This window comes from Harpia harpyja, chromosome 4 (assembly GCF_026419915.1).
Source record: "Harpia harpyja isolate bHarHar1 chromosome 4, bHarHar1 primary haplotype, whole genome shotgun sequence".
NCBI classification, from domain to species: Eukaryota; Metazoa; Chordata; class Aves; order Accipitriformes; family Accipitridae; genus Harpia; species Harpia harpyja.
The window spans coordinates 63,982,826-64,034,080 of NC_068943.1; the positions used below are offsets into that span (position 1 = coordinate 63,982,826).

Consider the following 51,255-nt stretch of genomic DNA (forward strand, 5'->3'; position numbering starts at 1 on the left):
TTTCTGTATCAGAAAACGTGTTCTCTGGAGCTCATCGGACACCCACCGCCTCTCCCGCCGCGGCGGCGGCGGCGGCCGGCACCATCCACCGCCTGGCAGCAGCAAGGGGAACTATAGCAAAAATCCCCCGCGGCGCGGCAACCGCAGTCAGGCACTGGGCAGCTCCCGGCCCCGGCCCCCCCAGAGTCCCGCCGGAGTCCCCTTCACTTTATATTTCCGGGGGGGGGGTTGGTTGCTAGCCCCCCGAGGGCTGCTGCCGCTGCAGCCCGCACGCCACCCGGGCAGCGGAGCAGGTGCACCCGCGAAGGGCCACCCCCCCCCCCCCGCCGTCGGCGGGAGGCACCTACGTGGCCCGGCGGCCGTCGCCGAGACCCCCCCGGGGGTGGCCGCGCCGCCCCAGGGCAGGACTCCCCTTCCCCACCCGCCGTGCACGGTGGAGGGGGGGGTAGCCCTCCCCGCTCCGACGGCTTCATCCGTGAGCGCCTCACGCCGCGGGAGTGGGGGGGCTGCGGCCGCGCCGTCGAGGGGCCGCGGCGCGGGGGTGGCGGCGCTGGCGCGGGGCGGGGGGCGGGGGGTGTCCCGCCGGGGCGGGGCGGGGCGGGGCGGGAGGGCCCCGTCGGGCGCGCGGGCCCCGGTCCGCCCGCCCCGCGCCCCGCCGCCGCGGCACGGGCCCGCCGCGCGGCGCCAGGCGCCTGCGCACTGCAGGGGCGCCAGATTTGGCGGGAGGGGGAGTGTCCAAGGGCCCTTTGTTTGATGGCATCTCTGTTTACAGAGTTTACTCTTTAATCTCAACCTGTTTCCTCCTCCTCCTCCCGCGGCTCCTCGGCACTCCCGTGCGCGGCGGCGGAGCGCCTGGGCGCAGCCCGGCAGCAGGGCGCGGCGGCGGGCGCGGGCTCCCCCGTCCTCCCCCAGCGGCCGGTGCGAGGATGGCCCGGAGACCCCGGCACAGGTAACCCGCTGTCTGCGGGCGGGGGGCGGCCGGCCCCGCTCCGCCCCGCTCCGCTCCGCTCCGCGCCGCGCCTGTCAGACGGGGCGCGGGGCGGGGGAGAGGGAAGGCAGCGGCGGGAGAAGGGCTTGCTCGGCGGAGGGGGCGGCGGGCGGGCGACCCCCCCCGCCGTCCTCCGCGCACCTGGGCTACTCCGCCCCTGGCCCCGGAGCGAAGCGTCCCCCTCCTCCGGAGGCGCCGGGGGAGCGGCAGCCGAGCGGGACGCACCGCAGAGCCGCCGCTGACGGGGCGCCCGGGCCCCGCGCCGCAAGCCTGCCGGACGCCGCGGCGGGGCCGGGGGGGGGACGGACACGGACCGGGGCTCGCTGCCCGCAGGGGCCAGCGCGGAGCCCGGCGGGGGCTGCGCGCCCCGCAGCTGCACGGCAGGACGATGCCGGGCTGGCTCGGCGGCGGCAGGTAGCGTGTCCCGTCTCATTCATTCATTCATTCCCGGCGGGGTGGGACGGCAGGTGGGCGGCGGGCGCGGGGGCTGGCCTCGCTCCCTCGTCTTTTTTTTTTTTTCTTTTTCTTTTTTTTTTTTTTTAATTTATTCCTGCAGCAGCGGCCCCTTTCCCCTCGGGAGCGCGGCTCTCCCCGGCGGGGGGGAGTTCCGCCCTGCGGGGCTTGGCTTTTTCCCGCACACGCCGCTCGGCACATGCCGGAGCGCGGCAGCGCGGGCGGGGGGCTGCGGGGGGGCTGCGGGTCCGACGGGGCGTTCGGCCGGAGCTGTCACCCGTGCCCGCCCGCCCGCGCGCCGCGCTCCCGGGAGAGGGCGATCCCCGCCGTGCCGCGGCCGGGACCGGCGGCGCCCGGGGGACGGCGGGCTGGACGGGACGGGACGGGACGGGACGGGGCGGCAGCGCCGCGTGGCCGCGTCCGTGCCGCCGCTGCCGGGTGGGCGCGCAGAGCGGGGTTGTTGTCTAATTAGCCGGGGACGGCGAGTCGGACACGTGGAGGCTTTTTTCTCTTTCTCTTTTTAGCCCGGCATCCTCCCCTCTTCCCCTCCCCTTTCGCTGGGCTGTGACAGAGGAGAAAGTCGCAGCCCTGCCTTTCCCTGGCCCGGCTGCCGGCCGCGTCCCGCGGGACTGGGGACCTGGGGGCGGAGGGGGTAGGCGGGGGGGCTCTTTTTAAGGAAGAGCGGCTTGCGGTGCGGGAGGCTGCGGCGGGGCCGCTGGGCGAGCGCCGGGCTGTACTTGCAGTGTCAGAGCGGGGCTGTCGCTGGGGCTGGCGGTGAATCACCCGGCCCGTCTCTCCGAAAGAGAGGGGACAGCCGCCGCCTGCCTCGCGGGCGCCTCCCGCAGGGACGCGGCGCTCCACCGCCCCGGGCTCGGCCGGCGGCCCCGCCACGGCGGCGCGGGCTGCGGGGGCGGCGCGGCGGGAGCGGGCGCGGGCGCGGGCTCTGCCGCGGGAGCGGGCTCTGCCCCGCGGGGCTGGTGCCCGAATTCCTTCAATCACGGTAGCAGCAGCGAGTCATTTCCTCTCCACCCCCTCTTCTTTCTTTTTATTTTTTTCTCTCTGTCGCTCCTTTTTTTTTTTTTTTTTTTTTTCCCCTCCCTTTCCCCGTGTATCGTTGCACAAGCCGGTTGCCCGGGCGAAACGCGGCGCGCTGCTGCCGGGGGAGCGCTGAAGCGGGGGCGGGCGCGGGGCTCCAACCCCCTGCCCCGGCCGGGCGGAGCGCCGTGCCGTGCCGTGCCGTGCCGTGCCGCTCCGGGGGAGGCTTCGGGGCTGCGGCCGGAGGTGCAAAATAATAAAAAGTTTTAGAGCAGCGCTGAGGGCCTGGCTGGCTAAAGCAGCTGCCGAACGTCCCGAAATCCCGGGGGCCCTTTTCTCCTGCTGGAGAGCCCAGGTAATACAGCGGGTTTGCTCAGTTCTGCGGTGCCAGCAAGGCCCCGGTTATTTAAATAAACCGGTTACATTACTGGCACCGCACTGAAATCATTTTAACCTGTTCGCCGCTGCTGTTCTGCTGCCGTTGCGGAGGAGCAGCGTTTCTCTGCTGTGCCTGAAACGTGTCGCCGCGCAGGAAGCGTCGCTGATGGATGCATACCTGGTGCTTTTACTCTCTGCGAAACTCATTTTCAAAATGATACTTGGAAATTGAGCCACAAAACTTCCTTTGGCATACAAGCAGTCGCACAGCTGTCTGCGTGTCACTTAGAAAAGTGAATCTACTCTGTGAGCGGCGGCAGGGGAAGGAGCCAGCTGCTGCTGGAGCGTGCGAGCTTTGCTCAGGCGGGCTGCCCCGCTGAAGCCCGGGAGGCTCCGGTTGTGCGCTCGCCTTGGCGTGCAAGAGCGGGAGCTTCAGTCAGTGCTGACCCTGGACCAGGGAGTGAGCCGTGGGGCCAGGCGGGCTGTAGGACTGTGGCACCGTGGGGACGAGTGGAGGGTGGCAGTGATGGACTGGGTGGGCGCGTCAGGGGCCACCCGGCAGAGGCTCAGGGAAGGCCACACGCATCACAGCAAGCAGGCTCTGGGAAACTTCTTACAGGTAGCATCGTTTTCATGGCACATGCCACGGGCCAGAAAACAGGGTTGGAGATGTATGGTGTGATTAGCCCAGCGTACTTTAAAAGAATATATGTTTAACAGCTTGCATTTTGGAGACGTTTGTGTCTTGACTAACGGTCTTTGCGCTTCACTGGAGCTTCGTTTAAGAAGTGGTGTCCTGAAAACAGGCTAACGGGATAAACAATGCCTGATAATCTTATTACAAAGTAACTTTATTTTAATGTCTTAGTCATACCTTAGCCTACCATAGCATACCATACTATCAGATCTATCATAGTTTTTAGTCTCGGAGCATGACATTGTCTCCTTTCTAGCACTTGTGGTTATCATCTCTGAGCTGAAGTGTCAGAACTGCTGCTCCTATCTTAAAAGCTGGAAATAAAATACTGCCCACCAGAAAGACAGCTCTTGTTACAAAGCACTCTCTTTTAGTTTTAGTTAACTGGGTAGAGCAAGTGCTGTTTGTGAAGAGAGTAATAGAGACCTTTTTACCCATAGATAGCCTCTGGGGAAATCCCTTAGTCATGAATTAGGTGAGAAGCAGAGGATTTCAAAAACAGTATGAGGTATTTAGAAATGGAATAGAGGTAATCAAGTCATAAGTTAGAGAAATGGAGAATATAAAAGGGTCCAATCATTCCTTTGCTAGTTGCAGGATATTAAATATACTTGTCCTCAGCCATTGTCTGTCCAGACCCATACATGGCAGGCACATTTTATATTAGAGCTTATTGCATGTTAACGTTACCACTTTACTGGCTTTACTTAATTAGAGAAACTTTTGCCTTCACACATAAGGTCCATAACCATATTCTCAAACAAGGTTATTATTGGTTAACTTTTTATATTTATACACAGTCTGTTTTATTTGGGAACGATATAACTATCTGGTCTATTAAACATACAAAACCACTAATATTTTTCAGACTGTACGGCACGAGTTAAAGATTTTGAACATGCACTTGTGTAATGGACACAGCCTCTAGTTCTCTTTATTGTCCCAAACATTGTATTTTAATTTGAAGCCTTCATTGGTTGAAAGTTTGCCAAATGTGTAATTCACCACTGATCTAACATTAAGAGCAGGTCTAAACATGCACAGTAATACGAAGGTTGCCAGCCCTTTGCTTGTATCTGTGGATACCAAAAACAGCAGAACCAGTTCAGAATACTAGAACAACATAATGCAGAACAAAATCTTGTTGTGCAAGTTTTAAAACTTTTATCTGTGTAACCTTTGTAAGGATTGTAGTGGGGTTTTTGTGCTTTGTAATTAAGTAGCTCAAGTCCTCATGTTCCACTCTGTGTCTCGCTGTGTTTCCTTCTGCAGTATATATAGTAGTGATGATGATGATGAAGATGTTGAGATGTATGATCATGATTATGATGGTCTGCTTCCTAAGACTGGAAAACGTCACTTAGGAAAAACCAGGTGGACCCGTGAAGAGGTAAATCCGAGTTCATTCATCTGCTGCATGTAAAAAGACAGAGAGAGCATGGATCACATTATTCTCAGAGTTTCTTGTCTGCAAACTAACTTCAGTGACAGTCCCATGTATATGAATGAGGACAATGTTTTCAACCCATTGGCTATATTCAGTGTTTTATTTAACTTTGAGGGTAATTCTTATCTTTTAAATAAAATGTATAAACACCATTTTTTTATGTCCACCAAGGTCTACATTACAGGTACGTGAGTCTCGGTGTAATCCCTGTTGGAGAAACAGATTCAGAGTCACCTGCAGCAATGCTTGATTGTTACTGCTGCCTCTTTTTGTTTGAGAACGGTTGCTATGCGAGAACTAACGTGTGTTCAGTGTCCCACAGCAGCAAACAACTGTGGCAGAAACTGCTGCAGTCCTTTTGTGCCATTTGAAATTTGCACCTTAATTGCAGTGTTATGATTCTGAGTGGAAATAAATTAAAAGCTGGAAGAAAGAAATCCAGCAGTACCAAAATTGAGCATTCAAGATGTATTTTGCTTTTGAAGGTCAGAATGTGTTTTAGTCACGATCCCCTTGTGCTGACTTTCCGGGTAAATTGTGGTATCAAACTCCTTTGCCAGGTGGATATCCTGTGGCCATTTAACTGGTTTGAGTTTATTGTGAAATACATTAATACAGTTCTTAAGTGATGTTTTGACTTTCTCCTCTCTAACAATGTATATTGATATATAAACAGTGGCAGGTCACCTCCTGCAAGCTTTTTTTTTTTTTTTAAATTGTAGTCTGCTTTTACAGAGGTGGACGTGGTTGTGATGTGGCCTGGGGGGAAGGGATGGCTGTGGAGCCCAATGGCCACTTTCCTGTCACATGAACTGGGAGTGTACTGGGAGGCTCTAACCAGGGAAGGGGAGGGTTGCTCCCATCCTCTTATCTCTTGGGGCAGTTCTCGCTTGTTTTACACTATCAAGATCTTTCCCAGTACATGAGATTGGGTTTTTTTGTCTTTAGGGTCTCTGTTTCTGGCCTTATCATTAAAAATACTGGGCCAAATTTCTTGCTATTGCAAGTATGCAAAACTCCCTCACAGTGATCAGGAGCAAAAAGGAGCCATTAGTTTTATTGTGCTTTCATTGTACACGGATAGGCAATGAGCAAATTACTGGAACTCCCATTACTTTCAAGACATATAAAGCTTAAGGCTGTGATTTCCAGAGGTCCCCAGACAGCTGGGTGCCTGAGTGTTACTGAATTTCATGGTTATTCTGATGCCTGGCATCTAAACGTCCATGCCCTCCTGTAAATTCAGTACAAGAATAACAGTTACATTGCTTTGAGCAGTAAAATGGGAATGTATAATTCGAGTCAAAGAACAGCACAGAAAAAGTCAGTTTTTCTCCTGCAGCACAGTAAAGAACCTACCAAAATCCACAGGAGTAGAAAAATGTCCTGATTTAGGCAATTAAAAGTATGAGAAGACTACAGACCACCTCCCCTTGCACTCAGGAAGCAGAAATAGATGCATAAAAAGCTTAGAAAGACACAATCTTTTTAAAATGTATTTCATTTGTATTATAAGAGATTGTGATATTAATTATGTCTGGTTTTTTTAATGATTCAGGATGAGAAACTGAAGAAGCTTGTGGAGCAGAATGGCACAGAAGACTGGAAAGTCATTGCCAATTTCCTTCCTGTAGGTGGATATTGGTTTCTGTTTCCACTTCTAGTGACAACCCTTTATCAGAGGTTTCCAAGTAAGGGAGAGGGGAGTGGTTGCTTTATAGTTAGGTTTTTGCAGGAGATATAAAACCTCCACAGATGGAGACCTCAGAAATTTAGTTAGAATATTGTGGAAACCCTTACCTTTAATTTTCCTTTCACTTCTCAGAAAAGGTTGGAAAAAATCAAACAAGCAAAAATGGGGGGTGGCGGCGTGTTGCACAGTAGATGGTCAATGTGACACTGAAACAAAATGCCTCAGCACAGAGAAAAAATAGCTTTGATGAATTTTAAGTATGGTTTAGAAGATAATTGCTTTGTGAACACTTTGGCTGTTGTAGAAATAATGCCTGTGAAAACATGACAGCTATTGCGTAGATGGTGAAGATTCAGTTTGTGTAGTTTTGGTGATACAGTCCTCACTGCAGAAATGATGGAAAACTTATCTAGTTCAGTGAGCAAACTGATAGCTGAGCACTTCTTCTCAGACCTACTGTATCACTCCATGTTGCTTAGTAGTTGTAGCTGGCAGTGAAATATGTTGGGAACAAGTGTACCTAGGTAAGAGCATAATCACTCTACGTTCATCTTCTCTAAAGAATGATCTACTTTGCATGTTTTACTTTTCACTAGAATCGGACAGATGTTCAGTGCCAGCACCGATGGCAGAAGGTACTAAACCCAGAACTTATTAAAGGTCCATGGACTAAAGAGGAGGATCAAAGGGTAATCAGTTTTCCTTTCTGTCTGATTAATGCCTTACTAGTGGATTTCATGAGTTGGGGCAAAACTCCTAGAGACTTTGGTGGTCTCAACACTAATATGGCGAAAGGCAGACTGATCCTATCAGTATCAATGCCTAGTATTTGTGTAGTGTTTTCTAAGTTTTCTACTCAAATTAATTAATGTTGCTTTACAACACTGTAAAGCAGAATTGCATTCTAGAAATGCCTTAACTATTAGCAGATTTTTCCTTTTGGGTAAAAGTATAAATGGGAAGTGGGGAACCTAAATTGTGTGTTAGTTTTACCATGGCAGTTTTGAGAAACATTGTTGAAAATATTGCTCCACCACAGAAAAATTTCATTGATTCATTATGCATCGTTAAATACAGGCAGTTTTTATGTCCTTCTTTGAAGGTAATAGAACTCGTGCAGAAATACGGTCCAAAGCGCTGGTCTGTCATTGCTAAGCATTTGAAGGGAAGGATTGGAAAACAGTGCAGGGAGAGGTGGCACAACCATTTGAATCCAGAAGTGAAGAAAACCTCCTGGACAGAAGAGGAAGATAGAATTATTTACCAGGCACACAAGAGGCTGGGAAACAGATGGGCAGAAATTGCAAAGTTGCTGCCTGGACGGTAATGACATGTACCTTTAGCTCTTAAGTAGGAAAAAAGGAAAAAGCTGCAGTTCTGAGCAGTCCATTTCAGTTGCCTCAGGCTGCACTTTATAAATCAAAAAATTTTGGAATCAAAACCTGGAAAGCCAGTGACATCGATGTGTGTTTTTCTCAGTGGGGAACTGTGCTGTTTGGTCAGTACATGGAACAGTATGCTATTTTTACATGCTTTTAATGCTTGCCGAAGGTAAAAAAACCCAGTAACTAGAGCAAGACCATAACAGTTTCCTAAATGTCTGTGCAGTCTTATTTGTGCTTGCAATAATTGTCAAAATTTAAATTGATTTAACAGGGAAGATTCAGGCTCTGCAAGTGGAACATAATTTACATTCAGCTAAGGGTATACCTTCAACATGAAATCCAGTCTGTTTATTCAAAAGGATTTAAGAGAAGGCTGCTTCAACATTTGTAATTGTTCCTGAATCGTCCAGATGATTTTGACCTGTTAAAAATCCGTGTATAAAACAGAAAAAACTGACTTCCTCAAACTCTGGTCCTGGAAATACTTGTCTCCTTGAAAGCTTATGCACAGCTTGCATATAATTTCAGAGATTCAGTGTCTTACTCGCTCGGTAGTAAAAGTGACTGAAGATAAAGTGTAGTCAAGCAAATAATGTGAGCAAGGGAGAGGTTTCCCTTCCCATTTTTATTGCTGCTATTTGGTGAAACATCTTCAAGATCTAAATACAATGCCTAAGATCATGATAGCCCTTTAAGCAGGCATTCCCTAGGTTGCTTTCACCTTCTGGAAGAAAACAAGAAAGGAATTACCCCTTGGAAAGTTTTTGTAGCTTCCACACATCCGTGATACTGTGTGGTGGTGATGTTTTTCAAATAGAGGAGCTGTTCCTAAGCACACTTTTAAAGTCTCCCAGACTTGATAAGTTTGCTTTTTTCTGACTCATGTATGTGAGAATTTGAATCTCAGTTTTTCTGCAGCTAAGAAAAATCCCAACAGCTTTGTTTACTGAATTTGTGGGTATAGCGTGATGTTGTCATTGTCTAGATGGCCAGTTGGAAAGTTGCTTGGAAGTTACTCTTTTCACAGCTATTCTCCACAGTCTTTCTTTCCAGCAATGAGATACAATAAAACTCCACTGTAATATTAAGACTTAGGAAGATGATGTTGGCAGTCCTTCAGGGTAGCCTCAAAGGGTTGTTAGCCTTTGCTGTCACCTCACTTCATGGGAATGAGGTGAAGCTGAAGTTACTAATTTCTTACAGTTTGAGGACCTAAGACTTAGAGATTTCTTTAAAAAGTACATAAACAACCACAGCCCATTTGTCTTTTCCCTTACCTTTTATACTGAGCATCTTTCCTGAGAAGTTGAGATTTGTAAAGATGGGGGCAGGAGAAAGGTCAGAGGACAGCTCAAGCTTTAAACAGAAATGCCAACAGCAGTTTCCTGCCTATTAATCTGCCTGAATTGGAAATGCTCATTTTTAAAACTCCTCAAACGTATGTATTTCTGTTGCAGAACTGATAATGCTATCAAGAACCACTGGAATTCCACCATGCGCCGAAAGGTTGAGCAGGAGGGCTACCTGCAGGAGTCCTCCAAAGCCTGTCACTCCTCAGCAGCTGCTGGCTTTCAGAAGAGCAACCACTTGATGGCCTTTGCTCACAACCCACCTTCTGCACAGCTGCCAGTAGCCGGCCAGCCCCCGCTGAGCAGTGACTACCCCTACTACCACATCTCTGAGCCACAAAACGTAAGTGCCTGAAAATGTGGTTTGTTTTTTGTTGTTGTTTTGCTTTGTTGAATAGGTGGGTGCAATTTAGCCATACCTGATTTCAGGAAGCACGAAGGGTTTTCTCCCAGTCTTGGTGGACTGGTGTGTGTTTGATGTCAGGTGAGGACTTCCTTGACTTTGACTTCATTCAGTGATGAGAATATTTACATTTCAAACTGATTGCCGGCATTCAGGTGGTGGAATTGGGTTCAGCATTTTTAATGTCTTGTGAGCAGTGAACATGTTTCCAGTACTGTTTCTTACAGTGGTGAATATTATGTTTCTCGAAAATCAGTTGAATCTGGTTAATTCTGTGTTCTATGTCAAAATCTCCCACGTTCCCTTCAGTAATATTCTGTTTGTGGGTTGCCTGTCGGAACCAAGTAAACAAGTATTGTTTTTAATCTGATTCCTTTTCTATTAATGATTAATAATGAAACAGGCTGCTGCTTCAGAGAGTTACACTGTCGAGTTTTAGACAACAAGAAATTGCATCTTTTGCATTTTCACTTCAATTTAGAAAAGTCTTACAAATGCATCTATAAATTGTTCATCTTTTCTCATTCAGGAAGGGTAGATATTTCATATATGAATTTTCTTTCTTCCTCTGTAATGCTCGCTGTCATATTCCTAAAAACCTGTTTACTTGTTTTGTAAACATTGTTGGGTTTTTTGCTATTTCATTTCCATAGAGTTTAAATATTATGTACCTAAAACCAAAGTATGTTTAACACAAATTCACAATGCAGGCAGACAATATGATAGAAATAATAACTTTTAGTGTCTTTTGCTTTTCGGCCTAGGTCCCTGGTCAGATCCCATATCCAGTAGCACTGCATGTAAATATTGTCAATGTTCCTCAGCCAGCTGCTGCAGCTATTCAGGTAGATAACTTGAACCTCATTTCAAAAGTCAATTTGTTAAACATTTGATAAGTCAAAATGCAGACATCATACGTTAAGGAAACATTTTAATGTAATAAGTGTGGTGAAGAGAGAAAATGGGGAAGGTGGGGGAGTTCTAACATGGCTAATAATTGCTTCTTATGAAGTGGATTTAAAACAAAGTAGTTGACATCTGGTATGATAGCTTCCACTTTCTCCATTTCAAATGTCTATACTGAAATTCAGCAGGGACTTTGGTAGTGGAAAACACAATTGACGTTTGTTTCATCTTTGAGTCTTAATTTGGCTGTTATAACCACAGGACGGCAAGCCATAAGCATTTTAGTTGCTACATCCTATCAGACCTTTATCTTTTCTTTTCCCTTAACTCTTAATTTCAGAGACACTATAATGATGAAGACCCTGAGAAAGAAAAACGAATAAAGGAATTAGAGTTGCTACTAATGTCGACTGAGAATGAACTGAAAGGGCAGCAGGCATTACCAGTAAGATTGTCACTGTGTGCTTGGATGGAGGGATAGCAGCATTACCCCAGTGCTTGTCTTTTTAACTTTTTACTCCCCCTCTGCCTTCGATACTAATCAAGGCTCTATATTTCCGTTTTAAAAGGATGAAACATAGCACATATATAATCTGTATTTGCTTCATAAGTTATTTTATTGAAAAAGAAAAGCAAACAATTTGCAGGTATTTTACTTTGCAAAGTGGGAGCAGGGCTGGGCTCTGTAACGTGGTGTAATATTGGAGATAAGATTGTACGAAAATGAAAAATCCCACAGATCTTAAATCAATGGGATCTGCATTTCTGAAAAGTGTGCAATGGTTCATTGGATGAAAATGTAGTGCCTGTACATTAGATTTTTCCTCTCTGTTGTATTCTTTCCTTCAGCTGTGTTTTATACACTTTGTAAGCTTCAGACTTGGTGCATGTTTGACAGTTTGTTTTACTTCTCTGAATAATGTTAGATTCTTCATAACTGCATGTGTGGAGCAAATGCTGGCTATTACTGAATTCTCACACTTCGTTGTATATGCCATTGGATGTTAATGTATGAAAACCGTTACGTAATTACTTAACACCATCACCAAAGCCAAGAATCCCCAAATCATTTTTGAAGATAGGTGATAGCCAGCAGATTCTTTTTTTGGGTAATATTTAAATTAATAGTAAAACAACTGCATGCATGATACGTTAGTTTGGCCACTTTTTAACTTTAGTTAATGTTTTGCAATTTCTTCTGTTGCATGATCACACTGGAAAGAAACTTCTGTTAATTTGTTCTTCTGCTTTCCTAACCACGTTGATTTGACAGCCTCTTCATTGCATTGGTGTAAGCTGTAGCATTAGACAGGGATAGAAGAAGAAAAGGAGATAAGCAAACAAAAGCAACTCTAACTCTTAAACCCTTTAGCTTTCTACAGTGCTGAGCGCTCAGTAGGGAAATCCTGCCGTTTCTTGCTTCTCACAGAAAATGACTTGCAGACAATTTTTGAGCTTTTGGAGTAACACAGTATGAATTGATTATGTGTTAGTAATGATATATGTTCATAATCCTGGAAGTAAATTATGAGGTAACTTTGGGATAACAAACACAATGCCAATATTACTTAAAAAGAGATCTTGCGCTGATGAAAGGAAACATCTTGACAATTGTTTCATAGGCATAAGCTTTTAGATGATGATGCAACTACTTTTATCTTTCCTCCAGTGGCATCTGACACCTTGTGCAATTTCATTGCTAAGTTCCTTCTGCCTCCCCCCCCCCCCTTTTCTTTTTTTTGTCTTCTTCCTTTAGACACAGAACCACACATCAAACTACCCTGGCTGGCACAGCACCACAATTGCTGACAGTACCAGGACCAGTGGTGACAATGCACCTGTTTCCTGTTTGGGGGAACATCACCACTGTACTCCATCTCCACCAGTGGATCACGGTTGCTTACCTGAGGAAAGTGCATCCCCTGCACGGTGCATGATTGTTCACCAGAGCAACATCCTGGATAATGTTAAGAATCTCTTAGAATTTGCAGAAACACTCCAGTTAATAGACTCCGTAAGTAGACTTGCCACCTCAGGTGGATTCGTGCGTGGTCAAGGAGTAAGGGGAGAGGAACTGGGACAGTCCTAAATGTGGTGGGTTTTTTTTTTCCAAGTAACTTCTAATTGCTACAAGATCTGAAGCTTAGCTTCTGACATAACAAAATGTGGCTTCTCATAAATGAAGCCCTCGAGTGTGGATGCATATGCTTTTTGTGGGTGTCTCCCTTTCCTGCTACATCGTGGTAAGGGAGTGTGGTTATTAGCAAACTGCACAACAGGAGCTTGAAATGATCTCTCAATATTAAGTCTCCTTAAAATAAAATCAGAGACACTGTGACAGATTTTAAACAATGAAATGATACTTACTTATATTTGAAGTGACACATGCCGTAGGTTTATGTGTGGCTGCTTATGTATCTGCATCATTTTCTAAAAGTTTTTGTTGTGGTTTTAACAGCTGCTTCTCAAAGTTTAAGGAGCTTGCCCTGGCATATGTGAAGAACTGGAAACAGGCATTTTAAATGCCAAGTAGCTGACTGACATTGACACGAGCCTTTTCTCATTCTGGTCTCTGGGATACTACATGTAACAGAAGTGGCACGTTAAAATACACTTGTTGGTGGCACCTTCCTTCAGCAGCAGAGGTGTCTGCTTCATGCAGCATCACGTCCCATTCAGCACGTCCAGAGCAGGCGTGCAGGCTAGGAGGAGACCAGTCTTGGTTTAGAGCCCAAGGCGGGCATTTTTTGGTAGTAAAAAGCACTGTCTTCATACTAAGCAGAAAACCCTGGGCAAGTAGGTAGTAAGGACATCATTTGACTCATTGTTTCTTTAGGGACTCAGGTGCCAGCAATGCCACTAGGATGTTAGACAGTTTGATGTGATCAAGGCATATATTGAAAACACAAATAAGCGTTCACAGTGTTACTACTCAAATAAACAGGGTCAAGCCGAATTGAACTGGGAAAGACTTTGTTGTTGTTGGTTACGGGCATATCCTAGCGCTGTATTTTCATGAGGTGGCACTATATACTGTCTTATAGCTCCGTGCCTCCCACGTTGTTTCAGGATCCTTCATCATGGGGTGATCTCAGCAGTTTTGAATTCTTTGAAGACACAGACACTTCGGCTAGCAAAGCTCCCTCAGTCACACAGCTTCAGCAAAGAGGGGCCAGTGCTTGTAGACCTCAAGGACAGCCCATCACAAACTTGAGCAAAATCATGTCGAGTCAGGGCTCTCCTGGCTCACCAAAGTCCTTGTCTGCCTCACAGGGCAGCGCAGCTCCGTGGGTCCTTCTTCGCAAAAGGAGAGGGCACTCCAGCCCCTTAGCCAGTGGCCACGGTAGCACCTTGGTCCTAGCTGACGTCAGCAGCTCAACTCCTCCTAAGCGCTCCCCTGTCAAAAGCCTGCCCTTCTCTCCCTCGCAGGTAGATCAAGACTTCTGCACAGATGTTACTAATTCTCAAAAGTCACCCCAGCCTTAACAATTTAGAAACTAATCCTTTGGAACAAATGACTAATTACCGTTGCGCTTGTTGATTTCACTCCGTGTTTGAATCTTCTCACTCCTCTTAGTCTTCACCACTGAGTTTAGATCATCAGCAAGCTAACTGTTGATTCTCTTATTTTAAATTCATCTGTGGGGCTTCGGGTTTTTTTTTTGATTTGGACCATTTTTGTAGGGGAGTACGATTGCTTGCTTTGCTCTTGCTGTTAACTCCTTCAACTACTAGAGTTTAACATTTCTGATCATTAGTAATACTTTCCATCTCTGTCCACTTACAGTATGATTCATTGACCTAGAAAACCCCAAACTGCATTTAAATAGCATTCAGGTTGTGAGACAAACTGACAACCAGAAAATTCAAATCACGGCTCGCCATCCTCAACCCCAGGCCATGTGGGGTGGAGCGGAATAGGAATGAGGAGGAAAATGGCCTGTTAAAATGGCCTGGCGTGCACTTCCAAATTCCTGTTGATGGTTGCTTTGTTTCACAGCTGTAGCACTATTTAAAAGTGTTTTGGTTTTTTTTGTTTGTCTGTGTGTTGGTTTTGCCTTGGTTTGGCTTTAGTTCTTGAAGTCAGAGAAACACTATTTTGTGAAGGATAGTAAAAGATTGCATGTAATGATCTCCCACTGTACCTCCCATTACCTATTAGGTATTTTAATCATGTATCATTTATCCAGTGAAATCCGTATTTTCTTACATGCCATATTTTTATAAAGTATATTTTAATCTGATGCAAGTTGAGTCTAGAAGGTAATACGATGAATCGTTGTCAGAATAAAGGATACCATTACACTCACAGATTTGTAGACACTAGAAATGGAGACGGTATTTTAGGTTACTAGGTAGAACTCACGCAAAAGCAATTTTCTCCAGACTAATACTGCTGCCTCCTTTTCGGTCAGCTGTTTCCATTCCAAAACACTCCACGCACCCATCACAGGTGGCAGTTTTCATTTTATGCCGTGAAAACAGAGCACTTTGTTTTGAGACAGATGATAGGAAATTTATTTTCCTGTCATAAACACTTTATGTACTGCCTTGAAAGCACCTAGATTCCCTATATAAATCTTGGTGGAATTTAGCTCCATTTCCTGCGGGTTTATTCCTGAAACACCCCTTATTAATTTTCACCCAGTTCTTACTTGGGCACACTGCTCTTAATATTAGTTAAAATTTATTTGCAGAAAATCCAAATCAGGCTTTTAAGGTGTGGCTCTTAAAGTGGTGGAGAGTGTTTCTCATTGGAACGGAGTGTCATTTTCTTTATAACTTCCCTCTCTAGAAATGCTCATTTTGGCTTCCTCAGTGCTCCAGCCAAACTGTTGAGTATTGTTTTGCCACATAGTCAGGTACCCTATATACACCTACCTGCATCATAGGGTCAAGAGAATCACTTATGTCAATCAGAAGGGAATAATTTCTTTTTAATTTGTTCAATAACATCAACTTAAGAAGTCAACATTGTAATCTGGATGTTCCTGTTGATTTTTCCTTTCCCTGCCTGCAGTTCTTAAACACCTCATCCAATCACGAAAACCTGAACCTGGACAACCCTGCGCTAACTTCCACGCCGGCGTGTGGCCATAAGATGGCTGTTACCACGCCGTTCCACAGGGACCAGACTTTCAAAGCTCAGAAGGAAAATCACGTGTAAGTCTGTTATCCCATTGTCTTGTCAGATTCATGAGGGTTCATTTCTTTAGGTTTGCATGCAACCAAAGTGCTGGGTCACTCTGTTTCCTGCAGAGTTGTTTGCTAACACATTCAGATTTTTCTTAGTTTGGAGTAAAACTTCCACTTTATAACCGTGGAGGTAAGTTTATTAATACAAAACAATCACACACATAGACTCACCAGTTTTTTAAGTAAAGCCATTCCACCTTATCACAGAAATAGGTGTTCTGCCAGAAAAGCAAAATGGATTGTAGGATTGCAGGAAAATATTTGTCCGAGTCTTACAGCATCCGCTGCCTGTATGCGTGTATTTCTGTAAAGAGGTAAGATTTCCAAGCATGTTCGTTTAAAGTTTTTCTCCCTCTTTTTAAAGTTTCAGAACTCCAGCAATCAAGAGGTCGATATTAGAGAGCTCTCCAAGAACACCCACTCCATTCAAAAGCGCACTTGCAGCTCAGGAAATCAAATATGGTCCTTTGAAGATGCTGGTAAGAAGGAAACAATGATAAAAGTTGCTTTGATATTGGTGCAGAGGGATGTTCTGGGACTTGGATATAACGTTTCTTCCTTTCAGCCTCAAACTCCGACTCATCTTGTAGAAGATCTGCAGGATGTTATCAAGCAGGAGTCGGAGGAATCTGCAATAGTAGCTGGGCTACATGAAAGCGGACCCCCTTTGCTGAAGAAAATCAAACAAGAGGTAAATCTCAAACTTACCTGAGGCAATTTAATTCAACACTCTTCGCTGAGAAACTTATACCAATACCTTTTCTGTTAAATAGCTGTGTCTGTTTTTCTTTCATGTGAGCCCCAAGATCTTAGTGTCGGTTCTATATAGTATACTAGGCATGCCTAATTCATCTCCCATTGATTTCCATAGAAGTCTTTCTGCTGTTTTCAGCAGGGGTTTGCTTGGGCCGTTCTAATGCAGTTTTCGTTTGAAACTTAAAAAGAAAAAAAAAATTAGGAATTTGGATTGAATCTTTCTAATATGGGTGGAAACTATAGAAGAACCCCACGGGGACCAAGCTCCATGGAGTGACTTAGAAACCTGAACATTTGAGGACATTGCATTGTATTACTTTGTCACTAAAGTTCTAAAAATACATATATTCTCGATCCTTTCTAGGGGATTAAACTCCTGAATACTGACAGAGTGCTGAGTGCAAGTATTCAAAGTTTTATTAAGTGGGGATTTTTTTGAGAACCTTGAACTTCTTTCTTCTGCAAAGAGCAAGGGTGCTGTAAAAGACAGTACTGTAAACATGCATTATGCATGGCTGTGAAGATTATTTATTCAATTTATTAGGCAACTGACAGATAAATCTCCTTCTGGTCAGTTAGGTACTGGTTTTTATCATGGTGCCTCTCCTGCTTTCAGGTGGAGTCTCCAACAGATAAAGCTGGAAATTTTTTTTGCTCGAATCACTGGGAAGGAGAAAACCTGAACACTCAGCTCTTTACACATGCGTCTGCTATGGAAGATGTGCCAGTAAGTGGAATTTTTCACACCACCAAATGATTTTTCTGTTTTACATCCCTGTTCAGTTCTTAAATGCAAGAGAGAAAATATTTTGGCTGACCTTCCTCACAAGTAGGCATTATTCATTATTTCCATATAGTTTTTCTGTATTAAGCATAAGAAGCAAAATCCCGTGCTTAATTAGATCACTGTAATGCCTATAGAAAGTAGCAGAAGCTGCAGTCATTGTGCAGCCCACAGTCTTTGTAATGAGCCTGCACTTGAAGGATGCCTGCACCTGTGTATAGAAATGACTAGGTCACAGAGTTAAAACTAGTAAAAGAAAGAAAGAGTCTGTTTTGGTTTGTGCAAAGGAGACCTTGCATGAGCATGGTTCCCTTTGCTTCACTGGGACTATTCAATGTTACTGTTATTCTTGCACTTGGGAGCTTCACTGGATGAAAAATCTTTGCACGTGACAATGCTCCTGCAAAGCCCAGTCCCAGGGACCCCAGGCTGAGGTCTGCTCCCAGGCTGAGCACTCCATCTGTGACCGTGCCCAGTGTTGCACCCCCTGCAGTCAGGCTGAGTTTGCTTTTAATACGTTCAAATTCAGATTGTTCTCTTGAGTTACTGAAAACGTGTTGGTTTTTTTTTCTTTTCCTGTTCAGAATCTTCTTACCAGCTCCGTTTTAAAGATGCCCGTGTCTGAAGAGGATGGTAGTTTTCACAAAACATTTGCAGTACCTAGGAACAGGCCACTAGCTAGTCCTCTGCAGGTAACTAACTATTCCTTGATAAAAATACCCTTTGTATATAAAAATACATTCATATATTGCTTTCTCACAGACTAATTTTAAGTTTTGAGTATGGAAGAATGAAAAGTTCAGATGAACATGGTTGAGGATCTCACTATACCCATGGAGCATGAGGACGCGGAAGCTACAGCAGTGCCAGGAAGCTAAAAAGGGCAAAGCCCTGTGTGGGGGGCATTGTAGCTCATCTGGCTCCAGTGTTAAATTGGTAGGATTGAGAATTAGTGGGCCAGAGGCTTTTTCCTATAGACTTCTTGTAGGCGGCTCTGCTGTTTCAGAGAGCAGGAGAGTTGAGTTGTGTGGTGGTGGCCAGAACTTGTCACTGGCCTTGGGGCGAGAGGAGAGACTGGCACTGCCCGGCTGTCTGGCGCAGATGCAGCCAGTATTGCCCATTCAGCCAAACACCGGAATGGCCTTTCCCTGAGCATGGGCTGAGGTTGCACCAGAAATGTGGTTGTAACTGGTGGTCTGAAGGGGCCTCATAACCCTTACGGCCAGCTGTACATCTTGGGATCTCTGAAATGAATTAAATGTGCTATTGTTGTAATGTAAGCCAGATGTGAGGCTGGGTTTTACATATTTATGCTTTTTCCGAGTGTAACAAACATACACATTTGCTAGACTTTAAAATATAGCTGTTACATAGGGCCTGATCCGAAGCCCACCAAAGTCATTAGCAGCCTCTTTGTCAGCTCTTGTGGACTTTAGACTGGGCCCACAGCAAGTCATTCAGAGAATGAAACGCAGTGGAGATAGTGATTAATTATACTTCCACCACAACCCATATTTTTGAGGTAGATGAATAAGTGAATTTATACCTTTTCTCCACACAGGCGAATTGAGAGAAAGTGTCTCATTCCCCAGTGTGAGTCACTGTCAGAAAGGAAATTATAATTCCATGGTTCCTGACTTTCAGACAGATAGTCCACATGGCTAATCCTTTATTTCCTCCCTCTTTCCAGAGTTTACATAAGGGGATATTTACAGTAGGAAGGAATGAACAAAACGTGGTTTTGGTTAAGCATCTCTAGCTGGGCATTATAAAGTGAGATATTACAATTTCACACATGTCCCCGTTTGGCACAGTTTGCCGTGGAGTAGGTTTGTGTTGTGCACTGCAGAATCATTTGATGAAAAGCAGCTTTGGAGAGCAGGGACTGTGTCTCCCCTCTGCATGGGGGTGTCCATAGCGACCAAAGACTCACACTCCCTATTGCTTATTTGCTCTTTTCTCATGAACCGTGTTTCTTAGCTGCACCGTGGTAGATAGCGAAGAGGAGGGCTTGAAGATCTACTGCCCCTGGGTTAGGGCAGTTATTTAGGGACTGAATTCAGACCATCTCACGGCAAAGGAGCCCAGGCTCCAGCTTTGCAGGGGGTCGCTGGAGCTCCCCGGCTGGTCCGTGGGAGGAGGCTGCTGGTCCTGCTGCCTCGCCAGCGCGCTGTCGCCTGGCCATGTCCCCTGGCCAAACTCCAGGCTCCTCCGTAGGTTTAGGGCAAAATTTTCAGGTAGCTGAACAGAGTATGTTGTGGCATTTGCCTGCGCTCTGCCTGTAATAAAAGCAAAGCATCTGAGGTGCCTGTAAAATAGGATCTTTTGATCTTCGGCGTAACAGTGTTATGTTTCCTGCTATCTAAAAATAATTTCTTTACAAGCTGCTGTAAATGAAAGGGCTTGTTTAACCTTCTCTCCTCACTCATGCTGATTTTGTTCGGAAAGTTTACATGAGTCAATTTGTGGTCCATTCTGGATCCCGTCCTTTAGTCCTTGGTCAGGAAAAGCCTTTAATTTTGCATGTTAAAAGTCAGGTATTCTCATTGTTTGGATAAAGAGGACTTTCTCTTACATAGGAACTGAGTTAAAAATTACTTCCCAACTCATCTCAGTGTTTAAAACATGCTGAACTGAAAGAAAAAGCAGTTGTAAAAAGCCCCCAAATGAATATTTAGTATGCAGCTTCTTGGTGAAGCAGTATGAAGGTAAAATTATTCCGTCTGCCAATGAAGAAACATCGAGTGTTTCAGCTGAAATGTAATCCTAAATGAAGAATGTGGCTAGGGGTTTCTGTGATGGTGGCACAGATAGCTTTTTCAGAATGAAATACAGACTTCTTACAACAATGCGGTCTTGTCTGCCGATCGCTGCACTCTCTGATTTGGACTTAGTGTTATGGTTAAAAGGAAGAATCTGTCTCATCCCTGGTAAGGCTGCTTGGCTTCATGTCAGAGGGGAATGTGGCCTCGTACAGCTCAGGAAGGACACGTGGTCTGGCTCTGTTTCACACCAAAAACTGCTGCTGCTCTGCCCTAATGCTTCTCCCCCTCCGTCCTGGTGGAGCCAGACATCTGTGACAAGGACACAGCGTGTCTAAAGGGTGCAAAGCAATTGAAAACATTAGCATTTGCACTTGATTTTGACTGGTGGCATTTTGTACATGACCAGGTTTTTAGCATGTTCTTATGCTTTCTAGTTTGTAATTTGGTATATTGCCCATGTACATGTACACACAGGATGCACACAGGAACACTGGACTAAATCCACTGATTGGATGCAGGTAGACATGAAACACCAGGGAACGCATCTGGGTGAAATTTAATTGTGTCTGCGTATGTTTACATTGCTGCTGTTAATACTTTGGCCCTGAACCAACTGTTCCTACTTAGGCAAATTCTCATTGACTTCAGTCCAAGTAAGAATTATAGCACTCTCTGCACCTTGGGATGTGTGCACGGAGAGGGAAGAGAGAAAGAAAGAGAGCATTAAACTTTTTTTTTCCAATATGCTTTTAACATGCTTGGTTCTTAAAATTCCATTTTCTTTTAAATTTGAACTTATGTAAGAGGGAGGTAGCATGCTTGCCAGCCCACAGTATTTTTCATTGCTTTAATACTTTGCACTGCATTTATGTAAAGAAAAAGATACTTGGCTAGCAATAGGCTTACCAAAGTGCCTGGCTGCTTATTGCTTTGCTGTTAAGTTCTAAAGATGGCAAGAGTAACAAATGTTCAAAGCAATCTCTAAGGATATTTTTTACTGCATTTTGGACACACGACTGATCATATGCAACTTAGTAAATAATAGTTGATGACCATATCAGATAGCATGATATCATTCACCATCACTTAAGAGGAACAGCACATTGCATCATTTGGCATGTGAGGTCAGGTGGCTGCATATAACTCCACTGGGAATGTGCTGGTACCGCTGTTGGACTAGAGCAATGGGAGAAAGAGTCCCCTTAGACCCGAGAAGAGTTTGGGCTTCATCTTCATTTGATCCCCTGGCTAAGTCTCTGTAAAACGTTGGATGTAAAGGCAGCTGTGCGTAGGATCTTTGTGGTAAGGTATGAAGGTTCAGCCATGTTTTTTATCCTGCATGGCAAATCTCATGGTTGTGCATTGGGTATTCTCTTCCTGGCAGGAATAGGAGATGTCTCACCAAACCCATGTGTTGCCTTGGGGTGGAATTACTCTTACACTCCATTGCATGGACCCCAAATACTTCTTTATATTGGTGGAGTTAGTTACAACCTATATTTTTGCATCCTATATTTTTGTCACTCAGAAAATATCTAGTTTCACTGTAGGGAGATTTTGGCCTCACTAGGAACTTTGCCAAGGGTTAAGATTTTGGGATAACATACGAAGCCCTTATTGAGGCAAGCTGATGATCCATACTGAGCATTTGCTTGAATAGTACCTCATAAGAGGTTACGTAAAAACTCTGCTCCTGGACGTTCCTGTGTAAAAGTTATGTTTTATTTCATATTATTTTCTGTAGCCAATCAAACAAGTAGCAGTACATAATGCAAACTATCCTAACATAGACATTTTAACAGATAGAAAAGTAGGCTAAATCATAGACCATCTACCTAACCCTGCAGGCTATCAAAAGACACCATGAAATGGAACCTTTTAAGAAAATAGCGCTGCTTTGATATCTTCTTCCCCCAGTAACAAAGGAAACAACACAAGGTAGAAGCCCTGCAAGCTAAAGAGAATGTTCTTCAACCCCTGGCTCCTGTCACTTTCCATTTTTTAACCACAGACTGACACGTTTCAGCTTGAATTTCCTGACTTTCAATAGTTTATGTAACCATTTTCTTTAAAGAGTAAGTTTAAAGGATTTTAAAACAGTTACTTGGTTAACCTTTTCAAGAGTGTGAGCTGTCATTAACCTTCATTTTCTCTGTTTGAAAAGTGAAATGTGGAATTTCATTTGCAGCTAGTTGTCAGACAAAATGTAGAGGCGAGGCGAGGCGAGGCAGCATGCTCCCCTGCAGCAGCAGACTTTCTCTGGTTTTCCTTCATGGCTTTTTTGGGGCAAGAAGATCCCAAAATCTCATATCCTGTTTAATCAAGGGAGGGGAGGAAGCATGCTGTTCTCAAGTCCCGGGAGGTGTAAGATTTGCACAGCAAGGGAACGTAGCCCTGTGGGTTTCCCTCACTTGTGTTGTCCCTTCCCTCGCCAGTGGCCGATGTGTACAGGAGCTGTGCTTGGCACAGCTTGGCTGGGGGAGCAAAAGGAGGTTGGAAGTTACAGGTCAGTCATTGCATGTTTTCCTCCCAGGGCAGCAGAATTTGGGTTGCAAACAGATCAGGAGTTACAGCTTAACATGCCATCTTAAAAGTGACAGCTTAACGATCAGCCACTTGCAGCAATGTGTTCTGATCTGTGAATAAAAATATTACTTACGGACAAAACTAGAAAGGGACTGAATATCCTAATGTGAGTTGCAGGTGCTTAGCCTGGTACCCTATCTCTTCCATTCATCTTACTTGGAAAGCTCATACATCTCAAACAGGAGTTTTGTCTGAGTAAGGGCTTCAGGGTTAAGCTCTTAAAAGCACCACCAAATAGCTCGTTCTAGCTCTGGTATCAGGCTTATATTAAAAGCTGAAAAGTTGGACCATCTTACTCTCTCACATTTAGCAAGCTGTATTTCTGGGTAACTGGGAAGCCCCAGAGTTTAGGAGGTGGCTGTCCCATGCTCCAGAGGAGATCTAGCAACATGAGGAGAAATAGCGCTCTGCCTTACCAAATGCAGTAGTATTCATTTGTGGTCATTTGAGTTTTTAATTATTAGTCTTTACTGTCTGGTCTTGAGAAGTAAAAGGGCTTCTCTTGGTTCTGCATCCTTACAGACTAGAAAGCCATACTATTTTACATGATATGCATCATATTCTGCTAGGAAATTGCTTTGTTTAGGGCATTGATTGCTTTACTGTTTCACAAGGAGTACAGCATTTCTGTTGCAAGCCTTCTTTTCAGCGGCATGTTCTGTAAATTATCCATACTGTGTAATCCAAGGGAAAACTGGCAAGAAATCCAGCTTTTTGCAGTAGAGAAACATGATAAGATACCTTCTAATAGTCTGAACCTTCTAAATATTTTAAACATTTTGGCTTTTTATGGCTTTAAACGTCAGCACAACTTGACTAAATTAATGGGAATGTACATAACGCCAATAACTTTGCTGGAGTTGCTGAAGATACCTGCCAGCATAGTAGAGATCTAAAATCTGTCTTCTAGCACAGTTCTTTGCCCAAAGATTTTTACTACACTTCCATCGGTTTGGGAGCTCTGTACTGCAGGACTGCAGCAGCGTTTGGTTTTGGCATCCACTCCTAACATGCAAGGTGTCATAACGCAGGAGCTTTTTTAAGCTATGCAGGCAGCACACGAAAAGCCAGTCTAGGCTCCGAGTGCAGGAGGACTAGTTCTGTTAGAAAAGCACCTTTCCACAGCCTTTTCTTTCCTTACTCTGGTCTGTTTTCTCTAGATGGTCCAAGTGCTTTTTTTTTTAAAGAAGTGCTTTAACTGGATATCCTAGTTACAGCTTTGACAGTTTGTTTACAGTTTGCATCTGCCTGAGGGCAGTTGAAGGCACGTTACAGGATAAGTGAGGTAGTTTTGCTGCCAGGAGAAGGATATGCTGGTAGGATTACTGAGATTAAAAAAAAATGAGCCAGGGAGAATGACATAGCTGGAATTGTACCATTGGTCTGTAATTTTATCCTAGGGGAACTCATAGTAGTGTACCTTCTCCCCTCCACTCCCTGTTTTAACTTAAAGAGAGAAAACTGCTGTGCATGGAAGAGAAAAATACAGCTGGAAGTACTGGCTGAAAAGGCTTCAATTCTTTTAATTGACAGCAAAACTAAGAGTATTCACTCACTCTTTGAGGCAATTAAAAAAAAAAAAAAAGGAACGAATTGTACTGCGGAAATCCCTTTCTTTCCCCACTGGCTAGGGATTTAGGTGCCAAAATGAACACCTCACTCTTAGATGGCTGAATTTAAGTCGGATGAATCCACTGAATCAATGAAAACATGCACATCAGTTTCAGTGGGTTTTGGGTCAGGCCTTTTGGCTTCCAGTTAGAAAGCTTTTGTGTTTCCATCCATTGATTTGCAGAGTTGGACCTTTAAATGTGATAGGGGAGATGCAGTGAGCATTCTGCAAAAGGAGTGGTCTGACTTGGGTTTCTGTGCTGTTTCCCTGCCTGCTTCTAGCTTTCTGACCAGGTCTCTTCTCTTTTGCTACGTTTTCTCAGCGCTGCTTTCTGCGGGGCGCTGCCACTGTCCCCTAATGGAGCCCTGTCAATACTTGCTGCAATGCTGCCGTGGAAGGAGGTGTTGTGCTTTTCCCTTTTTACTAAGGGATCCCGTAGCTGTGTGTGCCCAGACCCGGCAAGGCGCTCCGCCGGGATCGTGGGACCCAGTGCTCCCTGCCAGGGAGGGAAGTAAAACTTCTCGCGTCGGGATGACTTTCACACGTGCCTGTGGCGCTGTGCTGCAGAGCTGGCCAGGCAAAGGCATTGTGCTTTGGTTTGTGTTGGCTGCTGAGAGCCGAGGCTTCAGACAGAAAATGTTTATTAAAAGTACCCACTGTAAATGTTATCCGAGTTCCCCAGGATAGAATTGAAAGCTGTCTTAGTAAATATACTACTTCAGAAAATACACCACTTCGGGTCAAATTCTGCTTTCCTTACTAGAACAAAGTTCTCACCACTGTCAGTGAGACTGCAAAGTTAGTCTCCTTATAAATTTGTCATAAGAGAAAAAAAAAAGGGTAATGTATTTCTGGGGAAATAATACAAGGGTCAAAACTTTTGGGGGAGATTCTCCCACGCTGTCTCTACGGCAAAACTTGAGTAAGTTCTTTCAAGCAGGCTCAAGTCACAGGGTCTAGCTGATCCTCCTGTTGCTTGCTGTGTCTGCTGCCCAGTGCTGCCCTGGAGTGCTGGGGCAGCCGAGCCCGGAGGGAGGGCAGGGGGTTACTGCCTGCCTGAGCGGCTTCTGCTGCGCTGACATCAGGTTAAACGAAGACCAGGCTTTCAGTGGAATGAGTGACATGTAGCAGCCTGCTGAGATGTTGGAGATATCAGGATACAGATTTATTATTTTTTTTCTTTTCTAAGCACATGGCTGTTAATACAAAGAGCTCAGTGAGATACTAACAATTAAGGCTAATTTATGAAATCAGGACACTCCTTGCCTGAATTTACTTCTATTTTTTTAAAATTGACATACTGTGACAGATGGACTTTTCCTTACATGTTTTCAGTTATTTAAGGGACTGCTGATCTCTCATTTCTAGACCAGCACATTGAAGCTTTGGGGGATTACAGGGAAATACAGGTTGAGTACATGTATTTGTCCTTTGAAATGATGGATATTCCGGAACTACCAACTGCTGTTGAGATGTACAGACCAAATCTGACTTCTAAGTAAAACCGATGGCATCGTACCAGGCATTAATTTGGTCCCTGATGCAAATACTTCTAAAACAATAGGGTAAAACAGTCACAGGTGCCTGAGTCCCACTGAGAATCAATAGGAGACTGTAGGCTCCCAGCTGATGTAGGTGCCTTTGAAAAAGTTACCTTGGAAGCTGTTTAACCAAAACATAAAAGAAGCTGTGGTGTGTCACATGCATGTCTGTGGCATGCAGAAAGTATGTCACACCTGCTTTTGGTTGTGGCGTGTGCCGTAGGCTAAGCCACAGCACCAGGTATACAGCCAGCCCTGGTTGACCCTCTAGAAAAGAGGTGTATGGCATGTTTGTTCACTTCGCAGAGGTGACTTTCCCACAAAAAGCTGCAGGAACTTAATGATTTGAGGCCTGACCTGGTTCTTATCTGCACGGGGAACTCCCACTGAAGCTCGGCAGGAGTTTTGCCTACAAAAAGGCATCAGGAGCAGAGACAACATTTGGAACTTGTCTACAGAGAAGAGAAAACCGCGTCTAGGGAAGCCCAGCAGAAGTTTATAGAGGACTAACATGCTTGCCCTCATCTTGGCCACGCTGCTTACTTATTCATTGGTTTTGTCCCTTTTAGACTGTAAACCCTCTGAGGCAGGGAACCTCGGTCCCTGTGTTTGTACCAGTACCCTGATTAGGGCATGTTGTGAGAAATTATCTCTATGTCATACGTTGCCAGCCTTTTACTATCCACATGTCAGATATAACACTGTTTACAGTCAGAAAAGCATTCTCTAAACATTTAGGCCAAAGAGTAATTTAAGGATCCTCTTGCACAGTTAGCAACTAGAAGGAGCAGCATAAAGAGCCATGGGCACACCGGGACAGTTCTGCTCTTAGCAGATGTTTTGCAGTCCACTAATTATGCTTCACCCAGTGTCCTAGATGTTGGGAAGGCTTTGGTCATCTTGTTGAGCAACGTAGGTCTTGAACTGTAAAGATGATCCTTGTTGGAAGCAGAGGAAAATAGAGAAGGGTTTCTCCTGACTTGTCTTTGTTGGTGGATCTTGGGCATAGACCTTCTCAATATTCAACAGGACTGGGATTCCCTCGCTGGCAGGCAGCTTTCCATTAAGCACAGTCATGTGCATTTTTGGAATGCAGAGTATTCATTCAACTAGCTCTATATAATAATAGAGGTTTTATTCAGGGCTTAGGGAATATCTCAATGTGGAAAAGCAGGCACAAGTCTGAAAGAGTTCAACAGAAAAAAAAGTAAGTGTGTATAAATGTGTGTGTATACTGGTAAATTCCAGGAGCTTTGAAATTTCATTACTGTTTATAGCTCAAGGCAATGAGAAACATCTCACATGTGTAGTGAGTAAATAAATACAGTGTGCACAGCCCTCTGCAGATATGTTTATCTCACTTTAACATTATACTAAATGGTGTCTGTAACCTCCATAAATACCACAAGAAGTGAAATGGCTTACACGATAATTAAAATGCTGTTTCTGCTGAGACACGCCCCCCCCCACTTCTCCTTTGCCAGAGGAGCTCTGCTAAGGGGCACGTGCTAATCGCTGCGCACAGGTGAAAGCAGCTTTGAGCGCGGGACTTTTTGTTAGCTGTGGCCAGGCTGTCAAGACTGTCAGGTTCGTTTAGGGAACACAGGGGCAGAGCAGCTGTTATTTCTAGAATGGAGGCTGGGCAGGAGTTTGTGGGTGGTCATAGCACTGAACATTGTAACTGCGGGCTTTAGCCTGTCTGTGCCCTGTTGACTGTAAAGTCCACCTGCAAGTAAATTCTCTTTTTAGACCTTTGTCCTGGTTTCAGCTGGGATAGAGTTAATTTTCTTCCTAGTGGCTGGTACAGTGTGTTTTGGATTTAGTGTGAGAATAATGTTGATAACACACTGATGTTTTAGTTGTTGCCAAGTAGTGCTTATCCTAAGTTAAGGATTTTTCAGTTTCCCATGCTCTGCCAGCAAGCTGGTGCACAAGAAGCTGGGAGGGAGCATGGCAAGGACAGCTGACCCAAACTAGCCAAAGGGATATTGCATACCATAGAACGTCATGCTCAGTATATAAACTGGGGGAGTTGGCTGGGAGGGGCGGATCGCTGCTCGGGCATCCGTCAGCAGGTGGTGAGCGACTGCATTGTGCATCACTTGTCTTTTTTTTTTTTAATATTCCTTTTCATTACTATTAATAATAATAATATTATATTTTATTATTGTTGTTGTTGTTAGTATTATATCTTATTTTACTTTAGTTATTATATCGTTCTTATCTCAACCCACGAGTTTTACTTTTTTTTTTTCCGATTCTCCTCCTCATCCCACTGAGGGGGGACAGGAGTGAGCAAGCAGCTGCGTTGTGCCTACTTGCTGACTGGGCTTAAACCACAACAACTTTTCATGGAAAGGAAGGATTAAAGGCAAGGCCATAGATATGGCCTTGTAGAGATGACACTGTTTGAGAGAGAAGTGGGGAGGTTTGGATCCTGGCTCTTGTGGTGTGCCCCTCTCTGCGGGTCATCTGGTCTGCCCACCCCCCTGGTCGCTAACTGAGAAGTGGGGGTGATAATTTTTTGCGTGTTGAGATTTCAGTTTCTCTGGAGATGGGACAACATCCTACTCCATGGTCATGCAACACTTAATCGCAAGCGGGCCCGGCTTTGGCTGGTACATGACGTTCACCCCAAATCTCTCTGCCTGCTTCTAATTTAGCATCTGAACAATGCCTGGGAGTCAGCATCCTGTGGGAAGATCGAGGATCAGATGGCCCTGACAGATCAGGCACGCAAGTACATGGCCACCTTCCCCACCCGGACTCTGGTGATGTGAAAGGATCGACGGACAGAGAAGCATTATGGTTTTGAGAACACTTCACCTCCACTGGGAAATTCCTGTTCCTCTGCATGAAAACTTTTCATGAATGGGAGAAGAGCCTATCTTTGTTGTGGTACAACAGTTGGGAGCAGCACAAAGTGCATTTATTCACTCAGCATATATATTCTTGTTGGATTTCACCCAACTTAAGAGGATTTTTTTTTTTTTAATAAATGATACTTGCCTAAATTATTAGGTATTAAGTTTGAATCAGTAATTAATGATCTTAAGTGCAGACTTATAATAAAGATAATTTTTTTTTACTTTTTGAGATCAAGCAGACCTAATACACCAGTATTTTTATTTCAGTGATGTGCTAGCCAGGGGTGGGGTTTTGTTTGTTTCCTTTTTTATTTTTTTTATAATAAAAGAGCAGGTACTCAAACAGATATATTTTAAATCACTGAACAAAATGCATTGGTGTAAAATACCGAAATGAAAAGCATTACTACAAACGCTAGTCTGTGCAAAGGGGGAAAACTGATCAAGATTGTGAATGCTCAAACATCCATGCCTCTTGAAATACTCTTTTCTGTTATGGTTCTAGACCATTATACATTGTGTGTTTCTGTTTGGGGGGGGTAATTAGCTTGCTTTAAAAAATATTACTGTATGAAACATAGATTTATGAGAAAAATTATATTTTTATTCAGTAATTTAATTTTGTAAATGCCAAATGAATACTGTGTTTTGCTGCTACAGACCTTAGCGTGTAGACGTGCTGCTAGTGTAAAAGGAGCAGTAGAGCTTTTTATGGAAAGAAGACAAATGTTGATGTTAGCTAATTGACTATGCACTAGCGTTTCAGACCTTTTTATTTTAATTTTTTTTACATCATTTATATTTTTTCCCCTTTTTTTTAAAAGCAATATTTTTGAACACTGTTCCTGGGAGATTTTTTTTTTTTTTGTCTGGATGTGTTGTTTTGTTTCTCATTGGTTTGTAACAGCATGCATTGCACCTTCATATGTTTGGGAGAACACTGTCTTGTTCATGTTGTCTGTTTTGTTCCATGTCTAGCTAATTGTTCCCTAACTTGGGTCTTGTGTACTGAATCAGGTTCTTAGAAATACATGGTTCTTCGTACTGCCATACCACATCTTTATCGATATGGCAAAACACTGATTTTATTTTATTTTTTATTGTTTGTTTTTTTATAACAGCCTCTGACTTTTTGCTGCCTTAATAGCATTTGGTGCAGCTTTATCTGCACTTAATTTTTTATACGACAATGTACTGCCTTGTAGATAAATAAAGTGTGGTCTTTTTTACTTAAACCCACATGGTCTCCTAATCTTGTTTGTCTTCGTGTTTGGCGGTGTTGTTACAGACAACATTCAAGCCAAGAAGTTTTTTTCCAGCACACTTAGGTAAGTAAGGAATAGAGTTTTACATGCCATAGGTAGCCTCAGTTCTCATTGATTGTTAAGGAAATGGAAGGAGCACAGCACAAACCAATAAGTACTGAGCATGTTGTGGACTCAAGGCACATCTCTAGTGACACCAATGTCCAGGTCAGCTTCAGCTGATGGGAGGCTTACTGCACCTTTTGTGCAAAACTGCTGTTCTCCCAAAATCCTGGATAATTTATTTCTTCATCTAAGACCATCAGATCAGGAACCAACTGAATAAAAGCAAAATATTCTGGAGTTCCTATACTGTAGAACAGATTTTTTTCACGCTTGTCTTAAGAAACCAGAGGTGAGAATATACTTTGAAACCTGGTGCATTACGCTGCGCAGCAAATAATTGGGTAGACCTGCAGAGCCTCATGAGGCATAAGCACTGAGGACATCCAGCCCCAGGAATGCTAGAGAGTAAAAGCAATTGCCAACAAAACAAAAAAAACGAGAAAAAAGCTGCAACCTAGCAGGAAAAAAAATTGCATTTTATTTAGTAGTTTGAAAATAAATTTTTTGCTGAAATTTAAGTTGCTGCAAGTGCTTCAAAGTCAGACTGATATTCTTGAAAGAAGACTTCAGCTCCATGAAGGAAATAATTCTGGTTTCCAAGCTTGTGTAGCCACCCTATGTGGGCTGAGAGCTCCCACAAGCACCTTCCAGTCCATTTTATTCCTTCCCCACCAGCCTGCCTTAGTCCTCCCAGCCCAAGCCACGCACTGGCCCTCCATGCCATGCTGTGCACAGTAAAGGAGGAGCAAAAAGTCCCTTTCCACCCTTTGCAAGGTCCCTTCTTGCGTGCTATTGGCTTTCAGCGCAAGGGACTGGTGCCTGCAGCAGCCCCCTCCAAGTTTTGCCTGTGTTTCCCATCTGCCCCCACATGCGGTTCAGGATCTCACCAAATGCTGGGGGGCCAGGGGAGAGCCAGCCCCAAAGTAGTTTCGCAGCAGTTACCACAGGCAGGAGCCCAGCACTGGGTATGGATTACAGAGAAGGGGAAGTCTGTGGGAGCGCTTGCCTGTGCAAAGGCTGCGGGCTCATGCTGTAAAAACGCTTGTGCAAGATGCGAGGGAGGACTACGGGACTCGATGGTGTGCAACTTGGGAAGAGGGAAAGGTCTGCCTTTGAGGCATGCAACAGCTTAAGCAATGCATTACAGCTTAAAAGAAAAAAAAGGGAAAAAGAAACACCAAGCTTACAACAGGTCTTTGAGGCAAAGCTCTTGCCTTGTAGGGCTCCAGCTGTAACTGCACCAAGCGTGGCTGAGTTTAAACAGATAATTATCTAGCACCCGCTGGGAAACGTGGAGGCTTACTGTGCAACTGCCCAGCATAAGGACCGGGGTTTTTTTCCCCTACACCTTCAGTTGCTTTAAAACCCATTTTAACCTGCAAAACCATTGCAATAATTTTGTTGATGGGCACACTTAGAGCTAATACAGAGGAAAATGTTTCTTTTTCCCCTTTCTTGTTTCACTGAAAATGCAAAACACTCAGTAGATTAAGGGTGATTTGCGTATGTTTCTGTATGCATGTGGCACTTGGAATGAGCAAAGGAAGAGGCTTCGTTTGAATGCTGTAGCCCAGGAACCTGATTATTTTTCCCCCACCAATACTCACCAAGTTTCCTTTGCAACAAAGTGCCACCTCCTACATGTCTTTCTCACACAAATATCCCCACGACCATGCTCTGCTTACTGTCTGAAATACACATCTTTCCTTCAGATGTCCAAGAGAAGTCCTACCTGTCTGTTAAATTCCATCTTAAGCATCGGTCAGGCAAGACCTATCCTGAGACAGGTCCATGTAAATGGTCTTGGTGATAGCTATTTGGCCTTGCAGTAGCCCTTTGCACAGGTGTATAGCCATCCAGACCCATTTAAACCTAGAGTAACCTACCAAAATGAAGGGAAAACAGGTTCAATCAAGTTCTCATTTAATGGAGAGTAGATATTTGGCTCAAATTCCTATTAACCTTTTTCTTCACTGTAATTATAACTTAATAATGTTGTCAGTGGGAATTCTTTTGATTTCTGAAAAGAATTTAAATTATCATTTCAGCATGTGCTGCTAATTAAAAATGAAGAGGCAAAGGAGCCAGGACAAAAATAAAGGAAAACACCAGAGCGTGAGGTGTTTCCCGGCTAGACCCTGTAATTATCCAACTCTCCCCAGTAAAGCATACTCTATGCAGAGAGTCCCAGGGGGTTCAAATCCCACAGATCTGACCTATGTGACAGTTATCAGCCTAAACTGAAAAAGTGCCAGAGCTTGGACTGGCTTGGAAAAAAAATATTACAGCTTGAATGAAAGAGCCAGACTTTGTAGGTAGGAGCCAAAATAACAAGTCTGCTGAGGGTAAAGCACAGAGCACAGCATTGAACATTCTGTAGCACAGTGATCCTTCAAAAAAGCCAGAAGAAAAGGGGTTTTTTTCTCAGTGTTTGCTATCTTGATCCTCATCCAGGCCAGCTAAGTCAATGGCTACCAGCCCTCCTTCAAGCCCACGCTGTCAGGCACATAAGCAAACGATGTTTCTGTAGGGTTGTGATTGGAGCATCATAATCATCATCTCCTCTTACTCCTGCCACATGTAATTGTATTTCTACCTCAGCCCTGATTTGACACAGGGGTGATGGCAAAGGACAGGAAAAAAAACTGGTTCCTAGAGATCTGTTTAAAATATTTAAAAAAAAAAACCAAAACAACCAAAAATGGAAAAGAGCATGTTAAAAATATTTCAGGAAAGAATGGGTTTTGAGGAACTGGTCTGCATCTTGCTTGCCTTGTCCCCTAGCACAGTTGGAGTCAGTCCGTAGCCCAGATGTTGCTTAGAAGCAATGGTGGTGATTTGCTTGGGTGGCCAAAAGACACTGCCCAAATCTTCCAGTCACCAGGCTAATGTCTTAATTCAAGCAGAAGTCATGTTTCCTGACCAAATGCACTTGTTCCTTTGAACTTGACTTCAGTGTCTCAGCAGTTTTCACTGAAGACCCTAGTACCAGCATAAACTTGTCTGTGACTTTTTTTGCCCTTAGTGACTGATGCAGGTAAGATAATGAAGATAGACCGTGGAGGTCCAAATTCTGCCTTCAGCTGTGGTTGCAAGCTGGCAGTGGTTATAGATCTCATTGTTAAAGGCTGTAAAATGTATTCCCTCTGCTGGTATTTTTCCATAAATTATTTGTGATCAGATTGTTGGTTTTTTTACAATCCCTCTTGATACGTGACATTTCTACAAGGCATTTTTCCAATCCACTTGAGTATCAGAACAATTGCTGATTTTTTTTATTTTTTTTTAAATGAGCCTCCTCTTCTCAGACTGCACGGGTCCACATTTACAGACTAGCTCAACAAACACCCAAGGAAATTTCATTTCATGGGGAAACAACTTTTACTACTTTATTAAATAACTACTTATTGCTACAGCTCCAAGATGCGCTCTGCGCACACATCTGTCAGAGAAGCCCTCGCAAATGGCAAAGAAGAAAGTTTCAGGAAGCTCTCCCCAGACAGGTTTCTACACTAACCATAGAGACCACCTCTGCATCTCCCGGTTCCTGCTGGCCCAGCTGCAAGCCTGCCGTGGCCCTCCCGATAAAGTCAGCCCCAAGAGAGTCTTGAAAGGGTGCCTGCAGGTGTGCTTTCCTGCCAGCGCCTATCTCTCCCCGCTGCCTCTAATGTTTCATTAACTCTCTCATCAGCAAACATCAGCATAGGAGTTATCTGAAGGTGAAGGGAGGCCATGACTATATAAGTGATAGGTTTTTGGTATCTGTGTTCCTACAAGCTCAAGGCGGAGACCTCAGAGGCGCCGGCTCAGCCTTCCTGTGCAGATAAAGGTGCTGCTAGGCTGTGCTGCTGGCAAGGAAATGGAAATCTGCACGGGTTTATAGCTCCTACCTGTCCAGCCAAGCCTTGCTGCACCTAAGAATTAAATAGAGAAATGGCCATGGTTTGCTGCAAAGGCCTAAAATATCTTTCAGTGAAATAATAAAGAAAAGAGATGATAGTTTGCTTTTCTTTTCAGCTCTGCTCAGCCTCCTGGCATCCCCTCTGTCCCCGTAGTTGCTTCTGGTGGGCTCAGCTCTCTTTCACCAAGGCACACACCCCTGATGGGGTCTGGCCCAAACCTCTCTGAAAATTGATTGGAAAAAGTCGCTGCTCTCCATGACCTCAGTGGGCTCAAGCCCGTGCTTTGTGAGGGTGGAGAACATGGATCATTTTCCTGCCCATGACTGATGGGTCCCTGCCACCCCCCACTCAGGAGAGGCCTCCACGCGCTCATGACGGTGCTCCTGTTACGCCCAGGTTCAGGATCACCTTCACTGAAAAGCGAGATTTGGTCATCTCTTGAGTACCTTTCTCCAGTCAAGCCCCATCTGTGCACAAAAGCCTTTAACTTGGAGCAACTTACTCCAGGCTGGGGGACCCACCAGGAACAGGCAGGACAGGCTGCCTGCCTGCCCTGCCACATTACAGTCAGCTTCAACACCCTCTCAGCAGCTGCCCACCTGCACAGGATGGGGACGAGTTCTCCTGCTGCCCCGTGGAGGTCCCACGGTAGCACCCCAGGAGCAGCAACTCATGGGGAGACCTCCTGAGTTAGCACCGACTCGGGCACACCCTTAACTTTCTCTAATCAAAGAGGTTAGAGTAATCCTTTCCTCATCAACCTCTGATTTGTGGCCACATCCTCTAACAGAAAACCCATAACAAATACAAATGCAGTTTGTACGGTGATAAGCTACAGAACCGATGTGATAGTCACCCCCTCATCACCGCTCTAAAAACCATCGCTTCCTAGCACAGACTTTCATTGCATCCCATTGGCATAGCTACTGTTCGGATCTCAAAAAAAGCCCCACTGCCACAAGAGAGGAGTCAGCCTGACACACACCTGCCCCGTGATTTTGCCACAGGCATCACAAAGCAGCAAACTCGCTTACATGATGATTAAAATAAGCTGCTGGATTTTTTTTGCCCCCCATTGTTAAGTTGTCACTTCTGAGGTTTGCTATGCTGTCTGTCTGACATCCAAAAAATACCTGTTACCATCCTCTCTGGCAATTGATCAATGGAGCAACTAGGTTTTTATGTGACAGCCTGAATGGATTAAATGTGAAATTTTAAATGATACCTTGGTTTGCCTTCCTAACTGTCAGAGTGGTACAAGCTCTTCCTTCCTCTTTAACACCCATAACTGACTTTTTTCAAAGGATTTCCAATAACAGAAATCAGCTTTTGTCTAGAGCACAGGAAGTTGTCCAGAAGGCTCAAAGTCCCAAACATGCTCCTGCACTCTCCTGAAGCTGATGCTGAGGGTGCTACAGCTTCAGCCTTGCTATGCCAAAGCGGGTTTTCATACCCTAATCCAAACTTCCCAGTAGAACCAGGCTTTGTGGAAGAAGGAGAGCCCAACAGCTGCACGGGTAGGTTTGGACTTACCAGATTTCTATTGGCTGTGCACACAGGCTGGCAAAGGTCCCCCTAGTTCTGGAACAATGTTCAGGTGTTACAGTGATGAGGATGTTATGAGAACTTGCATGTAGAATAACGCAATCGAGCAACACAATGTGTTGTTGCCCTGGCAGTTTCCAAGCCCTTGAATCTCCTGAGGAAGTTTGTGTTCGATTAGAGAGCTGCTGCAAGTCAGCAAAGGAGAAGCATTGACTTCCCTGGCAGGTGATGATTTTCCTTTACATTTACTTAGGTTAAGTGAGTGCATGCAAATACATCCATGTACCTCTCTCTCTATACACTTTATTAAAAATAAAGTAAGGATGTTTTACTGAGGCGGCCCAAATCCCAATCAGCAGTCTGAATCTATCACAGGCTGTATAACGTGTGCTTGGGTCATGGAGACTTGGCCACCAGAACAAAAATCGTAAAGGAAAGAATTCAGATAAACATCAAACTCCACACTCAGAAAAAGAGAAAACGATCCAAACAAGAGGTTGCTGTGAGAATGTCTTCTGTGATGAGAACTGAAACTGCAAGTCACTGGTTTTCATTGAAAGCAATGCAACCAAGAGTCTGAAATCAGTCATGTCCCCCAACTGATGAGTCGTCTGAAATCTGCCACCTTCCAGAACACATGGATCCTGAGATCTCTCAGCTTCCTCATTTGTGATCACAGATTTCTTTAAAAGGGTATTTAATGATTAAAATCAAATTAATAATAATTAATAAAGACACCACAGAGAAAAACATGCACTGAAGCTGTCCGAGGCATTTTCTTTTCCCCAGTGGATAATAGATTAATTTTTGAATTTATGTGGCAAGTGATTTCACACAAAGCCATTTATCTCTAGAAGGTAGGTTGTCAGAGGTTTGTCCAGATATGCTGCAGTTTAGAGTGGACTGGACTTAATTTCACAACCGTGTTTTAACCTAATTCTTCCATGACTGACGCAAGAGTTTCCAGCCAAGTCAATGGGAGTAATCATGTGAATAACACACGCAGGTTTCGGCCTGAAAATCCCCACCACCCTCATTTGTGGGTCAAGGTTGGTCTGCTTGGGGAAAAGCACAATGCAGTGCCAACAGTGAATGGCCTTTACATGGTCCATTTCCGAGAGATACAATGATACCACCAAACCACCAGGACTGTATGCACATAATGAAAAGTGACAATGCAGTCATTTGTGAAGGATATAAGACAGCCACGGTAGTTAGGGCAACATTTGCATAATCACATTAACTTTAAGGACCTACTTTAAAATTGACCTAACAATGGCTGTCATTGTTTAAAGCCACAGCTGTCCATGCCGATCGGACAACATGCTTGGTCAACTTGTGTCGCAGCCATCTTCTTCAGGAGGATTTAGAAAGTTTGACTGAAAAAGTTGTGGGCTCCAGGACATCCCGTGAATGTTTGGCTTCCCATCGTGGTTCAGCTATCTGGGAATCCACGGCTTTCAGAGCTGCATAACTGTTGCATTTTCATTGGGACTGATGTAATTTATTACACAGCTTTATTTTTCAGAATTGTTCATCAAGGTTGTGTGAAAAAGCACACACAGATTATTTATTAGCTGCTGAGAATATTACAAAACATGGATAGTCTGAGCCCTGGTTATTTTAGGCTTGCGCGAGTTACTGCTAAGATTTGAAAAAAATAAGAACTTGTACTCCAGACATGACGCTTCAACCTTCCTTCTACACACAGGGAAGAGTGGACCATTTTCATCTTCATGCGTGCCTTGTACGCTCATCCCCTGCTGCAAAATTGCTGATATTCAGCCAAAAATGTACCTGGCGAATGTTCTTCAGTAGAAAAATATTTACTTAAATTATCAACACATTTCAGTGTAGTTGGCCATATGCAAAGTTCTGATGAAAAACCAGACTCTTCTTAGCTAAGATTTTTTCTTGTTCTCATTTGTTTTAGAAAGGCAGCCTTGTCCACCTTCAAAACATGTTTATTTTAAGTATTTTCAGGATTCTCAGACAAGCAAGGTGGTACTGGATTAGCTGCAGGGAACTCAAAGTTTCAGTTAGAGTGTGTCTTCTTTGAATAACACTAACCACAGGTAGGAGAATGACTAGAGCACATACTCTAGACTGGAAAACAAATAAAGAGAAATATCGAAGAAAAAAAAAAAAAGTTGTGGCAAAAACGGTTCAGCCCTTTCTGAGAATGAGGTTGAGGAAAACTAGTTTCTCCTTGCCCTGGTAGGCCTAGTTAGCATAGCTGCTAGCATGAGTCCATGAACTTTAACTGACTTTTTGTATTGCATTGCATATACCTGTGATTAAAAATCCATTTAGGCTTCCCACTGTCATTTGGTCTTAAACCATGATACCCGGTTAAAATATTTTTACATTGCTTTCAATTAAGAAACTCTTGCCTCCACGCTGTGGATCAGGGACTTGAAATTTTATGCAGGAGTGTCATTTGTGACTCTTATTCCTATGAAGAGCCATATAAATTTGACCAGGTCATGCCCTCTGAGCGTTTCCTTTGGCACAGGAGTACCAGAGTCTCGCTCCAGTCTGGCAGCTCTGTTCCTTGCAGACCCCCTGGGCAGCACGCACCACCCATTGGAAGCTCGGGGGCTGCAGCTGGGGCCACCTGTGACCATGCTCCTTGCTGTCGGGACCCGTGCAGTGTCACACAGCGGCTCAGCTCAGCTCATCTGCCTCAGCCTCTAAGAGGACCTCCCGCTGCCCCTTGCTGAGCCTACATGGGGAGAAGGAGGTTACCCGACATGAATGCGGAGGGATACAGAGCAAAGTGGGTGTAAAGGCGAGTTGGAAGCAATGGGAACTACTGGCTAGGAGCCAGATGTAAACGTGTGTATGACTGTGTGCACACACATAAATACGTGTAATTAAGATTAGTGTTATAATGCATATACAGAAAAGTGGAGAGCAAGGGGAGAGTGAATTAATTGCATGGCGAACCTCAATTCTGACTCTCCTAGCTTTGAAGTACTGCACTCCCAAGCCTTAATGGTCTTTTAATTTATACTTTAAATGATAATTTACCTTTTGATTATTCAAAAGATGGGCAACATTTTACACCAACACTTTACATTCAAGCAAAGTAATTGAAAAGATGCAAATGCCTTTACTGAACAGATATGCAGAATGCCCTTCTGAATTAAGCACAGGTAAAGTGAACAAGTATATTAATATAGGCAAAGCTTCACTAACCACACTGTTATTTATGTTTTAGGCACTTAATTCATCATGAAGATCAGCATTCTTTCCTCATACTCATATCTGAACTTATTAAGGCTACTGGAATAGTTCAATACCATTACAAGAGAACTGCAGATGGAGCAAAGATAGGGATGAGATCTGTGAAACTTCTTCAGAAACACCTATGCTGTTTTAGCGCTTCTATACTGTTTCAGTACTTCAGAAACCCCTATACTTTGGGACTGAAATAAAATACAGCTTCGTATCACTTAGACTCACATACATTTCCCGTAGCAAGGAAAGCCTCAGAGGTGAGTACTGTTGAAAGAAAAAAAATGCAATGGTTGTACAGTACTGTCTTCTGACAGTCAAAATCAGCCTTTGGCAGGGAAAATGATCTAACACCTTCATTTGACCTTATTTTAGGTATTCCAAGAACTATGGCAGTCCCTTTACCTTAAGTCAACGTCAGGATTCATTATGTAATTTTTACGTTTGGAAATCAGAATTGTGCTACTCGTACACTCCCATTGATTTGGTTACTACTGAATGCAGTTCTATTGCAATGAGTTCACTAGGTATTTCATTACACAAAAAGTCTTGCATAGGTTTGTGTGGGGATCTAGGATTGAATGGACATTTTTCAATATGGCAAGGATGACATTAGTAGCCCTGGGATTTCTGTCTAGAAAACATCTTAATATTTCATAGGAGAGACCCAAATGTGTAAAGCACAAAGGGATGAACTAGGGAATCCATTAACGTGCTCGGGAAGCGGAATACCAAACCCCTCCTCATCATCAGACATGTCCAGTACCACCTGTCTATCACGAGTATTTCTGCATTAACACTACAGAACACATGCCATTAGATGGCATTCCCAGTGCACCCTCACACACAAGCCCATTCAATAGGGGCTAAAGACAAAGCTTTGCCAAGTGAAAGGCTAAGAGCAAAACAGCATAGCATTTAACTCAGGCCTTCTCCGCTAGCTTGGCCCATCCAAAGTTTGTACATCTAAAATGGAAGTTCTCTTCAGAAAATCACACTTGCCTTTCAGGCTCAGTCCATATGAGGTAAAAACTTGCTCATTTGTATAAGCGATCAGCATTCACTTTCCTCAGTTACCACTATTTGCTGACAGATTAGAGTATTTCAGGTTTCAGCTCCACTGTTTTACACAGACTATACCACTTACACTAAATGCATGTCTGCACTGGAGGACAATTTGAAATTATGTCAAATATGAACTCACAACAACATAAAATTACCTATTTACAAATAACACCTGTGGTAAAAAGTACATACTGCGAACGTTACATTAAATTCAACCTGTCTCTAAGATGATAATTAGCTATTACTAATATATCTGGATGTAAAATGAGGCATACGAATAGCATTGTAACTGCTTCAAACCAAAGAGAACAAGTGAGTCATTTATCTTAGTGAAGTCAATATTCTGCCAAACATAAGATAAAACTGCAGAGTGTGGATAGAAAGTTCAGAAACCCTTTCAAGCACCATGCAACATGCAAGTTCTCACCAGCTATCACAAAAAGTGATTCATTTACAGCAGAGTAAGTCAAAGTTTATAGGGAGAGCAGTATTTTTATTAGACTACCTGATGCAGCTTCTTAGACCAATGGTTGAACTAATGCAAAGATATTACAGACTTTGATTTTCTCCATAGCAGAAAACAGAATCTCACTTGCACCCTTAGGCAATCACAGCTGCAAGAGCATTCATTAATTATATGACACAAACAGGACAAAGTGACGTGACTACATATGACTACATATGAAACTAGTGGTGCAAAATGAGTATTGGCAAGACCCTCCTACACAAAGTTAAATGTGGCATTAACACCACATGTTAGAAAGTCTAAATAGCACAGATGCGTAGGAGCACAGTGTATATATACTAAACCAGGTAAGATCTTTGGTCCAACTATTACCCTATTTTGCCTTACACAGCAGATGGTGGTACCTGTTGCTGTGAGGTAGAGACAGGTGAGATCTATCTGCAAACCAGCTAAGTATTTTCTGCAGTGGTGGTGAAGAGGGAAAGACATTCTTTTTGGGGTACTGCAGGCCTTGACATGTGAGATTTTGTTAATCTTTCTTAATACCAAATGTTATTTCATAGCCAGCTACCCATGTTATGCACATAAATATACACTGCTTAAAGACAGATTAGCATTAGAAGGTCATAGGCAGCTCAAAATAAAATTATAAAAAAAGCCCCAGCTACCTCCTCCAAAGCCCCCACATAGCGCATTGCAATATGCATGCGGGTTATTTTCAGCTGCTGTAACTCGCTGATCTCCATTTAGCAACTTCTGTATTTTTTCCTCTTTTTATGGCACTTTGAAGGTGTGGGTTTGTAGAGCAGTGATGTAAAATAACAACCTTAGAAAACAACCTAAATTAAGCATCTGTTCATATCCTTGAAAAAAGAAGGAAAAAATCTGATGTCTTTTGCTTCTGATAGTATTTTCAAAGCCCACACAAACAGTGCATAGTTCTTTAACTTTTCCATTGGATATTATGGGGTTTTCCCCTGCTAGAAGTCCTTTCATGGAGACTGTTATCCTACAAGTCTTATATTCCACTTACATTTCAGTATCTCAGCTCTTAATACTGCTATTAAACTATTGTTTATTTCTATCACAACAGCAGTCAAAAATATCAAGGAGAGCCTTATTGTATGACACAGTGTAACACAACCCCAGAAAGTTCCCACTGTGTCAAGCAGAACTTGCTGTTACGAGATTTATTTAATAGTATTGTATTGTAATGAGAGGAGATAGATCTTGCCCCTTCAAAGAGTCCATGCATTATCTGCTGCTCTGCAACAGGCAATGAAAGTAACTTCATGGGCAGGTGGGACTATTTATTTTCATCATACACTAGCACATTATGACATAAATCTATAGGGTCTCATGAGAACTACTTTTGTGAGCATACTTCAAGCTGTACAGTTAGAGGTCCCGAGCGGTCCTTTGCCTTGTATTGGATTATTGGAAGAGCTACAACAGCTCCTCTGTCGAGGAACTACACTAATGATATTGCATGGTATGTGTTATACAGTGGCAGCTTGTCGCTTCTGTGTACAGTCACTCAGTTTGGGATTCCTTCCATGCATTCATTGTCTCTTCCAAAAGAAAAAAAAAAAAGGAAAGAAAGAAGGGAGGGAGGGAAAAAAATCTCAAGCTATTTCTTTCGAGTGGAGACCTCCACGTGGTGGCTAGGCACGCACAGCCTGTTGCCTGTTTTGTGCTCTGCCATGTTTTGTGGCAATGCAATAACTTTGATCCCTGGGGAGGTGAGGCGGAAGTTGGTCTTCACCATTAAATTTTTTTATAGATAGCAAAGTCCATCCTTCCACCTGCATCCAAAGCACTGAGGCAGCTGGCAGAACAAAGCGCTAGAGAAAAATAGTTGACCAGAATCTATCTGAAATTGCCAGCATACAGGTGCAGTCTTGTTTTTCATCTCAGTCACAGCAGTCCCCAGTGACTGTCAATGTTTTACTGAGACTAATTAACCCTTTTCTGCCCAGGATGGATCAGAGAAAAAAACATCAAAAACCCCACCAACCTGCCACCCAAGCTTAAAATTACACAAGTAGAGAAATGCAATAATTATGCCTAGTCTAAAACTGTGCCATGAATAAAAAGGCTACTATAAAAGTAAAAAAGAAACAGCAAAAGTATCAGGAAACTTTGCATCTTGGGATTGTTGAGACTGTTCCAAGGTTAGCATGTTACTTCTAACACCTGAATGAAGTGGTAAAGATAAACAGAAAAATCACCCACTGCTGAAGCACCGCCAACTCCTGAGCGTAAAGGACCAGTTGTTAAACAAGGAATACTAAAAATGAACAATAAACTTGGATAAGCACTGTAGACAGGAAGTCAGGAAATATAAACAACTGAAACTAAGATAAGAATTTGAGGATAGATAAGAATTCCCAAAGCTGTAGTTCGGCTAAGCCGTCAACATTAAACATTCCTTTGGATCCTCAAAGAGAAGTGGTGGCCAAGGAGCCTTATGACTTAACTTTCTTCCTCAAAGAAGCCAGAGGAAATTCAAATGATCGATGCAAAAGGCAGGACTGTTCCCTGCAATGGGGTGCCTCCTGCTCCTTCTCTGTCTGGTTGTTCAAGTCCTAAATTACGGGCTTCCACTACTAGCCTGAGGAGACGATTCCACAATCCCAATGTTAGGATTTTTCCATTTACATGTAGCCTAAGTTTTGCTTCTCATTTTCATCTCATTCCTGCTATTTATACCTCCTCCATTAAAATGTCCATCATTATTATTTGTATGTTCCAAATATTTACCTCATTTTCACATCCTCTCTAGCAAAATGGCTGTCATTAACCAAGGTATATTTAGTTTTCTGACAGCTTCTGTGGAAGCCACCAGTCAGTGACAGCAGAGCTGTTCTGAATCCCGCCAGCCCTCCAGGGCCAGGCTCACTGCGGCCGCAGAAGGGGAAAGGTCCTTGCCTCTTGCTGCGGTCACCTGATACCTCAACATGGCCCTCTCAAAATGCACCGGCCTTTTTCTCCTGCTCCAATCACATGATGAGCACATGTCTAACTTCACTAGCAGAGAAGTTCCTTCCTGTGCAGAAAGTATATTTGGTCCAGGTTACTTTTTCCCCCAGCATCAGTTTTTCCACAGCAACTCGAATTAAACCTAACCATGTCTCATTTGTCACAAACACTGACAGCTTCCTATCCACCACCAAAAGCCAAGTGACGACAGGACAGAAAGGTCAAACAGGCAGGCAACATCTGGGCTTAGTTTTACCCTCATTCTTTGGTGTGACCACGTTAGGAGGAGAGACAGGAGTATGAATTAGAAATAAGGTCGATGCTTGCTGCCTTGCTCTGCTTTTCTGCCAAGATTTCTGCTTTCATGATTCCTGTGCCTCAGCTTCCAGGGTGGAGAGTTTGGAAGGACGCTCTGCGGCTGCTCTCCAGCTGTGACAAAACCCAAACTCAGATCCACCAAAGCCTCTGTAGTTGTAAAGAAGGCAGTTTTGGTAAACAGAGAGTAATGCATAGGTCTGGGACGAAAAGGACAAGGCAGGCTGCAAGAGGGGGAAATGCTCAGTGGTGCTGGTACGGCAGGAGTCCAGCACTGGTGTCAGAGCTGCTAAGCCCTGCCTGATTCACTTCAAACAAACCAGTTCAAAACACCTCACCAGCCCGGAGTTGGGGACTCTTGAGCCGCAGTCACATTCCTGGCCCTCAGCGAAACCGCCCACTCTGCTTCTCGGGAGTAGCGTCAAGGAAAGCGATGCCTCCAGACCCGAGAGGTGGAAGCCTGCCACAGGGCTGGAACTGCTGGAAAGCCGGGCCATGATGCAATGCTTTGGCAATTGTTGGCTGCGCTGCAGTTAAGCTTGCCTGGCTGTGCCAGTTGTGCCTTCCATATCCCTCGCTTTGAAGGATGCCATGCACAGACTCAGTGAAAGGGAAAACATTTCCCTTGCCAAGACAATTCAACAGCAAGTCTTTGACATTTTGTTGGCTATGAAAATAGAAAATACAGTTGGAAGGCATCTCAAGAGGTCATTGTGTTCATCCTCATGCTTTTAGGCAGCATCAAGCCCAAGAAGCATTCATGCAATAGATTTGTTTAACCTCTTCTTGAATGTCTACAGTGGTGGAGATGCCCAGTTTCTTCAGGCCTCTGCTCTTAACGTAATGCTTTCTCAAAGTCTTACCTGAATCTTCCTCGCTGCAGTTCAAGCCCATTCCTTCTTTTTTGATCAGGAAAATCATGGAGAATAGTTTGTTATTTTCCTCTTCGCAGCAATGTTAATAGTTAGTGTTAATAAATAATCATCCTCTAATGAAATGGAATGAGATTTACAAATAGCAGTCATTAGGACCTTCAGCTGAAAGACAGTACAGCTTGGTAATGTAGTATGACAAAACCTGCTCTCTGGCTGTAAAGGGCTCTTAAGTCTAATATTTCAGGATTTAACTGGATTCACACTATTAAATTGAAATTGCACAGCAAATGGAATTCTAGGCTTGCAAAATGACTTCCTCCCATTCATAAATCATATCACTTTGCATATATTTGAATGGTCAAACATCTATTTAGTCCCTGGAATGATTTGTTCTTTCATTAATGGAGACTAGATGAAAGCTGCAGATAACAGCTCATAGTGATTGAACATAAAGTAAAACTCCTTTAGTGTACAGGATCTGCAGTCCGAGCACCATGGCAATAATCTAATGATGCCAAAACTTGGATGCCCTTCAAATGCTTCAGAACAATAGGTGCTGTCAACACGACCTACATGAGGTACCAGCAACTCAGAAGCCAAAGTCTGAAGTTACCCTTTCCCTTTGCCACCGTGGGTAGCATGTAAGGGCAGCGCCTCAGGGGCACCCAGGAAGTGCTGTGCATGCAGAAAGCTGGGCAAGGGGCCGGTGCCACTCAGGTCCAGCGTATTTGTGCTCCTCTTTCTTATTTAGACCCTCTAAAATCCAGCTGCCATTGAAGCCGGAGCTAAAACCCAGGCAGAGGTGAATCAGAGCCCTTGTTAGGATATTCCAGGGCAGTTAAGCCCAGCAGCTCCCACTGACTTCAGCAAGACTTGCCCAGCAATGAAGCATGTAAATATTTATGCTTGCAGAACTTCCACTTTTTAAAGTTAACAGGGGCTCTGCCTGGGTAACAAGTGTGGGATGGAAGTTATCCCTAGAGCTGCTCCAGCGCTTTGGAGCAGACAGTAGAGGAGCCTTCTCAGGGCCAAGTGTGCAGTGCACCACGGACAATAAAATCTATTGATTGAGTGCATTCAGCTGTACAACAGCAGCCCCTTTAGAAGAAATGTCCAGCTTCTGTCGTTTTCCACCAAAACCCAAATTATTTCAATGGCTGGTGGGATTATTCAGTGTATATGCCATAAAATCCGTATGTACTCTGTCCTGCATAAAACCAAAATACAGCCAGAGCAAATACATTTTACTTATAAGCAAAAAGTGATTTCTCAGACTAATACTTGGAGTAGATTTGGTGCTTTCAGAGGGTTTGTGGGAATGGGAAAGGGTGGGGAAAATAAGCCAACCAAAACATGGAGTAGTTAATTTCCTGACTATTATTTACCTCCTTTCTGCCAAACGGTTGCATTCACTGACTACATTATTTCCTGAACAGAAATAGTGTTAATTCTGAGTTGCAGAGAAAGATTCCCCCGTTGAGAAAAAATGTGAGATCATTACGAACCATTCACTGACTGAGATCACAAAAGAAGAAAAATGGACATGAAAAAAGGCCAAGATCTCCAACAATGAGACATTTCCAGTTGGGCTGCAGTATTTATTTTAGTTTAAACATATTGCTCAGTGAATTAAGGAACTGAAGGTGCATAGGTCAGGACCCACCAGAAATACCCTCCTCTCCTATCATAGTCTCAATCTGCATATTTTTCAAAAGCCTAAGTGGTTACAGCCTTTATTAGTCCTGTTTCAGTCTAAAGATACTTCCACTCCTTAATGAGGGTATGCTTACAATTGAGATAAACACTGCAATTGCAGCATGACCCCCTGATCTTTTGATATGGCATTATTATTTCACGTACTGTAAAATAAGCACAGTCTCCTCAACTACTTCTTAACGCATTTCTGTTTTGTTATCAAATCGGCACACCATCCTATATGCTAGGCAGGCATTCCTGTTTGTGGGGGACAGCAACTTGGGTCCTTGCCTTGCCAGCTTATCCAGCATTTATCTTCTCTCTCTGTTTTGATGGTAATTATCACTTATGAATGCAAGAAACCTGAGGGGAAAAGTAACCTCTCTTTCCTTGCCATGGAACATACTTAAAGGCTTTGAGTTTTTCTGGCCAGACTCCCATCCCAGATTTTTGGAGCTCCAGTGGGACTTGCTCCACAGTCTATTCTAGCTGCCAGGGGAGGGTGTATTTTAATAAGTTATAGTCTCCAACTACAGCTGAATAATCCACGCTTACAAACAAAGGCCTTTTTCAGAGCTTTTTCATCTCGTGTCTGATATTGCCAGCCCCAAAAATAAGATAATCAAAATTGCCTATCCAATCCATAAGACTGAAAAACATGAGTTTACAAAAGTACTTAAAAAAACCACTCTCAAAACTTAGTCCCACCATAAATATGGACTATTTTCCCACTACTTACTGAGTCATATAGTTACGTGACAGCTAAACTTTTAAGATTCTGCTGCGCAAGGGCTTGAGGACTGTACATTGTCAAGGCAGTCTTACGCAGATTAGCTCTCAGGCTCCCCGCAGGAGAAATATTAGTATCTCCAGCTAAAGACAAGGAAATTGAGGTGGAGGTTCAATTTACCCAAGGCCACGCCATAAATCATCAGAACAGCACGATTAAAACTGAACAGCCATGGGCTCATGAGTTCTGGAGAAAGATTCAGGGTCAGGATTTTTGCTCCAGTTAGAGATTTATGACAGAGGAGATAATGAATAAAACATTTTCACTGACATTTTTTCTCAAAGAACAGTTGTTAAGCACCATCACTGATCTAGTGGGTCTTACAGACGCTATTTTAGAGGAAGAAAAAGGCAACTAATAATAGTACGCATAACACAGAGAAATAAAGGAAATATATGACCATCTAATTTAAATGGCCCCAGAAATACTTCTTTTTGCTCTGTCACACTGCTGTCAGATAAAACTAAGCTTGTCCACAAGAGAGAGAGAAAAAATAATAGATGTGCTTTGTAATGAAATCACATGGACATAGACCATATCAAACAGGCCTGGCTAACCTCTTGCTTTCTGTAAAAACCTATGCACGGTTAAGCACTCCTATCGTGTCTCCCATTCCTTATCTCGTTTCTACACTAACAAATCCATTTCCTTGCTCATTCCTCATAGGTTTCTAAATCTCTTGTTACCCCCACTGCTGATCCCTGGACCATCTTCAGTGTGTCTACAGGTTTCAGTATGTGGTGCCCAAAACTAAAGGAAAGTATTCCTGCTGAAGCTTCACCAGCATAACTTGGAAAGAAATAATCATCTTCTGATCTTACACATTTCATCCCTGCTAATATCAACACTCAGATGACCTTTTTTTTCAAACAGATATAGTGTGTTGTTGATTCACTTAGTTTGTGTTTGAACCTATCACCTTTAACATTTTTCTGCAATAAAACTGAAAAGGCATTTTATAGTTTTGCCTTTGGTTCCTTCTTCCTCTACTTAGCACAAATCTGACTGGCTGCTATTTTACTGATTTGCACCATTACTTCTACTTTCCAAAAGAATTTTTAATTCTGATCATGTCCTGCAAAAAGCCTGCAAACTCCTGGTGTCACGCACAAGTTTTATAAATACTCCTACATCGTCCAGCTCATTAATGGAAATAATGAATAGAAGTGACAGAGAACTGACCTCAGGGACCTCACTTGCAATATCTCCCTGGTATGATAACTAAACTTGGGTAGCTCTTTTTTTGAATGCAGCTTTTCTTTTTTCATTAGTTATGCATCAACTCCTTGTGATAGTTTCATCTAGACCATATTTCCCCCCTTTGCTTATAAAAAGTATCATATGAGACAGTATCAAAAATCTTACTGAAATCAAAATTTGTCACACTTATTATGCAGTCTTATTCACTTAGACCAGTTACACTGCCAAAGCAGCAAATTCATTTGAGTATTCAACATCAGTGTTTTTCATACAAATATTTTTCCTAAAAAATGGTCTTTAAATAAGCACAGAAGTTCTCTGTAAAAAACTGTCAACATTGTCAACATTTCCTGTGACAATGTAATTACTATTTTTTTGAAAATTATTGTAAAACCACTGGTGTATTTTTTAATAAATACTGATAGAACATAATTTAGGCTAATGAATTAGGTCATTGAGTATTTAGAAAACAGTTTCAGATTAAAGTCAATGAATCTGATTTCAGTTAAAAGTCACAAAACCAGTTGTAAATTAAAACCAACAAAATGGAAACAATCATTTCAATATCTGTTGACAAATAGTTTTCTTGGTTTTCAGACAGCACTAAGATTCCAGATCACAACTTTAAATTTACTTTTACAACTTTCCAAAGCATTTTCAAATGCTTTTTATCCTAGAGCAGATACTTCAGCACCTTAGGACAGAAGCAGCAAAAACCAGTTCTACTCACACCTCTCTAGTCAAAGAAAGCTATAATGATAGTGGCAAATAACCAGCCAACCAACCTAAACAAAAAAGCCAACCTTCAAAAGGGCCAGTACAAAACAAAGCAGCTATATCAATATTTGCACAAATATGTCCAGGAGTGAATAAGTTCTTTGGGTTACATGACGCATGAGTGCATGAAGAAGTGAGTCACCCTGGGGATGGACGACGGCAGGGTGTCCATCAGAGAGATAAGCGGCATTTGATGCCCGGGCAGCTGGCACGCTGCCACGCATCCCATTTCTCCATTTCAGCTGGAGTTTTACAGAGGAGGCAGGAAGCCAGCAGGGAGGGCGGGTGGGAGGGAGAATGGGAGCAGCACCACAAATTGTGTGTCCTTCCAGGAGCCTTTAATCCCGTGTGACATTTGCCACTGCTTACAAATCCGCGTGTAGCAGGGCCTGTTTTCCACACTGCTGCACTGTGCAGCGAACAGACTACCAGTGTGCCACTCAAGCACTTCTCCACTGGTTTTGCACAGGTTCAAATGACAAGCAAATTCTCTTTTTCGCTTTTTCTTTCTTACTAAACTTTTACTTAATGCGCAGGATTCAGCCTGACTCTGCAAGATGTACTCAGGCCAAGAAACTCCAAGTTACAAAGGAACTCTGCAACTGAGGTTAACTACCGGTCAGCTACAGTTTCAGGCACAAATATGTGCATCTTCAAATTTGGAAGCTGTGCCGGTCCCTTGTCGGGTCCTAAGAAAGCAGGTATCTAAACTTAGCTGAGTCTAGCTCTAGGAAAAGATGGCAGCGTTCCAGAAAAAGATACCAACAGTTCAAACAAATTAGGAACAGGTTTCTTCAATGATACAGAGATAAGTTTCCAATATGTATTACCACACATTCAAAAAAGGAACAAAACCAGAAAAAAAAGATACCCCCAAAACATTCACAGATGTTACAGTGCTGCTCTTAGCGTGGGAAACTGGCGAAGTTCAAGTGACTCAGTGAAGCAACCTCAGCCTACAAAAAGACCAAACCTTGACAGTGTTTGACCAGTGTGTCAACCCCAGTGTGCTGCACCAGTCACTCTTTCCTCTCCATACAAAACTCCTTCTTAGAACAAGCAACCTGAGCTAGACATTTGGTTTATCGTCTTTGGTGGCAAGCCCAGTAAGTACATTTAGGCTGAAAGGGATTTGAGTCTTACAGCTTTCTCCTCTGAGTTTTTCATGGCTCAGGAGAAATCTTTGTTGGTAGTGGTATGACCTGACCGTCAGCATTACTAGTCTTGTATTGCCTCCTGTTTCACTGGCACGAAAAAATACCAGTGAATGCTAAGCACTGTCAAAAACATTAGCTCTCCTGATGAAGCAAACTGCATCAAGCTGCTGCTAGATGATCGCACAACGCAGTCAGGAGATTGTCCCTTAGACCCTGTCTACACGGGTCTCTGTCCTTCAACACAGAACCTGACCAACAACCAGAACCATGGAATAATCAGACATCTTTTATCCCTATGAATTCAGGCCCCTCAGGGACCTAACTGGAGGGAGCCAAGTCCATGCCCCTTGGCCTACGCACCTGATGTCAAAAGCACTGCCTCAAGTGTGCCTTGGCAAGAGACAGGTGCCCAGGTTTCCAAACGTGACCCGAAAACCTGTACTATTTTGTGGCCGAAGAGTATAAAGGGCAAAATGCCAGAGACGCTGAACTCAAAGAGCTGCCATCGAGGGCTTTTTCCGCTTTCAGAGAGAAAAATCTCACCCTGACTGAAAGAATGGCAAGAAAAAAGCGGCTGCAGCTACCACTTCAACCAAGCATGTGGCAAAAAGTGTCGTCCTGAGCTTCCACCCTCCTTCCCCGTGCCAGCTGGGTGACTGGAGCGCGTCCCTGGGAAGCGGGAAGGCTGATCCCGGGCCCTGCTCAGCGCCAAGCTGCAGCCCCCTCTCCGAGGAGCGTGCCCTGGGTGCCCCCCCTGCCTCGCTCTGAGGGGTGAGTGTGCCCTGCCGCCTACTGACCTGCCCCCGGGGCAGCCCACCTGGTTCTCATCCAAACCTTTTGGATGCAGGCAACAAATGAGGAGCTTTGGGGTCTAAATTGGGAGTCCTGATTCCGGGAGGTTTCCTTCGGTGAATAGGACCTGCAAGGCCACAGCCTTCACTGGGCAGCAAGCCGGCGGAAGGCCACGAGTTGCTCTGCACCTTCTGCCTGCCTGCGTGTGTCCGTGCTGCGTCACCGAGGAGAGCCGCCCCGAGA

At 43.9% G+C, this 51,255-nt stretch overlaps 1 protein-coding gene across 3 annotated transcripts; it reads left to right on the top strand.

Moving 5' to 3' along the window:
• The first annotated feature begins 731 nt into the window (after positions 1-731).
• MYB (MYB proto-oncogene, transcription factor) lies at positions 732-30,071 on the top strand. 3 transcript variants are annotated; one of them, XM_052784429.1, is made up of 16 exons: positions 817-949; positions 4,824-4,941; positions 6,557-6,628; positions 7,288-7,380; positions 7,794-8,014; positions 9,534-9,768; positions 10,593-10,673; positions 11,075-11,179; positions 12,491-12,748; positions 13,804-14,163; positions 15,755-15,897; positions 16,295-16,409; positions 16,496-16,621; positions 17,303-17,413; positions 18,055-18,162; positions 28,638-30,071. In XM_052784429.1, the coding sequence occupies exons 1-16, from the start codon at positions 927-929 to the stop codon at positions 28,752-28,754; spliced, it is 2,286 nt and encodes a 761-aa protein (XP_052640389.1). In that variant the 5' UTR covers positions 817-926; the 3' UTR covers positions 28,755-30,071. The 3 variants fall into 3 exon arrangements, with proteins under 3 accessions (XP_052640388.1, XP_052640389.1, XP_052640387.1); XM_052784428.1 differs by lacking the exon at positions 13,804-14,163 and having other exon boundaries at positions 732-949; XM_052784427.1 differs by lacking the exons at positions 11,075-11,179; positions 13,804-14,163.
• Positions 30,072-51,255: the final 21,184 nt, after the last annotated feature.

Coding starts and splice junctions, on each gene's coding strand:
- MYB (XM_052784429.1), top strand. CDS start 927: ATGGCCCGGAGACCCCGGCACAG. Junction 8,015..9,533: donor GCAAAGTTGCTGCCTGGACG/GTAATGACATGT, acceptor TTTCTGTTGCAG/AACTGATAATGCTATCAAGA. Junction 9,769..10,592: donor ACATCTCTGAGCCACAAAAC/GTAAGTGCCTGA, acceptor TTTTCGGCCTAG/GTCCCTGGTCAGATCCCATA.